Source organism: Erithacus rubecula (genome assembly GCF_903797595.1).
Source record: "Erithacus rubecula genome assembly, chromosome: Z".
NCBI lineage: Eukaryota > Metazoa > Chordata > Aves > Passeriformes > Muscicapidae > Erithacus > Erithacus rubecula.
The window spans coordinates 7371004-7441978 of record NC_136661.1 but is presented as its reverse complement, the minus strand read 5'-3'; the positions used below and the strand labels follow the sequence as shown (position 1 = coordinate 7441978).

Here is a 70975-nt window from a genome sequence, read left to right as displayed (position 1 = left end):
ATAGGATTATATATATAATCATAGGATTATGTAGTTGTGGACCACACAACAGTGATTCTGTAGGTAATTTTATGGTGGAAACATGACAAGTAATTCAGAATTTCACTGAAAAGTAACTTCAAAAATTTTAATAGTGATTTTGAGTTGAGAGTTTTCATTGGAAAAAACTTTACTAGGTTTTATGATAAGGTATTTCTCAGGCTCAGGAAAAAAATTCAAATGAAGAAAGAAAAATGACGCATTCTAGAGTTTTAGAGTAACGTGTAAGTGTAAATTTTCCATCCATGGACTTCAGACTGCTGGCAATCAGACTGTTGATCAATTTAGGATGAATAAAGGGATGTGGTATGGAGGGGACCAAGTGTAACATCAGCTCTAGTCCTCCAGTGTGAGGCACAGCTACACACCACAAGCCAAATTTAGAAAATACAGCATCTCTCACAATGCTGTTATCCACATTGATCCACAATATTATTTTTAATATGTGGCAATAAAACAAGAAGTTGTAGTAGCTAGTGAGAGCCACAACTGGAATGATCTACAGAGGGAAAGCAGCAAAGATCCCAATCTGCAATTATGATGATATTGTTATTCAATCTGCTTCATTTACCATAGTTAATATTTATTGGGTCAAAGAAAGTTTGGCTTCTGTATTACAAATGTTTAGCATATGGAAGTGGTTAAACAAGTTTTGATAAAATGTCTTCTAAGTTGCTGCAGTGCATCTAAAAAATGTTACCTTAACTCTAACTCATTCTGATGCACCTTTTTTTAATCAAATACCTGTTTCAATACAACACCTTAAATCTGCCAAGCTGAGTCATAAGTGCACCCACTTTATTTCAAAGACATTAAGAATGTTAGAAAACTTTCAGACAAAATGGGGCTGAGTTTGAATCTTGTAATGAAACCCAAAACCAGTCAGGTTTCTCTTGGTTTTGTGTTTCATTGCAAAAACTCTAAGATGAGTACAGCCCAGAGTGCACACATTCACGATCAGCAGTAAATGTGCAAGGAAAGAAACAGTAGAGCAAACATCAGATTTTTCTCTGCAGTCAGCAATGTCTGGAAAGCTGCCCTGCTTCATTGCAATGCAGATTTGCAGACTTTGGCCCAAAAAAAGATCTGTTGGCGAAGTTTGATACTGAAAAGTAATCTTCTTCAGGAAATGAGTACCAAAGAATTGTTATACCACGTAATAAGAAAGAAACAATAAAGATCCCTGGCAAGAAAGTAGTTCTGGGTTGATGGACAACAGTCATTATAAACTGGGCTTTTAAATAAAAATACCTTCATCCTTTTAAAAGGGTTTCTGTGTTTTAAATATGGACATTCGCATTTCAGACTGGAGAGCTTCCAAGTGACCTCCTGACTTTAAAGGTTAAGCACTATGAGAGAACAATTGCAGACACTCAGAATGAGAAGGAAAATATGATTTTATAGCTGGAACAGACTATAGAGTATCTCTTCTAACATTTCAAATTTGAATTAAAGAGGCAACTATTGGGAATGGTTCAAAAACAGCCGAGGCTGGAGAACTGAATGAATCCACTCTTTACATTGCTACACAAACACTACTGCCCCAGTCACTCCATTTAAAGACAATATGTAAGAGTTTGTCTGTACTAACTGTCTCATGTTGGTGACAAAACTGCAAGTGCATAAAAAGCTGTGACAATAGTTCTGGTGGTGAAGTAATCTGTAAGCTGTGACAAGATCTGTGCATACATCAACCTAAATAAAAAGGCAAGAATCCCAAGAAAAATAATCAATTCAAATACTACTCCTCCCTTGTTGGGCCACTGAATTTTGGCCCTCATTTAAACTTTGTTAAGGCCTTGTCTTCTCCATTTTTGTTTATATTGTCATTGGCTTAATATAGGAAAGTGCACTCTATCCCTAGGTTAATGGTTGTCACATTTGTAAGAGATGTGGAAAGATTAGTACACAGCTGCAAGGGCGCTGAACAGAGCTGAAAATGTTCTTATGGTCCTTCAAGACTCAGCAAAAGACAGGAGAAGATAGGAAAGTGTTGCCTCTTGCTCCTCTCTTATCTCAGAAACATATCAAAACACCTCTTTACAAATTGCATTGCTTTGCTAGGTGATCACCTGCACCGTGTGTATGGGAAAAATATGAGCCCCTTTTTCTGATGGGACCTTCTACCTGAAAATTTATGCACCTTTTTAGTGGAGAAATATTTTTCAGAAAGGTCTGCTGGTGGGAACTGATATAGAATTGAAACATTAGAAGTCTATGTCTATAGATAACCACAGTAATGAGAATGTGACTGACTATAGTCTTCTTCACTGGTTTACACGTTAACATTAACCAAATAATTAAAAAAATGAATAAATTTAAAATTAATGATTCTTCTCAGCACCACCTATTCAGAAAATACTTGGTCTAATCTGAAGTTTATAATGGAAGACTCTCTTGATAGCATAAGTGGACCAAAATCCAAGTGTGAAGACCCATCATCCTAACTGAGGCAGCCTTGAGCATCTGGAAACTGTTGTCAATCAGATTTTAAAACTAAGTAACAAAGGGATTTGAATTCCCGAGGAAGTTAATGATATGAACAAACATTAAGTAGCTTTGCCCCCTCTGCCAGAGTCTTTGTTTGCATACATGTGTGAGTGTGTGCAACCAGTGTGATGGAAATACAGCAGAGACAAGTTCTTGCTCCTGTACAGGGTCTAGACTTCAGCTTAAACTATTTTATTTTTGGTTGGGATTATTTGTAGTATATTTTATGTTTTAATATTTTTCATAAAAATTACCAATGAAAAGATACCATATTGTAGGTTACTTTGAATTTTATTTGCAACATATATTAGCCAGCAGGGAGATGGCATACATCCTACAAAATGATGCACTACACTAAATGCTTGTTGACAGTTCCAGTTTGCTAAAATTGGTTCTGAATTTATGAAACAAATCTTACAATCACTGCTGCCTGGATGAAAACCAGACCTGGCATGATAAAGAAATGAGACCTTATACGGGAATTAATACATCAGATTCTCCTGGTATTAGCAGCACTTTGAGTTGGTTGAGGTGCATAAGTCAGAAGCTGAGGCTCTTATGCCAAACTCATAGAAGCAATCACAGTTTTCATTTGCTTTTGCAATGTATTTTTGTTCACAGTGAAAATCAGAGCCATTAATTGGTGCCTCTGTGGGCCAAAGCAGCATCAAATCAAATCTTCCCATGTTCAATGAAAGGAAAAGAAGTAACTGGACACGATTATGTTAAAATTATAGAAAAAAACATATCGTAGCACAAATACACACATCTTCTGTTGGGCTTGCCAGATATCTCTTTTGTCATAAGAGAAACATGGTCATAAATGATCATCCTTGAAATATCATAATTGGGGTGTTTGAAAAAATAATGTAATTTTTAGTTAAGTATTAATTATTATATATTTGGAGATTAAATCTATCCAGTTACATTACAGATAGCTGAAGTTTTGCAAGCATATTTTGAATACTGGCTCCACATTGGTTCATTATGCCATGGGAGGAGTGGAAATGATCCATGTCACAGAAAAGTTAGGAACATAATTTGGTGTTTGTAGAGATACTTGAACTCAGAAAATGTGTGACTTGTTGTAGAACTGCTGTGTTAAAAGCAGTTCAGCCACCAAAGCAGCCAAATCACTCCTGGTGTATAAGATTATCCAACCAATAACAAACATTTGAGGAGAACCACCTAGAACTTGCTGTTTTAGGAGAGCTGAGCATACTACAATGGAGGACACAGCCTGAGTGTCCTTCCCTAAGTCCCTCTTGATCACCTGTGGTCTTGAGAACAAGTTCTGTAGGGTCTGACAGAGAGCTATGCAGAAATAGAGACATATTAGTCATTTGCCTTGCAGTTGTCTTTCTGGTTTTTGATCCATCTGAAATGACCAAAAGAGATAAGCCAACTTATTACATGTATCCTTGAGTCTCCACAAAAGGTTTTAATTTTGTGTTCAGACATTACCTACCCCTCTTATGTGTTTTTCACCTTCACTAAAGTGTTTCTGTGACTAGTGACATACAATGCAAAATAAGGTTGATTTTTTTTTTTTACTGCATCACCCATGTGAAAATATGAAAAATGTAAGAAATAGAAAGGTTTTCTCATTGCTGTTAGCTGCTTCCTGCCTGATGGGGGATGGCAGACTGCAAGAGGAAACATGCAGATGGCATAAGAAACGCATATTTAAAATTCTGTCCAGCTGCACCATGTTGTCTGGTTATCAAGGGAATTGTGGAGAAATAAGAGATTATGGGGGAATTTTGAGCATAGAATTTTCTTGATTGCAGAGCAGGAACTGCTGTAAACATTCAAATGTAAATAAACTGCATCTTTTAGTCATAAATAAGATATTAAATATTCCTGGAGGTGTAAAGAAGTGGCTTGGTCTGTTCCAAGACCTGCTGCTGGACAGCTGCAGCTCAATTAACCACGAGGCCCTCCGAAGTTTGAGCTGGGTCTTATGGGTTTTGTTGTTTCACCTCCATCTGCCAAGTAATTCTTCAGTAAGCTGACATCACACGGATCATCTTTCCTTGCAAGAGCACATTGTATGCCCTGTGTCTTACAGATTTTTTTCTCTCAATGCTTTTTTCCTTACAGGAAAAAAATGGTCCTTTACAGGTAGTTTTTGTGATTAAGCTAGTATAGTTGGGAAAAGAAGGTGACATCAGATGCTGGTCAGATGCTGATCCAGGTTTCTTGATGTGACGTCGTGTTCTGAAATATACAATAAGAGGTAAAAATATGTTACTTACACCATAGTGTCAAGTCTTCAGTTATAAAATGCAGCAACTTGACGATTCCTGGTGTTTGACACATTTTTTCTGATGCTGTCATCAATTCAAGAATTTATAATCTTACACTTCTAACTTTTTTTGCTGTGTCTACAATTGCATTCATATTATGATTTTATCTGATGGAATCCAGGAAATGCATCAGAAAAAGGCAGTTTGGAGGTGCAAGAAGGTAGTACAAAAACTCTAATTTTGTTTTCCATCTTGTGGCTTCTTTCATAAATCATAGCCCTTAAAATAAGTAAAGTACACAGTGATGTTTAGTGCAAAAAAAGAAAAAAAAAATCAGTCCTCATATCCTACTCCCTTAGCAGCAGATTGTACTTGTCCTTCTGTACTTGCTTCATGCAAACTCACATATACATAAAGATACACACACTAGATTTTTTTTTTTTTTACTTGCTAGAAGAGGCATTATGTGACAGACTGAAAGTAACATTGGCACACCCCAAAATGTTTGTGATTATTTCAGCCTCATAAAAGTTGCCAAAGTCTATGAAAACAGCTTTTGTTGTCCTGATATGGTGTGGTGGAGAGGTCCCAGATTTCCTATGAATCCGGGTGATTGGAGCAATGCAGCTGGCTGTGTTAGGTGACACATACCAGGACTTTGAACTACCTATAAAAAATAGGTCTCATTTAGCATGTAGTATTAGGCATTTGGCATGCAAAAATGCAAGGCTTCCCCTTGCCTTCAGCCAGTCTCTGGGAGCAGGCTGAGCTCTCCCACACAGAACGGAGGTCTGGACTGCAGGCACGCTGCCGGCTGGAGGGAAGGCTGGGAGGGAGAGCCACAGCCATTTAAACCCCTGCCATAAATCTGTTCCAGGGGTGGGGAACAGTGAAGAGTGAGCAAGTGTGTCATGCAATGGTTACAGATTTGGGGGCCTGTGTCTCAGCCGTGAGGCTGTCACTATCTAAAAAGAGGAGGCTTTTCCCTGCATGGTGGGTTTCTTCTGTCCCCAGTCCCATGTTTTGATGGGACTTTCCAGAATTTAACTGCCTTTGTGGACAATGCCCACCAGACCATCCTAACACAAGATTTGTGACATTAAGGGATGCTGTCCTGCAACTGATATGCAACATAGACTTCCTTCCCTTTCTCATACATTGAACCATTGCAAGGCATTTGTTGTTTTGTCATCTCTTTTGACACATGTCAAAGCAGATTTGGGGACCAGACACTAATTTTACTTCAGAACAGCTCTGTGGTATGTGTTCCTCATTGCAACTGAAGAACACTAGAAAGGAAGAAGCAAAATCCACTTTTGTTTAAATTAACTGTATTTCCTTTGCCAGGATTTCATTTATGCATGGATTTTGACCCACATTTCTTTTTAGCAGCTCACTGAGAGATGATATGGCATAAGGAGTCTTAAGAAAGACTTTTGGTCATTGTCTTTTCTTAGATAACTTTTCAGGAAAAAATCCCAACTGTGCAATGCCAGCCCTTCAAAAATGTTTAAAACATTTGAGATACAAACACAGAATTTCCATCCTGTAGCTGAGTGTTAGCTAAGATGTTAGCTAGGAAGTGTTTCCCTCAACACTCTCTGTGTGAGGCTATGTCCTTATTCTGCTTAATTGCAGATGGTCATTAACTGGTTGTAATCTCAAGACTGTGAAAAGGTTCTTACTGAGAAAAGGTTCTTACTGAGGTTTTCCCCCCTTCCTTGTTGTCATAAGGTCTGTTCTCCTACATGACTGCAGTGGTGTTGACAAAATGTGTCCCAAACCCTTTCACTTGCTTCCGAAACAGTGACCCAGGAAACACAGTTAACTTTTCTTGCAAAAGCACAGTATGAACAATTTCATTTTTCTTGGAGGCCTTTTAAAAAACTTTTAAAGTTGCAGGTTTCCTACTGCTGCTTCAGACACACCTCTTATGTTCGCCACAAGTGGGATTTTTTTAATGCAGCTGTATAGTTTAGAGAAAGGAGACACTTTCATACAGTCTGTCATTTTGAAAGTTGTCTGCCAATTTCATAAAAACATAATTTATGAAGGCCACTGAAATTTAACATGAGGATCAGACGTGTGGGAAGTGGAAGACTTCTATCCTAGTAAGCAGCTGTCAATATCATTAAGATCTTAGCTGTGTTCACCATTTTTAGAACTGATTTCTCTTTAGTGTTTATGCAAGAGTTACAAGAGGCAACTGAACTTGTGCATTTCAAGTGGCACAACAGTGAGTCAGTATTTAGAGGCATTTGAGCAGTAAGACTGTGAGAAGAAATTGTGCCCTTCAAATTCAATTTAAGATGAGCACAATCTAGTTCTGTCCTGTTACAATTTAATAATAACAGTGTACAGTAAACTGTTCTGTACAGGCTGATATCTGATGTACTGGAATAAAACAGCTTCCAGTACCAGGAAAGGTTTATTTTTCAGAGAATTCCATACCCATCCCTCTGCTGGAAGAGTGCTGCCCTTCTGCCACAGTTAAAGAGGATGCTTTTCAGTGGCCCATCACTGTAAAATCACTGCAAACAGAACAACTTCTACTCTCCTTCAAGTGATATGTTTTGCATCTGAGCATTCCAGTTGAAGAAAATAAAAATTTCTGAAACATTGGTACTAGTTGGTACTGGAACAACTCCAAAACAATTATTCAAATAATTGGTGTGGTACATTGATTAATCTCTCTAACTATTTCCTGCAGACTAGAAGAGCTATCCTGTCCAAATTGTCCAGCTAGGACCTGTGGCTCCTCTATAAATATATGTTGATAAATACACATAAAAGTTGTTCGTATAACTCATGAAGCTCGACATCTGAGTACTTCAATCTTATCAGTACTCTTTTACTCTGTTTGGAATTGCAAGCACTTAGTGTGGGGAAGCGTGCGTAATTGGAGAGATAAGACAGAATTACAGTAGCAACAACAACTTGGCACAAGTTTTCTTGGGCAGACCTGCTCCTACCTGTCACTGCCCAACTTCATCCATTTCCAGCAGGATAGTATATTTTGAAAACTCCTCAGCAACCAATCAAACACAGAGCTAACGCCAGGGGGATCTGGAATTGAGTGCCTTTCTGTCTGGCCTGTTGATTTTCTGCACCCCATACACTCATTATGATCCTGCCAGAACTGTTTCTCTTACAAACCATCTTTTTTGGACTCTCTAGTGAAGCATAGAGGGTGTATGCACTGCAGGATCTTAACCTGCCCAGATCCAGACCTGTACCTTGCCCTGGGAATCAGCATGTGACAAATCTCCAAAGACCTGTTTCCAGCATGAAAACCAGCATTATTACCAGAACCCAAAGGAGGCACTAATATTTTAAAGCCCAAAGTGCAGCAGCCTTCCTTATAAAATTCATCAGCTTTCCCCCTGCTTAGAGGCAGGTCCATTTCAAGAGATTTTCCTCCAACCCACATTTTAATGATTTCTTACAACTCAACATTCTCTCTGCTGTGTTCTCCAGGTCCATCAGAAGCCGTTCTCTCTTCCCACTGACCCTGAAGTTCATCTCTAGGTCTGTTCTTGGGAGTCTCCTAGCCTCTGCTTGCCCCGTGGAGAGAGTTTGTCTCACTTTGCCTTGTATCATGCTGGACCATCAGGTTTGCAGCAGCTATAATGTTGCATTTGTACCCCAGGCAAAAGCCAACTGCCCAGTTTCTCCTCTGGCCCATTCCATCTCACTCAGAGCCCACACTTCAGAAGGCCATTGTGGCCAGTCTGCCTCACAGGCCAAATGTGGGGATGCTTTGACATAAACTGTGAATAAAAAATATAAATTGTACAGTTCTGGCAGGTATTGGAGAGCTTACAGCACAGCTCTCCATCTATCTATGGGAAAGGATTCAGTGTGCAGTGTCTCCAGGGTCAGCAGCAGCCCTTTCCAGTGAGCTTGTGTAACACACTTTTGCAAGCAAAACCAACAAGGGCATTCAGTTTGAGCCTTCTGCAAGTGCATGGCTTGCTGAGGAAAAACACTTTTTAACTGGTTGGGACTGTGCTGTCCTTGGCATTTTGCATTCAAGTGTGCTGGCCATGCAAATTGTTAGTGAGGTTGATCAATGTGACTAAATGGAGCAAGCAAAGCTCTAGTGGCTATGAAAATTTATAGTTGTTCTTTTTCACAGATCCTGCTGTCTGTTTGCATGTGTTAACTGAAAAGCTTACTAAATCTCTCTGTTGGTTTCTGTGTTTCTACACCTGAGTGTGAAGATGCTGTACATCTAAATCAGGTAGTGGGTGAGCTTAGAGACATCTGTGGAAGTAGTTATGAGAGGTGAATAATAAGCACAGTTCACCCTGTGCTTTCTGAAACAGAAGGATATACCAGCTCCCAGCAACTGATAAATGAAATAAGCCCTATATACACAGGGTATTTCTATTGTTACATCTGTTCAATAACAGTGTGAAATTTCCTTGTCAGTAGCTGGACAAGATTTTAAATATAGTAATAGAAGAAACTGAAACAGAGGAATCAGCTTATATTCACTTCGAATCCTCCTGCAAAATTCCTCTTCTCAGCCAACAGGCTTCACTAAATCATCCCTCTTTTATCTCCCTCTACTCCCTTCTGTTCCTATAGGATGTTTAACATAAAATATTTTATTTTCAGAGCCCTTCACACAGTAGTTTTTCAACTCCCACTCTCTTACATATCAGGTCTCCCCTCCACATCTATCACCCACTTATTAAATTTCAAACATCTCTGCACTCTTTCTCATAATGGCTCTCACAAATGAGTTGCATCCTGCCAATATTAAGAAATTAAGAACAAGTCTTATGCTTTCAGAATTGCCCCTAAAAATCATTTTATTTACAAGACTGTGCCTGACTTTTCATGCTGTTGTGGGTTAACCCCAGGAGACATCTAGGTACTCCACAGACTCCTGGTCACTTCCTCCCATCACCCATCACACAGTGGGATGGGGAAAGAAGAAAGGATGAGTAAAATGAAGAAAATTTACAGGACAAGACAAAATGTGTTAACTTTTGAAGGCAAAGTGAAAGAAGAGAAAAAGCAAGTAAAGCAAAACAAATTATGCACCTCCCATTGGCAGAGAGATGTCCTGGAAGCTTCTGAGTAAAAGATGGCTAAGCCTCTTAATATCCTGTCTTTTCCTTCTGTATTGCTGAACATGATGTTGTATGACACAGAGTATGCTTTCAGGTTGTTCAGATCATCTGCCTGATTTTTTCCCTCTCAATCTATTCTAGGGGCTCAGAGTGAGATCCTGAGAAGGCTTTGATGCTGTGTTAATACTCTTCAGAACACCTAAACCACCATGCCATCAATATCCTTTTGGTTACAACTCTCATGAGAACTTCTATGAGAAAAGAATTTACTCAGCCTCATCCAGAGGCAGTACAGATACTGACAATTACTGTACAGTACCTTCTTTTATGTCACTCATTTGGTGTAGTTTACCTCATGCTCAACAATAGACTATTCCTATCTACTGCCTTGCAGAGTGGTTTCCTGGGCCTCAGGGCTCAGTGATATTTCAAGGAATACTGATAATCATCATAAAAATACAAAAGTGACTATCAGAAGCTGACTAAAGGAGATGGTGGGAGTGCTCCCTGAACCACTCTCCATTGTTTACCAGCAGTCCTGGCTAAAATGGGGAGGTTCCAGGTGATTGGAGGCTGGCAGTGTCCATCTACAAGGGATGGTAGAGGGATACAGGGGACTAGAGTCCTGTAAACCTGACCTTGGTGCTAGGGACATGGTGCAAATCATCCTGAGTGCCATCACACAGCATTTGTGGGTCAACCAAGGGCTCAGGTCCAGCCAGCAAGGGTTTGTGAAAGGCAGTTTCAGCTTCACCAGCCTGACCTCCTTCCGTGACATTCAGTGGGTGAGGGAAATGCTGTGGATGTTTCTACCTGGACTTCAGTAAAATCTTTGGCACATGCTCCCACAGAATTCTTTTGGAAAAATTGTCACCAGTGGTGTTACCCAGGTCTCAGTAAGCAGCCAAGTTCTGTTTAATATCTTCATCAATGACCTGGATGGGGGGCATTGAGTGTCCCCTTAGTTTGTAAATGACTCCAGGCTGGGTGGGAGTGTTGCTGTGCTGGAGGGCAGGAAGGCTCTGCAGAGGGATCTGGGCAGGCTGGATCATGGCCCAGGGCCAGTGGTTTGAGGCTCAACAAGGCCAGTGCTGGGTCCTGCCCTTGGGTCACAACAACCCCAGGCAGTGCCACAGGCTGGGGCAGAGTGGCTGCAAAGCTGCCACAGGAAAAGGACCTGGGGGTGCTGCTGAGAGCAGCTGAACATGAGCCAGCAGTGCCCAGGTGGCCAAGAAGGCCAATGGCATCCTGCCCTGTCCCAGCAATAGTGTGGGCAGCAGGAGCAGGGCAATGGCTCTCCTCCTGTCCTTGGCTCAGTTGAAGCCACACCAGGAACCCTGTGTTCACTTTTGGGGCTCTTAGGACAAGAATGATACTGAGATGCTGGAGTGTGTACAGAGAACAGCAACAGAGCTGATGAAGGGTCTGGATCATAAGACCTTCAAGGATTAGCTGTGGGAGCTGGAGAGAAGGAGGCTCGGGGGGATCTCCTCACTCTGTACGAGTGCCTGAAAGGAGGGTGTAGCCAGGTGAGGCTCAGCCTCATAGCTAACATCCATGACAGGCTGAGAAGAGAGTCCTCAAGAGGCACCAGAGGAGGTCTAGATTAGATACTGAGTAAAACTTCTTCACTGAAAGGATGGCCAGGCAATGGAATAGGCTGCCTAGGGAAGTGATGGAGTCACCATCCCTGAGAGTGTTCAAAAGGCTTGTGGATGTGGCACTCAGGTCATGGCTTAGTGGGGAGCACAGTGGTGCTGGGTTAACGACTGGACCCCATGATCTTGGAGGACTTCTCCAACCTTGGTGTTGACAACACAAAGAAGCTAATTTTTGTAAGCTTATAAACTCATCTCTTAAAAGAATAACCTTCAAAACTGTCAAATGGCAAAAGACTCTAGATATCCATTTGGAAGTAATAGGTCTTTCCTACCAGTTATCCTGGCAGCTTTTGATGATAATTTTTTTAGCACCTGCCTCTTCTTTAAATCTTCTGGCCAGGATCTATGAACTACTCTTCTGCCTGTTTTCATTTTGGTTTTTTGAGGGGCATGTCTAGATTCTTCCTCCTCCTGAGTACCCCAGTTCCAATAGTAGTGTGAAAACTTCTGTTTGGCTCAAAGGCAGCACCAAATAAATATTTTGTTACACCATGGATAAAGGATCTGAGGTTATTCACTTATATCAAGCACCAAAAACTGCAGGAGACTGCATTAATTTTTCTGGTGGTCCAGACTTTCTGCTCTAGCAGTGTCCTCATGGCACAGGGGGATTTAACAGCCCTACTGATGAGTTAAGCAGCTCTAATTTTCTAATTCTGTCTTATGATATTACTCTACTTACTCTTCCATTCTCAGTCACAGCTTTCTCAGTTTGCCTTCCCACAGAGGGCAGTCTTCTCATTTTACTGTGTTTTCTTTGCTGGTAAGGAAACATTCAGAAACACATGAATTCATCTCCTGAGGTTGGATAAAATATGAATGAACCTTATCAAGAGGTGTAATAGAAGGCCTCTGCACCTGCAGCAAACACTTGATAGCCAGGCTGTCTAGTTCCCTTGCAGAGTCCCCACATGGCTGTTTCCAGGGAAGCAACACCAGCCACTCCACCTGTCCTTAAGCTCTGCCTTCAGCTGTATTGTTCTCCCATGCCAAGAGCTTGACTGCTCCTGCATCATTCAAATGCTCTGTGGACCACAGAAGCTTGTCCTGTCTGGGCTTCTTTGCTTCTAAATCCAGAAGAAGCTCAACTTTCCTCTTTTTTTTTTTTTTATGGTTTGAATAGCAATATGATCACAGAAAGTTTCAGTGCTCACTAAATTAAAGAAAAATTATGGGCAGTTAGTGAAAATTTAATAAAGACAGAATTATCTTTACAGAGTTTCAGAAAGGGCTTAGAAAATAATGTTTTAAAGAATATTTATTTATTTATTTATTTATCTATTTATTTACTCAAATTTACAGTTTTCCGGTATATTAACTTTGATACAAGTTCAATTTCACACAGCAGGATCTGAAAATAATCAACGCAGAAATGAATAAGGTTATATATATTCCTCCTGAGAAACAACCTCCTCTGAAAGTTGGAGCTTGTCTATCAAGTCCTTAGGAGAAAATAACTTTACAGTAATACTAGGCTGGAAAACAACTTGTCAAGGTTCTTGAAGGAAGATAGTAGTCTGGCCACTTTGCTGCTTGACAGCCTACCTGGAGAGGTCTGAGAAACCAGATTTAAGGTAAAAGAAGCTGTTTTAAAGCCTCTATTTCCTTCTACAGGCTTATTGTTTACTCATGCATGTGAGACCAACACTTCATTGAGGCTTACAAGTTAGAAGTCAGTGCTCAGACTGTTCAGTCCTGTCTGTAGCCTGGTCTTTGTTAAAAAAATCACTCTTGTGGTTTTGTTATAACTCAAACGTTAAAAGAGATTTAGTTACATTTTGTTGTAGCTGTTTTGTGCCAGAAAAGCTAGCAAAGCAGGCATTTTAAAGTGTCATTTAATTTGAAACTTTAAAGACCATTCAGTGAACTAATCTGTAAAAGCCTCATTCATTTCTTTTCATTAAATTCCATTTCAGCTGAGTTTATCATACCTCGCTTTCCTGGCAAAAGGGATATTCTTCATATTGTATTTACACAGTAAAATAGAAATACAATTTATGAAAACACACATATGCTACAGATACATTTCAAAAATTTATTTCAGGGTCCCTAGTCTAAAAAGAAAAGAGCATAAAAAGTTTAACAGCCTCAAGCACAACAGAAAATAAAAGTGACTATAAATATCCATATGATTTTACCTCATATGAATTCTATCTAAATTGCATAGATGTCATACAAAACCACCATTCTGGCTTTAGTCAGCCTTCAAACAATGTTCGTATATTTTTATTAATAAAAATATAGCTTAAACAAATCAAAATCGGATGTTGTTTTGCAGCACTGTAAGATCTACACAAGCATCTCCTTGAACATTCATTCCCAGATACACTGAGAAGGGAGTAGTTTTCATTTTTTCCACCTGAACATTCTCCTCCACAAAGAATTCTAATTAGTAATGGAGGAAAATGGGCATTTAAGCCAAAAGCAGACCCAGAGTATATCCAGAAGTTCAAATGGAGTAAAACATTCTTTAAAGTTTGTGAAAATTTGGGGACATTTTTAAATAGCCTTTTGTATAGCTGGATTGTATATACTGAATAGCAAGACCACAAAAAGTATTCTGGTTCATATCTGCTTAGCCTGATATAAAATAATGTTGCTGATTGAACTTTTACTGTTATCTCTTGGTAGAAAGCAACCAATTAAGTCTATTTCCAAAATGTGAGGTACCAGAACCTAGGTGCCTCAAATTCTCCTTTTGCAGCTGCCAACAGACTGACCTCTCAGCATTCCTTGTAGCCTCTGCTGGTTTCAAGAACATGAAGCAGACAGTAGGTCTGAACAGAGTCTTCTTCCAAGTATTAGAAGAAATCTAGAAAGGAAAGACCTATGGTAAGATTTAAAACTCTAAGTTTGTTTATCTTTTCACTTCTCTAGGAGCAAATTAGATTTCATCTGATTGCCAGTTAACATTGCTGAAAGAGAAGCAAAGCCAATGTCAGCTAAATTTTAAATTTTAAATTTTTCACTAGGCATAAACTGTGGTGTGTAGACATGTTTCTGTATACCCACATGAACACATAAACTTTTGGGAATAATTCATTATTAAAAAAGTGAAAGACTATCTGGATTCAAACATCCTTCCACAAACACACAGATGCAATTTTAAATGCACACAACACAAATATTTTCTTGCCAGAAAATGAGTCTAATGATAATAAATGAAAGAAACTATTTTCTTGTAAATAGAATACTTTTCATATTAAGAAAAACTCACATGCTTAGACCTTCCCCCCTTCCTTTATTTATCTTTATGCTGGATGTTTTTACTGCTTCTTAAAAAAATGTGTGTTCAAATGACATTTAAATCCTCAGTGCTCCCTTCAGAGCTGAATTTGTGACATTTTTAATTTCAGTGGCAAGATAATACAGTATCAAGATACAACTGCAAATTCGTTGCGACAATAAGCCTGTCAAAAACCTCAGCTTAAACTAAACTGCAAGGCTGAATAACCTTGGTCAGAGGAAGAAGGAGAACACAGGAGAGGCCTCTACGTAAAGTCCTAGGATCTGTGGCTCAAACACATTTTTGAAAAGAAGCTGGGTGGCAAGAATGAAACAACAGACTTGAATAGTAGTGAGAACTTCCAGGTATCCTGAGAGCTGTGAGTCAGTGAAACCACAGATCTCAATAGCTTAATTTTAATACTTTTCTATTGCTGTAAATGTTCTGTACTTAGACAGAAAGAGAGAACATAGATTTTTCCCTCCTCTCTTTCACTTAAATAGGTCATTGTCTACAAACCTGGCTAGGACTATTCTTACTCGAAGATGCAGGTGGCACCATCTGTCCTTAGGAGCTCTGTGCCAGACAGTTCTGGCTTCACTTTGTATGTGAATTTTATTCCTGCATAAAATTGAAATATGCAGATCCTGTGAAAATTACTCTGCCCAAAAGAGTAAAAAATGCACATAGTATACAAAATAAGAAAGACTGCAAGGATCAATTTTATTTAAGTAAATAAGTCACATTTCTTTTTAATGTTTTCCCTTGCAGTACCTCAACCAGAATTTAAAATTATGTCTCAAGGTGATGTGGAGACTCTTTGAGGTGGTTTTGTTTTCCTGAAGAGTACAAACATTGTCTACCTAGTATGTCTTTCTAAGCAGTCTGAGAACAAAACTTCTCTTCTGTGGCAGGGACTGGTGAGACAAAACAAGACAGAATTCACCTTCTGTACCTGGGCTGCCAGCTCTCTGGGATAAGCCTCCTACTGCTCCAGACATCCAGATCAGGGCCATTCCAGACCAGGAGTCTCCAGAAATACATCAGCTGGTTTGGGTGCTGAACATGATGACAAAGCCAGTCTGGCCACTGCCTTGGAGAGACAAGACCCCCATGGTCTCTGAGGCCCTGTTCCCAGATCTCTTTCCCACTAGATGTAGATCCTGGGTTGGTGCTTCCCGCAGGATCTGTGCCTCCACATTGGCTCAGGGGCATGGAACGGAGGATTCCAGAGCTTCTTTTTCACTAGTAAGCAGCAGAAGACTCTGTTGTGTTAAAAATTTTGTCCTAAAATCAGCCCACAAAGCTGTAGACGTCTAGTAGCAAGCTCCCTATTTGCCAGAATATCCATTTTTTAGGGGAAACTTTGCAGCAGGGCACCAGGCTGGTGAAAGGATTTACTTTTAAAAGTATTTATCAATAGAGTGTGTCTGGTCTAAGTTACACCCTGTGACTCCACTGAAGTCCACTGAACTTGGTCACGGGGAACTACAACTGAGCTCCACTGGGATTAAACTCTCAGTTACAAGCATGCAACCCCAGCGGATTCAAGATGCAAAAACATACATGATGGCAAAACTTGGCTTGTTGTTATGCATCAAGATGCAGGTGGCACCATATGCAATGGGTTTCCAGTCACTTGGCAGATGTTCACAGCTGTCCAAGAGCAGAGAAAAGCTCACACAGCTAATTCACATTCGGGTAGCATTTTGAGACAAAATTACATTTGTTGTTTCGGGGGGTTTTTTCAGTTTGCTGATGTTATTCGTCACTTTGAAGTTTGCTGGTATTTTTGGAAAGAAAAAAGGAGAAGCCTCCAACAAACCCAAACCTATATGGTGCACGTAGTTATTGATTCCAGGACAAAAATGAAGGGACATACACCCAGATTTTATTCAGTATATGCATCTTTAGCTTACAGGTTGGCCAAATGTTACTTACTGTCTGTTTTTCCACTCAACACTGTTGCTTTCGTTCTTTAATCTAATCTGTTTATCTTTGAAGGTTTGAAAATTTGTACTCAGCATGTATTTTGGAACATCAGAAATATATACTGTTGTTTCATAGGCGATCTAAATAACTTTGTTATGATAAAGGACATGGGAGAGAGGATAGCTTAAATGTAAACAACAGTGGTTTTATCCTTCGAAAAATCCAAGGGAAGCTGTGTTTGTTGACAGAAAAGTTTATTGCTCTGTATAGCATGAGCAATTTTCTAATCTCCTCTGATCTGCTCAGCTCCTTATCTTTTTCCCTCCCTTGCTCTGTCATTTCACGCCAGGCCCGTGTTCAGGCAGATACAGATAATAAAATTATCACCATCTCTGAAACATGTTCTGCATTGAAGCGTTGCTTTTCCAACTGTGCTGGCACCATTTGGCATCACAGATCTGAGTAGATTTTCCAGCGGATCTTGCTCTGACTGACCTGCAGCCCTTTCCCAGTCGCACAGATTGTGTTACAGCATTGGAGAGGGCAGCGAGAGGCACAGCCCTGTGCCGAGGAGCTCCCCTAAAGCCAGCCCCGAGCACCGCGGGCACGGGGCTCTGCAGGATGCCCGCAAACACCAGGCGGCTCGGAGATAAATTTGGTTTCTCTGGCGAGCGGTGAAGGCTCACTGCCACCTGTGGGCAGCGAGCAGCATCCGCAGCAGGCCGGAGAGGAGATCTCAGGCTGGCAGAGCTGGGCTGGTTAGGGACCCTCCGTGGCCGCAGAGCTGCAGCATTGACCCAGCGGCGCCGCCGCGGCCGCAGCGCTCTCTGCCGCGGCTCTGTGCGCCTCGCTCGGGCACCGAGCCCTGCCAGGCTCTGCGCTCCCAGCCCCCAGCACCCGCGAAGCATCGCCGCGGGGACCCTGACAGCCTGGGCGCTGCTGCCTCCAGACCTAGAAATACCTGCTGGCGTTGGATCAGGGTGAAATTGCTAGTTAACCACATTACTAGTGGTTAACAGGACAAACAAATAGAATCAGGCAATTAGTTCCAGCCTCCCAAACCTGGCTTTCTAAAGAAATGTGGGATAAAACTTGGCGTTTACGGTTTTAAGATATCCTTAGAATCAGATCTCTGGGTACCATCCAGAACTTGATTGATAGACTGCAAAAGTTTTTTTCAAATTATATCTTTCTGGAATGGCTACTCTGATGATCTAATTTCAATTGATGTTGTGTAGGGTAAAAATAGTTTTACATAATTTTCAGTGAATTGCTGAGTCTCTCAAATTAAAAGGGGCATACGCATAAGGGTCATTGAGTTCAACTTCATGTTCCTTGTAGGAGTACCTAAAACTAAACCACATGACTGAATGCTATAAGGAAACAATTATCTTGAATTAAAAATAATTGTCTTGGCCCTAACTAATTTTTTAACATAGGGTGCCTACAGGAAAATAATAATAAAAAAAAATAAAAGGAAAACTTTAAAGTAAGGAATAGGATACATTAAAAAAAAATACATTTTTACAGCCTAATTACTAGGTAAAGTAAACAACAACAAATATATGTAATCCTCAGTTTGGACTAGTTCTGTATATGTATTACTTTATAATTATATCCTGTGAGAATTTTAATATCTATGCATGCACATTTGCATACAGTTGTCTTTAAGCTGTGAGGGCCAGCATCATACTTCATGCATTCATTTGCATTCATGAGCTCACCTGTAATTCTTTATCCCTAAGCAAGTGAAGACAGAACAGAGTATCTGAGCAGAATCCAGCCATACACAAACAGAGTATATGTATGCAGCAGAGTGAAATTCTCTCCACTGTGCCTCCCCCAAAGGAGAATTTGCCTAGAGAGAGACTATTTGTCCTTTAAGTACTCATTAACAGCTCACTGCATTTGGGGTTTAATGACTTTTTCCTTTGCAGCATCCCACCTCACAGGCTCAGCTGGGGCATTGGGGCAGGGAAAAGCCCAGGGGTGAGCCTGCTGTGCAGAAGGGCACGTTGTGCAACACCCACCTGTTAAAAGCTTAGGCACTCACTGCAATGGAGCCCCTCCAGACTTCTTGGCTCTGAGTGAGCTCCAAACACTGCAATAGGTATGTGATTTTATCTTCTTAATAGTGTGTAAAAACTTAGCACAATTTGGACACAGTATAAACATTGTTGGCAGTGTTCTTTAGAAAAATTATTCATAGCAACTTAGTTCCAGCTGTACAACTCCTCCTATGTCTCTTCCTTTATAACATATCTGCAATAAATATTTACAATGCAGTACCTGTTTCCCCAAAAGATACAAAAGCATTTACGCATTCTTCTTTCAAAAAGTTAGCATTTTTTTGGTATTTCCAAACTTGTAATAGTTTATTATGGTTTGGGCAATATCTGATATAGCTGTACATAAAAGCATTCAGGACATCTGTTAATCCTAGAGTATTTGATTGAGTATTACCATATAAACACAACATTTACCAAATATTTACATGTTGAGTTATAAGGAAATATGAAGTTTCCTTTTACACATATCCTTGTGAATACTAATATTTTCATGAGTGTTCATGAAACTAAGCCAGATTAAAATGCATTTCAGCTTTTACAAGAGCAAATACAGGATCAGCCATAAAAATAGCAGATTCTTTAATCTAAAGCAAAGTACAAGTATATGATTGCATGTCATATGCATGCTTGCTTAAACAAAATTAGATAAGTTAGTGAAATAAGATTTATCAAGGATTGCCTAACATGAATCTGCTGGCTCTGAAGGTTGTGAATTGCAAATATCTGGAAACTGGAAGATCATGCTGGATGTTATCAGTGTATGTTGATATTTCTTCCTTTTGGTCTTCCCTAGGTCTCCAATGCTGACCTCTGTAACATAGGAAACATGGCCAAATTGACTTTTTTCCTACCATACTACAAATGTTCTTATCTTAAACTTGTAAGAGAGAATGTGATGTGACCTGAGAGAAATTTATTCTTTTTAAGGGACAATAATTTCCTCTTGCTTTGTATCTCTGCCACTTTCTAGGCTGGGAAGCAGCCTGTGTAGAAGTTGCACTGTGGTCAGGCACACAGTTTGCAAGCAGAAAAAAGAGTGAATCCTTATCAGTGGAGCAGATGGACCACAGTATTGTATTTTTCTGCTTGTGCAGTTGTGGGCTGAGCCTACCTAATCTTACAGCTCTTTCTTTGTTGATGTAATTGTTATATAAATCTTCTAGCACTCAGTGGGGGGAACCACCAGCAGGAAAGCAAACTGAACCCCTTTTTCTGGTTCCAGTGCAGTCTGTGTTTGTTCTCTGCTGTCTGGAGACCTAGCTTTTCCTTGCAGCTGTAAAGCCTTTTTTTTCTTGTTATGAAATTATTATTAACAAGGCATCTTAAGTATTTGGTTTTGTGTTTGAAGCTTGCTGCTAAGTCCTTCCCAGTACATGGACAACTATTGCTGTTCTGCCCTCCTGGGCTCTTGCACACCTCTAAATACTGAAATATGTGAAGGAAAGGTGTGCCACCCACTTATGCTAAGGAAAGATCACAGTGAGAGAAGCAAAGAAAGGAAGAGGGGTCCTACAATGGACTTTCAAAGATAATTTCCTCTCTTCTGTTGTCAGTACCCAAACAAATGCAGAAATTGTACAGTTTCAGTTCATGTCAATTCCATCACATATTGATATCCATTTCTCCCCTTCCTCAAATATTTTGCAAACACATATCAGCATTTTAGTATTTGCCTTTCCTCTACTCTGGGTGTGTGATGGGGCCTGAGAAGAACAACAAACACACAAATACACAGTTCCTAAGAGCTGCTTTCTCCTCATGCACCTGTGAACAGGGACAACACTGCACCAGAGGATGCAAGGTCCTTACACCAGTTCTGCTGGAAACCAAGGGGTATTCCACCTTATTATCAGAGTAATTTATTAAACTTTAGTCTTCAGGGCTCTTAGAAATAATGTGTAAGTATGGAATAACTCTGCTTGTACTCCTGATAATTTTGTTCCCTTCACTTCCTTGATTTTTGAGAAACTCTACTCTGAGATGGCCAGACTGACTCTTTGCCCTCCTTAAAAGCAATGTAGAAAATACATTCAGAACCTGGGATAAAAGCTTAATAACCACTGGATACTAGAGATCATAGACCAAAGGTTATATACCAAATATCCTGGACACAGGTGAATGTTTCCTCCAGCTATGAATGTATAAAGCAGACAATGAGAGATAGAAAGAAGCGAGTTAGGTCTTTTATCTTCGTTGAATGAACGATTATGATTAAAGCCATCATAAGGACTTCCTTTTCTAGTGCCTGATGTGCATGGCAGATACAAAGGAAAAGTGTCCTGATATTAACACACCTGTGAGGAGCTCCTTTGCTTTGCTCCATGGTAGATATGGTAAGAGGGCTTGACATGTCAAAGATGAGGAGAGACAGCAGAGACCATGAGGAAAACATCTCACTACAGGCAGTTTGCACTGGAAAAATCATCCTTTATGGGTGTGTGGAGTGCTTCCTTTAAGATGTTAACATAATCTGCATATAATACATTCCAAAATGGATTAATTTTTCTCCCAGATGTTGTTAGTCACAGGTTCCCGGCCTCGGTTTGACTTGATGAATTTGCATATTCTTTTTCTACTCACTTTGCTCCTCAACAGGAAGGAAAGAGATCTCAAAATTCTCATGGCCAGAAACACCTCTATTGCAACGCTGTTGACTACTACCAAATTGCCTCAGGAAAAAATTCTGTCCATGGCAATTTCCTACCTTGCAGATATAAAACAGCATCAGATGATACAACTACTAACTGGAAAAATGCTGTCCCTGAGTTACCTGTAATCCCAAACATCTTTTGCTCTAAATCAACCCTCCTGTCACCAGCCTAAGATGGACTCCTCTGTTCTTTGCGTTTCTATACTTTCCACCAGGAAAATGCAATGTAACAGAGGTAATGTCAGGAAAAATGTCACATATGTACATGTGAATGCCCTTATACTCAACATTCAACATGATTTCTGCATTTTGATTTTCTTACTCTTCCTTTTACTGAACTTACACCTTCACTTTCTATCTGCTTTCTTCTTTGTCAATAGCTGGTTGCAGTTTTGCATACAAAAAAGAATAAAATTTTATGTGCTGGCAGTAATTTATATTCAAGGGATCACATAGCAACATTTTAGATTAACTAACAAATAAGTTAATTCTACCAATGATGAAACTCAAATTATCAGATTGAAAAACTATGTTAGTTACAAAACAACATAAATGAAAAAGCCCAACTAACCCATAGAAAAAAAAATCTCCTTCACTAATTTGTGTTTGGAACTTACTTCATCCCTGACCAGTAGCTTCCTTTAAAAATCAGTTTCAGTTGCTCACCGGTGCTGTCCCATCCTCATGATCTCTCTGTGCTCACATTGCACTGTGGATCTGATCTCTTTCAAATCCCCTAACCCTGTCTCCCATGTATTGCTGTTTTGCTGTAGGTAGGGGCCTATTCTGGAACTAATTTTTGATGCCTACTGGCTTCAGGGTCTAAATCTTGCCTGCACTTCAACAGGAGCAACAACACATGCTAGATACTCTGATGCCAAGAAGTGCAAGGATGTCATTCAGTTCTACCACACTTTGAGCCTTCCAGTCTAGGATCAGACTTATTGTAGAAGTGCCTCTATCCTGTCTTTTCTTTTCTTTAAAAGTAAAATGTATTTTATAACGTGTCAAGCATTCTCATCTGGGTTCACATTCACTGCATGTATGATTTTTTTTCCAATCATTTTTATTTTGTTTATTTCCAACTGTATTTTTAAAAAAATTATGCATGAGTGTGTGTGCTGAAGGAAATGCATTGCTGACCACATGCATGGTGGAATTTTGCAATATTTATTCTGACCATGAGAATGTAGAGATGAACCTGGCTAAGATTTTTCAGACAAAAGGGATAATTTTATATTGATATTTTGTTGGTATTTTTTCGGGAAATGTAGCAAATTATGGAGGAGGTTAATCTGAAGGATCCTAAGGAGGAGCTTGATTTTCAGAAAGTTACAGGAAATTTTCCCTTTAGAAACAGATATGTTGGCTGGGCACACCCAGTTTTCCCACTCTTGCTACTGCTGTCCGTAGGTACATGGGCAAAGAAAGGCATGCAGCAAGAGGACAGAAAATCACTGAAGAGGCCCCTGCTTTTTCTTGTCCTCCAGGTCCTCTGTGCCCACACAGGGGACAGACGGATAGCTTGATCCTGACACATGGGCTGCAGCACTAAGATGACAAGATATTACAATTTCCAGTTAAAGATGACAGATTGGACCTAATGGCATGAGGAGTAGGCCCCCATCATGCCAAGGATGTGAGTTTCCAGAAAACTACCTCTTGCTTTAATTTAACATGCTATAATTGTGGATGCTTTCTGTCATGATTTGTGTTTGCTACCTTTGCCTGGAGAAGACCAATTCCTCGTTGTAATTACTCCTACTGGCAAGTCAAGTAGAGCTCAGACCATTCATCTGTATCCCATAATTAGCTCTGCTTCTTTTCTTGTGATGTGCGAGTTCATTTTTTCCCATTTCTAGAAGAGGAGTTCCAAATGAATTTTCACTCCTCTGTCTTTAAGTACTTTGTTGAGGACTGGGCCCTAAAAGACATCTAAATATTTTGCTGTAGAAAGATGACTTCAGGAAGAGTTTGCATGGATTGGGCCACAGTCTGTTACTGGAAGGGAGGCTTAACAGTCAGCTTATGCTGTCAATTTCCCTTTGGCACGGGTATTGCCAACCTTATCCCGAGAGTTCTTGTGGTTCCAAGCAAAACCTACTGCCCATCCATCAGCAGAATACAGGCCTTTTGATTTAGCCATGGTGATATATGTGTAACTGAGCCTAACAAAAAAACACAAGGAATAATGCAGTTCCCCAATTCCAACCTTCTCCCCAGTCCCCCAACCTCCCTCCTTCACTCTGCAGTGGAAAGTGAAAACAGAACTTTAGCTCTGTTTTCTCTCTCCTGGTAATCTGCTGTCAAGAGGCTGTCTGTCACTCTTTCCACCTCAATGAAAACATCATCAGCTTTTTCATTTTAAGTGTTGACTTGAGAGACAAACCAGCCCTCATTTATACCTTAATGTTCGTCTAGAAAGTGTTTTAAGATTTCAGGTTACACTCAGCAAGCCCATGCCCAGTGGGTCTAAGGGCTTAGACGGAGCTGGCCTCTCAGCTTGGAATTTATTGATTTGATACAGTTTCTTTTCTTACTTCTGAAGCACAAGGCATGCAATGGTGAAAGGGGGGTAAGACCTCAATTAATAGAAGCATGAAATAAAACACATATGTAAAGGGATGTAAACAATGGGCCAGGAGCAGACAACATGTAGGGATCAAGTCTGGGGATAAAAAAAAAGCAAAAAAGAGCAATTGCATATTGTTGGAAAAGAAAGATTCAAACACATTAAAAAACTCAAGCTTTTCATTCTGTAATTGTTACAGTCCCCAGCAGGACTGTGTGCACCAACCCCTCTCAGAAGCTACAGCTGTGGGTCAGTGAGGACTGCCTACAGGTCTCACTGTTAATCTTTACTGCCTGCACCAAAGTTTACAAATGTAAGTCGAGGAGAAGATCAGTGCAGCTAGCAAAACTGGTTTACCACAGGCTATATACAAGTCCTTATTTACCAGCTGTTGCTATTTAGTGGTGTCTGACACACCACACATAGGAGAAGGGAAGGTGTTTTCGATAAAACTGTGTGGATAGCTCTTGGTTAGTGCAGCCCATTTTACACTGTGCTCATGACAATCTTTCATTTCTTTCTCAAGCAGCCAAGACTCTACTCCTACAACACACACAGGAGGAACCAATTTCTTTCTGTACTTAGAGAGTCAGTGGCTAGTGAACAGAGGAATCCAGAGATGATGTACTTGTTGGCATGCTGGAAAGGGTACCAGCATGAACCCTTCACAAGCCCCTAAGACCAGGCAAGACAGCAGACAAATTGATTTAAACCACAGACTGAGCATATCCCCATATCTTGATTATGGTGATAATGATTAATGATGAAACAACTCACATCCCCACGAACAGGACCAGGCAGAACAGGGGCAAAAAATGTTGTTTAGAAAGCAGACCCTGTAGATATTTTCTATGCTGTTGTGTCAAATCACCTGTGACATTATTCTGGATATGCATCAGAGCAGGCAACTTGTATGCAGTAGACTTGCTCATGGTCTAATGCAGTGGCTAGTAAATAATACTAAACTCTCAACAATGCTTCTACAAAATAGAAATTTTAAAATGTTAGAAAAATTATTTTCTAACAGAAGACAGGAAGATAATGCTGAATGCTGAACAACTTTAAAAGCTGGAGTAGTTATTCTAAGAGGACTACTTATAAGTTGCAAAAAGTTCAAATGTTTAGGTAAGAATTGTTGAATTGGATCAGCACTTCTGAAAAAGTCAGATTAAAGGGAATAACTGGGTACAAAGGCAGGTTTGCTACCACCTTATTTACTAGTTTCATTACTGCTTGTTCTCTGGTGAGTTGAGTAATTTGAGGCTTAAGTTTTGTGTTTTTACACCTACATGATTTTTGCTCTGTATCCCTTTTTAAGGAGAATGATACAAAAAACTCACTTTAGTAGTTATGTGGGAAAAGACTGAAAAGAGCCTAATCCACAGCCATAGGGGAAGTTAGTCTTAGAGTAAGAGAAGAGGGGCTTAAAAATGTGAAATTTCCATTACATTAATTCTTTTGTAGCAACAAAATGAAGCTTTTAAAAGTGAATAGTAATTCTTCCCCTCATCTTACATGTGAGCAGGGAAATGACAGGCTTGATTCACTGTTGCTTTTTTCCATGAATGAAGCCTCTTGGAAACTAAATCTGCATTTTTCACTAAAGGTGAAGTTATAAATGAGTTTAACACATGATTGATATTTTAATCCATGGTTAATCTACTTCTCCAGATCCTTAAAGAGTAGTTTATAGTAGTAGATAGTTTATAACCATCTAAAATACATTAATCTCTGTAATATGGCTGTAACATCTGTTAATCATTTGTTACCCACTTGTACATCATTTATAAATGCAACCTTTACATAAAGTTTGAATGAATTATTTTGTGTTTGTACAACACATTCCTTTCGAGGAATGCAAAGCTCTTTGAAAACATAATTTGTTTGAGGCTTATTACTGCCACATGCCATAGGCAATTCGTGTCCTCGGTTTACCAACAGCCAGGCTAAGAAATAGGGTTACATCCACACTGGAAGAAGAACGTGGCACTTATAAGCTACATCAAATCAACAGACTTCTGTATCCCACAGACTTTCTGTGTGAATTCCTTCCCATGACTACTGCCACAGACTGTCCATACCATACTTCTAATGCTTTGTGCCAAGTCATGAGACACAGGCTATTGCAACTCCTCCCTGAAGTGAATATGAACAGGTACAAGTCTTCCAAGGATTGGTCAGCAATCTCTCAGGAATATTTTCTAGAACCCCAGGTCTGTGGAGACTTGTGTTCGTCGTGCCTGCAGTCTGCACGCAGGCGGAGGGGAAACTGGTTTTGCCATGAAGATCCTTTGAAGATGAGCAAGCTCTGAAATTTGGGTTAAAGCCTTATCTCAGCAGGGACTCGTATGTTCAAGCACAGATGTTTACCCATGTAGTGAGTGGTGGGTGTCCTTGGAGTAGGCTTAGACAAAGGTTTCTTTCTGCAATACCCCAATCCTACAGCTTCCATGACATAGTGAAGGAAGGTGTGGAGTGACAAAAAAATGACATCTGGCTTTCTTGTCCCACTTAAATCACAAGCAAGTCATCTCTCTGAGCAAATACTGGGTGGTACCAACAGGCTTATACCATGAGTTCTGCACTACTTTCTCTTCAGAGCCAGAGCTCCATTCTGAGCTGAGTAATGCAGTGTTGTCTTTGCAAGTCATTCTTGATATTGGTATTACCAAGGACCTCTTCTTTGCAAATAATCATTTGATTAATCTCTTCATCCATCACCCCTCATCTCCCTCCTGCTGTACACCATGCCTTTCTGTATTATTTATTCACCCTGCAGTCTTTGATACCCATGAAAAATCTCCACGTATGGACATTTTCTCTTAGTTCCTGAGGAAGATCATGGAAGAAGGATCATGGCAGAAAACATGTTAAAAGTAGACATGTTCAAAGTAAAGCACAAAAACAGAGCTGTTTGGGAGTCAAGGAATTAAAAGATGAGTGATTATACTTATTGGCTAACTACTTACTGCCTAACTCAGTTTCAGTTCCTTGAATGTATTAATATGTCTGCTTTCTCACTTGTGACAGGATATTTTACAGACTGTCTTATACATAAGCCTCCAATTTTTCTGAAACCAGGACATTTTTTCTTACCCTTTTCTGCCTAAAAAATAATAACCAATGCTTTTTTTGGATCTCTTTTTAATATGTAGAAAGAGTTGAAAGGTTATACCAGAATAAATTTAAAGAGAGTGAATTTGATAAATACACCTGGTCTGAAAGGCTCCCCCAGCCATGGAAACAGTTACAGCAACGTGAGGCCTTCTCCAAAGTATCATGAGTACCCTGTGGTCGTTACTTTACCTTGGTGACCCCTTAATGAGGCAGGATTTGCAATTTGTGGAGTTTGAATAAAAGGCTGTTCAAGTGAGAGATTTGGGGAAAAACAGCCTCCTTCTGTGAGATCCTTCACCACAGCCTCAAGGGAAATATCTCTGTAGGCAGCTATTAGTGTTTGGACAGTCCTGCAGCAGCCCTGCTCTTTGCTCCAGTCTGTGGTGGGTGCTGCTTGGGAAGGCTTAGCTCCAGAGAGTGAACAACTCCTGGACTCACACATCACAGCCCTGAGCACTCAGCAGCAGCCCACTATTGCTCCACAGCCCAAGTCCCACGGGCCTGTCACCAGGGGCACAAATTTTGCTCACTGAAACAAACTTTTGATGTATTTGGCTTGTGGACTGCTGCGTGGTATAAGCAAATCTGTGTAAGCTACCAAAAAGAGCTGGGGTTCTGGAAGCAATCTAGATGGAGCAATGCAGTGCTTAGCAGCACTCTGAATAAGAAGGTAACTCATGCTGTTTTCCTCAGTTTTAAGCTCTTTCCCACTTGTTCTTATAAGTTAGAGTGCATTTGTATGAATGGCTTCCCTAATTCACTGGTACCTGATAACATCATACTGCTTCTCCCTCATCCATTAACAGCTCCTTAGACTGTGATGCACCTGAACCCTGACCACTCTCCCAGTTGTTTGGTTCTGTGATGCCCAGTATCCAACTTAGATCAACAGCAAAATATATTTCTAAAAAAATGCTGAGACTTGTCCTTTATTTACCACCTTTTTTCATATCAGACCAAAATATCACATCTGCAGACTTTTCATATCAACACAGAGATTACCAGTGTTAAATCAAAATCCTTTGAATACTAAGGGTTACACAAATGGTGGCCAGGGTAAATATTGTTTCCCAAGTAAGTGGTTGAATGAGTGCTGATGGCTGTATGCCTGACTGACCAAAAAGTTTAAAAGTATTTGGTGTTTGCCTTCTCCCCTAGCATTTGTCTTTTAATGGGAAATGTGTTTGTTCATCTCCTCTGATTCTAGTTCTAATGTAACTATGAGTGCTGCAGCAGGATAATGCATACCTTTCTCTTCTGTTGTTTCTGTGCATGAAAGTCTGACATCTCCTGTGGCAGTAAACAATGTGACATTGGACTATCTCAGAGCACAGCTCTGCACCCATCAAGAGATGTGTTGTGTTCTGCCCAAATATTAGGGTCCACTTCTCCGACACAGGGACTCCGTGAATTCACAACCTGTGAAAACTACAGTGGCTACTTTATTTCAGTATTATGACAAATGTGTTTCTTGCTATTAACAGGCATATCCAGTTCAGACAGTCCAAGGCTGAAAAGCTCATCATTGTTGCTTACCTTGCAGAATCTGTAACTAGTTTCAGAACAATATCAGTGTTTCTGGTGCTTTTAGGCTTGCCTACTAGTCCCTAGGTCTAACTTAATATATGGCTCATCCTATTCAGGGTGACAGTCTGTTCTCTGCAATGTTTCTCCAGGGAGAAATTCTGTTGGGAGAATGGTGTTCTTTTACAATCAGAGAAGACATGTTTGCAAGGCCTTCTGCTTCCTCCTTCTCCTCAGGCAGACTGAACAGCATTATGTAATTTCTGAGCTCTCTTCACTGATCTCTGGCATTGTCAACTTCTTGCAGTGAATTACTGATGTTTCACAGAATTATAGTATCACAGAATGGCTTGGGTTGGAAGGGACCCCAGAGACAATACAATTTCACTCCCTGTCATGGTCAGGGACACTTCCTACCAGACTAGGTTTGCCAGAGCAGCCTGGCCTTGAATGCTGCCAGGGAGGGGCATCCAAACTTCTCTGGGCAGCCTGTTCTGTATCCCATTATCATCACAGTAAAGGACTTCTTCCTACTATCTAATCCAAACCTATGCTTTCTCAGTTTAAATTTGTGCACCTTTCTCCTGCATCTGGCTGTTGATGGGATTGAGAGGGTGAATGTGGCCCTAGGGATGCTTGCTGAAGACTTTTGCACTGACCAACTTCATAAACTCACATTCTAAACTGTGCAGCATTCCCCACGCTTTTGCTTTTTCAATGTTTCAGAATTTTTCAAATTCTGGGCCTTTCATGGATTTTTTTATGTGTATTTTACCCAATGCCCATGTCACCCTCTGGTTCTCTTGCCAATAGCTCTCCAAAATGAGATGACTCTCTTTTCAGCCTTGAATTGTAGATATGAACAGGACAACTGGCGCCACAATCCTCTTCCATTTTCCTTGAAAATTTCAGTCTACACTCAGTACTGTTTATGACATTCATTATTGTTCCATAGTCCTATAGTGGATATTTTTTAGTCTTTTCAACTCTTGGTCCAGCAGTTTGCAAGAAAGGCTGATGGCCATGCCCTTACCATTGCACTAGAGGTCCTGTTAGCAAGCAGCATATAACATGGGAGCTGGGATAACATAAATTGTCACAAATGTATCTCACAAGATGCATTAAAAAATTAGACTTCTTCACATTATCCTCTTTGACAGATGAAAACTGCTTGTCTCTTTGTGACTAGCTGAAAATCATTTACATCTCCATGCTGTAGACACATAGCCCTGCTTGAAATCCAACGGGACTCTACAGAATATCAGGATAACAACAGGAAAAACAGCCCTTCCCATGCCTTCATATCGAGTCTGCCATAGACTGAGAATTCAGCTTTGCATTAGTACTGAGTGAAGATCAGAGGGAAGAAAGGGGGAAGGAATTCTGTACTTGCTGGTGCACAGAAAGGTCCCTGACTTAAAGAAAACAAGGAGTTTCATGGAGAGAGTAGATTACCATATTCCTCACCTGAAAGAAATGTACGTTTTTTTCTTTGTGGTAACTGTCCAGCTGCCTTGCAATGGCTCCTTTCAGATATGGCTGCCCCAGTGCAGCCCACCTGGCCGGATTGCCTAAATCAGCCCTGGGGGGAGCACTGCCCAGCCTGCACTCCCTCCCGGAATGTGTGAAGCTGATCAGCAGTTTGAAGGGATTTCTCCTCAAAGGAGACTTGCAGCACTCAAAGGGAGAAACCAATTCCAAGGAACATGCTAGAACATCTTGTTTTGAAAACCTTTCCTGAATGATGTGCAAAATACTGAACAGATGCATCACGCAGTTAGCCTTTTTGCAAGGCCAATTATTACCAATTATTGCAGAACAAAACGAGGGAAAAACCATCCTCTGGAGGGCAGCCACACAATTTGAGCTTGTTCTTGAAGATCTCACAGTATTTTGGCTCATCTTTGTTCTTTATGAAGCCTGGAAGAGTGAAGTGTGCAGAATTATTCATTACATATGGGAACAGTAGGGTTTATAAAGAATTCTACAAATTCTTGGTTTTGGAAAGAGGTCTTTGCCCTCAATTTCTCTGACTTTTTAAGATTACCTCATTTGTGCATTTTGTTCTGTTTTGTCCTTCTTGCCCATCTCACATGCAACCAGTGTGCTGCAAATGCTGATTGATCCCACAGTGGACAAATTGAACATGCAAACACAGTTCCATGTATCTCCTACAGATTCTCAACTTCCCTCAATTTACATTATGTACCTCTGATAGCTCCTTTCTCTCAGTTAAAGTCACTTGGAAATTGGTGTAATAGAAAATGTGAATTATATAAATTCTAACAGCTTCTGAAGTTCAACTGGTCAGCAGGTATCTTTTGGTAACATGTTTCAGGAACAGTTTTAACTTACACTAATTTTGCATTTCTCATTTCAGTACAAACCAGCGGTAGCAGAGTCTGGAATTTTTGGCACTAGCTTTCCAGTAGAAGAGGAATCAGGGACACAATTGAAGAAAGAGAGAGTTTAAAGCTCAGGATCCATGCTGTACACTTCTGGTAAGTGATTACCAGATTTTCCATACTACAAAATTGTCTTTGATGCTGAGCAAATGTACATGGAAGTAAATGCCTTTATCCTAAAGACATTGCAGAAGGTTATGACACTAACATGATTAAGGAAAATACAAGATGGCAAGAAGGCTTCTTGTTGCTATTCCAGGTGCTGTTTCACATCAAAAATACAGATGAGTCAACTAGCTTTAAAGGAAACAGATAACCAAAGATATGTCACAAACACTAAAAACATAAGCAAACCCTTTGCCTGTACTGATTAGTTTTCTATCTCTGCAGGCCTCTCCACCACAATTTCATCCATTTCAGAGGTCAAACTGCCTCTTGTGTACTCTGTGTTTTGCTAAAGAATATAGAAAATCGCCTAGAGCATCATCACTGATATTATTCCAAATAATTGCACAGGCAGTGATCTGTCTTCATAACACACTTTCTGGATACACAAGTAATGATATCACCCAACTGACAACTTTTTACAGTGATATACAACATGAAGAAAACATTGTTTTAAGACCACAGTGAAGTATCATGCTTGCAGTTTGATTTCCAGCAGGGAACATTCCACCTTCAGTTAGTTTTCAACCACTTGCCAAAAAAAAAAAAAAAAAAAAAAAAAAAAAAAATAAGCTGCTGCATTTGGATATGGAGTGTGAAATCACCCGGATGGGAGTAATGTGAGTGCACATAATTGTACACCTGTTAGTTATTTCTGAGAAACTAACCTGTTCATGCTACAATTAGGTGCAGTGTAAATCACAAAGACAGAAAACATATTCAATCAGTTGGACATAGTGACAGGAAAAAAAATCAGATTTCATGGCTTGATAGAAAAATCACATTAAGGTCTAAATGAATTATTTCTATGACTCAAATAAATTATCATCCAGACTTGCAGTGGTATTAACTAGGTGAACATTTTGGAGAAAGAGAGTTATATACTCTAGGGGAAGGTGAGTGTATATCACTGCAGTCAAAGATACAAGGGTTTAGCTTGGGTATGCACTGATACTGTTTCTAGTGGAGAGTCCAATGAGAAATTTCCTTGATGTGAATGGTACCATATCTGGTACATTTTCCAGACATAATCCCACAAAAGTTCCATTTCAGTGTCGAAAGATGATTTGCTGGCATCACATCAGCAGCCCTGTGCTTTGAAGACAAATGTAAACCAAAGCTGTAGCACCAGGCTTCCATGTCAGCAACACAGGTGTCTCAACTGCAGTGTTTTGGTGTCACAGAGAAATGTGCAGGCTTTAAATACCACCATGGAATTTAAAACTTGACCATTCAATACTGTTCAGATGCTGGCAACTTGACACGGTGCCATTTCATTTCTGACTAGTTGCTGTCTCACAGAATTCACTGGTATGACATTGTGTGAACAGGTCATGTATCAGGGCATGGCATCTACTTACAAAAAATACAGTATTTCTACAAGAAGTTGTCTAATCTGGCATTTTTGCTCAAATGAGAATACATACAGTATGGTAAGCAGATCGTTTTGCAGGTTTTTGCAGCACTGAAAAGGATTAATAACCACATTTTACTAACAGAGATTTCCTAGGGAGCCATGAAAAGCCTGTATGTGTGATTACATGGACATAATGTGAAATGCTCATTTGATGTTGCAATGTGTCCTGAAGCAGCAGCCTGCATCAGCAACAAAAAATACTAATTTATATTTTTGCACACAACCTTTAGCTCAGCAAGCCCTGGGATTTTGGGGGTTTTGTTGTTGTTGTTGCTGTTGTTTGTTTGTTTGTTTGCTTGTTTTGGCCATATAGGCCTTTATTTAAAGCCCCCTGAAGGCAGTAGAATTCCTTCATTGTCTGTATTGCCTTAGATGGAGTGCACTGAATACAACTTTCTGTGCATGCTGCCAATATCCTTTCTAAAACCATTAGTCAAGTGCGTGACCACTGAAATCCATGGTAGTGTAGATGTGCCAAATTAGTAGGAGATGACCAAAGTTAAACAACCACAGTCTCTCCTATTGATCATTTAACTTCTGCTAATGTATTTAAATTTCCTTTCATTCATAGGTTTTTCAAGACAAAAGATGATGCATCTTCAAACTTAAATATTGCATCTTCAAACTTAGAGCATTTGGGCTTGTGTGAAAACTTTGATGCAATAGTTGTGTGTTTATGTATCAGAACCAGTCAACTTCAGTACTCAGAAATCTTGCATCATCACTTCTTGATCTGGGCAGTACTGGGTGGCATCTTCTGTCATGATTGATGAGAACAAACGAGTGAATGTAAAAGAAATTATCACAACAGATCTTGTGTCTGAGTGACTTTGGATCTTTATTGTGTCATGCTTACTGAGCAGATTTAAATATCCAAGGTACACAGCAACTCAGATGTAATGATGCTTTTTCAGAACATTAAAAATTAACTTATTTAATAAATGAATGCCTTCAAAATAAAATCTTAATATCTGCAAGACAGAGGAGGGTCAGCAGTCATTCCACCACAGCTAAGAAGAAAAGGTAAGGGAAAATCAGATCAGAGCATGAGTTAGTACCCCTCCAACTAGAGAAACTACCTCCCTTCAAAGGGAAAAAAGTGGGAGGGATTGTTAGTATGGCGGAGCTGGGGTTTGTAGAGTTGATATTGTATAAAAGCGAAGAGTGACAAGTGAATTTGCCAATAAGGTCACCATGTATGCCCTGTATTCACTGGGGCTAGGTTTGTGATGCCAGCCTCTCTCTGTCACTGAACTATGTCCCAGAGCTGGCCACCCTTGATCTGAAGGCAGCAGGATGCTGGCCATCTCAGCACAGCAGGGGCTGTGTATTTGAGCAGTCTGCTACAACAATAAACACCAAGGAGAGTGGTGGGAGTGGTGAAGCAATCATCTGCACTTTCTGCTAAGCACATTTTGAGAGGCACTACAGACTATTTTTGATTTTGTCTTAATGTTGAAACCAGAACCCTAACAAAGTCAACCTGAGAATTGTTAACCAGATGAAATAAGTGTTAATTTGGTAAATTCTTGTACAAGATCCTCTTTCATGATTAGTAACTGAAGTGTGGACACTAGCCCTGCTTGAAAGGGTGCGTCTGTCATCATTAACAAGATGAGAGTACACAAGGCTTTGAAACAGAGGAAAGCTGATCTCCTAGTGTAGCTTGATGCCTTCAACACAATTTCCAGGGAATCAGCACATCCGTAAGCAAAACAGAGCAAGGACATGCCAGCCAACACAGTGTGCAGAGGAGCAGAACAGGAAAGGCTGAAAGGGTCTTTCCACCCTGCAGCAATTATCCCTTGGATAACAGGGAGGAACAGAGCAGAGGGAAGGATATGCAGATGAAGATTTCCCTCAGGAAAAAATTACTTATGCCCTCCTGGGATACAAGCAGCCCAGAGACTGAAAAAGAGAAGAGGGAGTTTGTTACAAGTTTTTCTTCAGTATCTGCAATGGCCAGTTGCACAATCTGTTGGACAAAACTACACAGCATAAAGTGCAGTACCCACTGTTTGCAGGGAAGGGATAGAAAAGAAGATTGCAAGTGCAAGGGAAAAAATAAAACTAAAACCCCATTGTTCCTTGAAAAATAAACTAGCAAAAATTTCAGCTCCAAAACAAAACAAAGGTTGATATCTCCCAGAAAAACTGAAGAAAATATGATTGCATTTCATGGGAGAGACTATATGCAGCTTGTCAGAGGTAGCAGCAGAGACAACAAAGGAGATGTGCAGGTACTGAGAACCAGAGGAGACCCCTTTGGCTGTATCTGATTTGGATTTGGGCAGACACTTCTATCTGAATTCAGAGTCTGTAAGTTGTTTTTATACTCCCAATGTTTTGGTAAATATAAAAATTCAAAGCCAAAAAAATCCCAGAGACTCCTTTAAAACTTTTTATTAAAAATATATTTCAATGTTAATGTTAATGAATTTAATGAATTAAATTGTAAATGGTGGAGGCAGAAAAAAGATGAATGTGGTAGGAGGAAAACCAGACACCTATGAGCTCTCCTGAACAACTCATACTTGAAAAAGCAAAGTGATTTATAATGCCTGGTCCTTAGTTTTTTGGTGGTTTTTGATGCTTTTCTCCCAAAATCTATTTATTATCCAAGTGCAGGAGGTTCTCAGTGCCAGACTGATGTAATGATAGCTTTTCTCTGTCAAGAGAGAGAAAACAGTTTGCTACATGCTTGCCTGACACTCCTCATTATCATCTGTGCAAAACAGTCACTGAAAGAGAAGAAGAAATCAGAAAAACTAACGCCTCTTCCTGGAGTCATTCATCAAGAGCTTTAGTAGCAAATGTTCCCAAACTTGCAACACAACCTCTTGAAACAAGAGCTGACTTCTTGCTAAATTCCAATATTAGTCACAGTTCTGCGGTCACAGCTCTTTGTTTTTAAATAGAAACCTTTCTCATGGATGTAACAAGTCACTTTGTGGAGGCAAGAAAGGAAGGTAGGAGTGCTTAGGCTGCTGTTTGCTGTCCTCGGTTGCAGGTGACCACAGAGGGCAGGATGGAGGGAGGAGGAACAAAACAAGCTCTCCAGAGGCTGACAGACACAGGGCTTTCTGGAGGGCGAACAATGCAGGCAGTGTTACCCGCAAATGGGACCTTTCAACACCTCGGAAAGGAGAAAACTTAAAAAATTAAACACTCTACAGTGGGTTCCTAGTGGCTTGCACTCAGTGCCAGCAACAGCCAAACAAGCCTGCTTGTATAAGCTTGTTAATGGGGAGAAACACATCTGATCCCTACGGCATTTGAAAATGATTAATGAGAGGGCTTCTGGCAGGATAAACTTTCTTCCCTTTAAAGTGTCCTTGGCTGCAGGCAGCACCTGCTCCTTGCAGGGACGCTGTGTCTGGAGATCTGTCACTGGGGCTGGCCAGCACAGGCCATGCTCAGGGCTACCCTGCTGTCTGTCCTGGCACCAGGAGCACTGCCTGGGCTGCCTGGGCTTCGGGCAAAATCCAACACACCCTGGCTCCTGTGGCCATGCAGAGCATTGTAGCAGAGCCATGAGAGATGTGCATCTCAGCCCTGCTCCTGTGGGTTCCACTCACACCCACCCACCTTCCTGCCCCCGCAGCAAACTCCTCGGGGCTGCAGATCAAACTGATCTACCAGCTGATCCAAACCTTCAGGGATGGCGACTCAGCCGCTCCACAGGGGAGCCTTTTCCAAAAAACGAATTGAGTAATGTGTCAGGATTAGCATATGGCCATTGTAGACCATGGAAAGTTAGAAGGAATGATTTCCAGACAGAGTATGTGTTCAATAATCCTGGACCCTCAATTTGAGTCCTGCAACATTCACGTGGCAATGCAAACACATGATCAGAACTCTGGGGGATAAAGGTTTCTCCCACAGAGTTCTTCAGAAGTTAAGCAGATTAACTTTAACCCAAAAATTGTTGAAATTTACTTATGATATCAAGTTCTGCAAGCTGTCAACATCTGATAACAGAAATTTCTCCTAGATGAGAGGGAGGTGAGCACATTCTGTCTCACATGTTGTGAATGCATAACCTGTGGCATGGTTTCAATGGTAAAGTGCAGAGATCAGGGAAAGATTAGAGCAAGCACCTGTTCAAAAGAGAAAAAGAATAATCATTGCATGTGATATTCTTACAATTATTCTGGCATTAAATGAAGGTAAAACAGCCCTGTGAGTCCTCTATTCCTCTTCTTCATGTTAATTTCTGCCACCTACCAAGACAGCCTGCAGAGTTAAGACATCCATAGAATGCAATGCCTTATTCTTACCATTCTTTAACTTCTGATCCTAGACAATTTAAAGTTTTTAAAGCCAACTCCAGGCAAGCAAAACACCACTTTTCCCCCAAGTAAACAATACACATATTAAACCCCCCCCACCCTAATATTTCCTTTGTATATCAAGTAATGTATACAAAATGCTTGAATACCAATTTAAAAAAAGCTGTAGCAAGGTAGCAAAAATATTCAAGTTTAAAACAGAGTCTAATAAACCCATTTCTAACAAACATTAGGACCTTAACTTAGAACAAAATGGTCTGAAGAAATCCCATGCATATTCAAAATCATTCGTTAACAAAGTGTAACTACATTAATGTAGAGTCTGTGATTGCTCATGTTGTTCTTAGCATATAAGATTGGGATTCTATTAATGAAAGCAACTTTATGTTTTAGGCTTCTGTGATTAAATGTTAACAAGTTTCCAAATCTGTTTTATTGTAGGAGTTTGTGTTGCATATCATGCACTAGTTCTCTTGAAATGTGCTAGTGCTGCCTGCAAGAGGTCTTTCTTGCAAAGGCAATTGTGAGCTTAAAATGCGCCTGCATTCAAGATATGGAGGAGTAAAGCAGAAAAATAAAACCAGCCAAGCAGAAAATTCAAGAGCCAGCCACATAGGAGACCAGACCTAAGTGCTGTGAAACCCTGGGTGTACAAGGATGTAGGATTTGTAGGATTCTGACCCCAGCTCTGTGGCATGGGCTCTCTCCTGACTCAGGTTGCTAAAACCGTGGCAGGGACTGCTCAGCTGGGTGTGGGTCGCTTGGGAGGAATTTTACAAGCAGCCTGATTGATGTAGGCAGATCTCTTACCTGGGGTACAGTCTGTGCTTTAATTGTTCATAAGGAGCATGCCAGCACCAGCTTAAGAAGAGTACACCAGCAAGAGCTCTTAACAAACCAAATTTTTAACTTGATCATCCTCATGTTTTCTGACCCCATCCTCAGCATCTGTGAAGGACAACCAGACACAGTTTTTCTTAACACAGCACTCTCTGGTGCTGATAAACATCAAAAAATTTGAGAGGATTACAAGGAGATCAGAACAGGGTTTCAAAGGTCTATTTTGCTAAGACTGCAAAGATTTGCTTTATTCTCAGACTACAGGAAGTCTTTTAGATTTTTATATATATTTTCTTTTATTAAAGGCACCTACTGTACTTTAGATGTTTAAGTAACATAATAGAAGCCACACTGTTAGTGTAGCAGTTACAATATTTCATATTCAAAGAATAAAATTAAATGAAATTCTTGTCAAATCTGGCAAGAGCTTCGCTGAAGTGTAATTCTTCTGCAGCATCAATGATGTCCTGCTCTGAAACACAGACTTCTCTCAGACTAACAGTGAAAATGAAATGTAGGATCTGATTTCTGTATCCATGCCCATTCTCCTTCAACTAGAGCTGGGATGGCTGCTGTGTAGCCTCCTGGAAATGACTGAAATTTTGTGAAAGGGAGGTAGACCTGCCTAGTTTCCATGAGTGGTCAGAAATATCCACCCATTGAGCTGCACTCAGGCACTGAATTGCTAATGACCTAAGGAGCATGGTGACAGTCTCATTTTAGTGGAGAAAGGTCTTGTCATCCTATGGATTGTCATACAAGGCTGCAGCAGTCCTTTTTCTCCTTTTGAGGGAGAAAGCTTGAAATGTGATGACATACAGACTCATAACATCAATTCAATAGGAGACATTTTACAGAGACCTTCACATCCATGAACCTGAAATATATTTGATTCTTACCTTAGAAACATGTTGCTGGCTCTCAGGTGAGAGCAAAAGCTCCAACCAGATGGCAGTGAGAAACTGTGACAGTATTCTGTTGATACTAAAGACAGGTGCTCATATGCTGATGAAGAGTGTTGCTGCTGAGACTCATGAAGGCTCGTCCTGACTCCTGTGCTTTTGCAGCTGAACAGACACATGGGAGAAGCAATCTTTGATCAAATAAATATATCCACCTATCATAGCATCTTATAATGACCAAAACCAGATTCTGGGGAAGGAATGAATTATAAGAACAAACATGTTGTGATACATCCCATTTATCCTCTAAAAAATGATTAAATCTCCCATTAATTGTTAAAGTAATTTCTGAGTCAATGGTAGTAACTTTGTATTTTACATACTTTAGTGGATTTCTTCTGCATATTTGTTCACCTGCTTTTCAAATGTGTTTAAATTTTCAGCAGCCATGTTGTGCCGTAACAACCTGTTTCATAGAATATTCAATTCCCAGTCTGCATTGAAATTAACTTTTCCCCTCTTTTATGTATGAAATGTCCCATGTTAGTTTAATTTGTCACCATATCTCTCATATACAGAAAATATTATTTCATAAGGGTTAGGAAGTTTCAAATTAAAAGTTCCTTACTTTAAAGAACAATAACCTCTAACTATGTGAAGCTGACTAGAATATGTTTAGATATTTTTAGAGCTGTCAAATTAATAGTTTTCTGAGCTGTTATAACTGAATAATAATACCCACATAACAGCAACAAAGAAGAAAGGGTAACAAAAGGAGCGTGTGCCATGTCTTAAATATTGAAGTTGAAGGAGGCCAAGCCTTGAAAAATAATGCATCAACAGAACCCCAGTTCTGCAGAAACAAAGCTATTGCTTTCTTCTTGCCCTGTTCCAGAGGATGGCATCCTCTGAAATTAATGGAGAGCAACATGAAGTAGAATGTAGTAACATCACTGTACATAACAGAGCAGTGCTCTGTGAAGTTCAACATTCCATTAAATTGAGAAGGTATCTTGGTTTTATGGGGAGGGTAACTTTAGAAGCTCATGGGCCAAAAATTTTCTTCCTTTCTGGTTGCCTGTGATTTACTGACAAACAAACTCTCCAGACTTCCTAAACTCAGATTTAGCCTAAGACCCCATACAGCAGAAATGTCTATTCCATACCCTCAACATGCAGTGAAGCTCTGAAATAGTTAAATAAGCCAAGTGACACATGGGTATTTGCCTCTGTTTTGAAGTTTAAAGGAAGGAAAAAAAACACCATCACTTGCAAATCCCATACAAGTTCCTGCAGGCAGAGCATAAAGGTGAAAAAGCCCTGCCACATCTGTGTTTATTATGACAAATACCTTTTAAACTCCCAGTCTGCATTGCAAATGTTGGTTATTTCTAACAATATACAACTAAGGGGGAAAAATGAAGGGTGTGTCCCAGTCTCCACTCTTCTGCTGTTATCTTAAGATCTACTTTGAGTTACTGTTCTGCATTATCTGTCAGCTCCCTGCTGCCAATGTCAAACTAAAAAACTAAAAAGAAGGACAGAAGAGGAGACTAACACTGTGTTCTTTCCATCTGTAAATGCTTTCCCAGCAATGTCAGCACAAGGATGAGAGAAGTCAACTCTCAATAGACCAATCTACTCATAGAGAAAGAGTAATAAGCAGGTTAACTTAAGCCTTAATTAGGAGGTCCTATCTGTTGAATTTCCTTGCCTTAAAACTATAGAACAGGAGAGGAAACTCAAGTGTTTCAAGGAAGACTCAAAAATTCTCCACTTTTCTCTGAGTCATCTTGCATCAACCTTGGGTGCAACAAGCCATAGTCAAAAGAATCAGGTGGCATAAATGGACACTCTGTAAATCTTTGTATAGCAGGAAAGGTTATATACTGGGATGGTTTAGGTAGAAATTGGCACAAAAATAATTATTGTGTAAAATTATTTGATTGGCATTGTATGTTGTGCTGTATTTTTTCTATAGAAAAAATGTGTGCAGGTCAGGCACTTTTCCCCATCCCATTGTAAAATACCAGAAAAACTGCTTCTTGAGTATCCCTACAGGTCTGCACTGATGCTACACCATTGATTGCTCTACTTAACATCAAAATGTTCACTTCAAGGCAAATGTTGCTGCTCATAAAACAAGAAGACCAACCAAATAGACCTACACTTGTACTGAAGATGTTTTATATTGGTCATTGGTTGCCACAGAATGTTTGCAAAAGTGCTGGTTTTAACTATTAAAGTTTCTGTATGTAATAGAACTATTCAAGGAATTTAGAAATTTTCCTTTCCACTTAGCCAAAGACATCATCAGTGTGTGCTTTAGAAATTGAATAGCTATCTGATTTTAATGCTAAGCATTGGCATCATTGATTTGGAAGCAGGTATGGTTTGGAGCTGGTTTATTTGCTGCATGAAAAAAAGAAAAAAAAAAAAAAAAGATGCTATAAGATGACCCATTATCAAAACTTTAAATGTGAAGTAAGCTGAATTTCTAAATGCTCAGAAACAGGCATAGAGCAAGGCATGACCAGCAAGTACAGTGCAGCAGTAACAGGTCACAACTCTTGAAAGAATACGAACTTTTGCCTTTTTTTAACACCTTCACAAAAGTTCTTTCTGAAAGTGGAACATCTTTAAGGAATATGAGTTCTTGCACTCATGCAGTTTACAAAGGTCAAGCTATTTGATTCATAAAATGATTAATATGACTAGCCTGTATGAGCCTGGGCATGGCTGAGTGGCTGCCTAGACCAGTAAATCAAGTGCTGGACTATAATGAAATTACTCTGCAAAGTCTCACTGGCTTCATCAAAGCTCACACTTTATCAGTAGATTTTTGGGTTAAAGATTTTGCCTGATCAAAAGGGAAAAAGTGATAACAACTTTTGGGAAACCTTGAAGACCAGCCCATGCCTTCTAGTAATACATGAGTGCCCCTAACAAGCAAATCTTAGTGGAAAAAATCTAGGTTATTTTTTTATTGGACATGATTATGTGTCTCAGCTTTAAAAATTTACATGAATATCAATGAAAAAAGGCACCCAAAAATTACTGCATAAATTTATGGCAGAGTGGAAGAACATTGAAAAGCTGCTTTCTGAGTCAGTAAATGAGAGGACACCAGGACAATCCTTTCACTGGTGGAATTCTTTCTAAATACATTTACTTACACATAGAAGTAATTACTGAATAAAAGTCTTGCTGACTAGTCACTTTTTCTCTTTCATTTTTCTATTGTCATATTAACACATGTTAAAACCCAGTTAAAAGAATATTGTAGACATGGTAAGTAGGTGGAACTCTCTAAATGCACAGACAGTTAAGAAACTTTGGCCAGAGTTTTTATTTTGTTAAAGAAATGCTGTTTTATTAATGTTAGCTGTTGGTACACACCTAATTAAGATTTTTGCTGTGAAAACAGTTTCAACTGATACAGTGAAGTTTTCAAAAATGTGGAAAGCTACTTCTGTCTGTAATAACACTGCAGCAGGGGCTGTCAGGGAAGAGACAATATCAGTCCTTGCTCCCATTTGGGAGAATGCTTCAAGTCTTCTCTACCACATCACTCCAGCTTTATAATCTGCACCACTACTAAACCCTCCAGAACAAGACAAAAATGAGGTTTATTGTAAACCATGTGGACTCTTGGGAAAGAAGGATTGTGCATGCTGAGTGTTTTTGCTAAGCCCCTGAGAGAAGAAACAATGAAACAGAAATCTTGTAAAGGGTTTATGATGCCTGGGATTAAGGAAATGTGTGAATGCTCTTGCTTAACTAGTCTGAGATAAGAGAAACATGTGGAACACTTCAGTGCAACATAACTAATGTTTCAGTGCAGGTGCTAAATAAAACAAATACTTATATCAAAGCCTTTGTCCAGACATCAAATAAATAAACAGATTGAAGTATATTCAGGAGTGAATTTAGGAAACTATGCCAGTGACCAGAAACATCACGGAATTTCCGACGCTGTTATGGGAGTATAAGCTGCATTCCCCTGCACAACCATACCTGAATTAATTTGCTTCACAGGAGCCTTTGAGATGCAGTTTTCACAAAGGTAAATGTCTGGAGTTACCCATCACAGCTAAGGAGAAGGTGGCTCATCTGTTAATCTCTTAGCTCTGAACCTGTTGTGTTTAGATTCTTACTACATTTTAGTTTTGCTGGGAGAACTTGCAAAAGTTGTTTCGACTTTGTGTTCCATTTCCTTGGTCTTAAAATTGCCATAGTAACAGTCCATGCAGAAGTATTTTTTAAGTCTAGAAAGGCACCAACAGACCATTTGGCTGATATCAGGAATGACAAGAACCACATAACATTTTCCTGTGCCTCATGCAGAATCTCAGCTGAGAAGTAAAATTTTTGGACCATACACAAGACTGTCCTTTTAATCACAGAGGTCTAGAGATTTGATGGTATGATGTAAACATGAAGATACCTGTGGCACTTGTAAACCTAACAACCAGGGATAAAAGCAGCAACTTCTTTCTCACCCTTAGGTCTGGAAACAGATAGAACATGAAGGTTATCAGATTCCTCTTTTTTTTGTCCTCTGCTGGTGCTGAACTTTAATAAATTTTGCCAGTGCTATATCAATCAATCTCTGTTCATTCTAATAATTACTTATTTCTGATTTTGTATCCTTGCTTTTGAGCCAAAGGATTCATCTCTTTGCTGAAGATAAAAAGAGATATAAGTCTACAGGGTAAGTTCTCTGAGGAACAAGGGAGGGATCAGGCAGTTTGATGTGGAGAAGAGCTCAAGGGTGACCTTGTGACTGTCTGCAGCTGCCTGAAGGAGGCTGTAGCCTCTTTCTGTGGGGGTCAGGCTCTTCTCCCAGTAGCAAGAGACAGGATGAGAGACACAGTCTCAACCCATGCCAGGGGAGGTTCAGGTTGAACATAGGGAGGAATTTCTTCTTAGAAGTGGTGATTAGACATTGGAGTGGACAGCCCAGGAGGGTCGTGGAGTCATTGTTCCTGGAGGTGTTTGTAAAAGACAGGATGTAGCACTCAGTGCATGGCTCTAGTTTATGTAGCAATGCTCAAAGATTGGGTTTCATGGTCTCAGAGGTACCCTCCAAGCTAGTTGATTCTGGGATTGTGGGACTTTGTATAAATCAGTGACTGAACTTCGGCCACAAGTGCAGGGTATGTCACAGTTCCTGACTGTGATTAAAAGATAGCTGACTCCTCTGACACAGTAACTCACAAGTGTAAACATAAAAGCTCCAACAGCCTGAGGTGATGCAGGTTTCTGCACTTTCACATTAGGTCCTTCCTAGCTACCAGTTCACTCCAAGCCTTCTCTTTCCCATATACAAAAGCTGTGCTGCACCACTATTAAAGGATGGAGTTATGAACTTTTGCAACTCTGAAATAAATGATGTGGTGGAGCTGATAGAAAGTTTTCCTGATGTGTTTTTATTAGGCAACAGAATCAATGCTAGTTTCAGAAGTTATTGTTTCTAAACTAATGGAGAAAATGTTGCTTTTTATAACCTGCTACTGTTGGTATCTAATGTGCTGTGCATATATATATATATATATATATATATATATATATATATATATATATGCCTTTTCAGAGTACATCAGTTTACACACAGTTAATTATGAAATTTTACTTCTAAGCAATGTTGAGAAAGACCTTTTTGAAGGAGGATATATATGAAACAATGTAAGAGGTATCATCTACTTGGGCTCTGTCCTGAAAAACAGATATGTTATTCCTGATCAAAACGCTGCTCATAGACCTTTCCACCATCTGACTGTAGTAAGTGTTGTTGAACACGAGTGGTCCACAGAACCATGAAAATCCTGCTTGATAAAAGCAACAAGATGTCACAAAAGCACTAAAACTGACATTCTGCAAAACCATCTGCACTCAGGCACATACCTGAGAAAGAAACAGCTAAAGCTCCTTCACAGTCCTAGTCCTTGAAGTTTGAAAACATATTATTATCTTGTGACAGAAAGAAGTTATAGCGCACTCCACTTTTCAGTCCGTATAGTAATTGTACAGCACTAGAAGGAACTAGATAGCATTTGATTTTTTAATACCATGGGAGCCCATCCCTTTGAAAGCTAATCACCTAGTTCTGTTCAGTGAGCAAAGAACAATGGCTTTCTGGACAAAATTGACAAGTTTTGTTTCTGGCTGTTCATTTGATACTTCTCCCTTTTAAACTGAAAAGTGATATATGATTTCAACTTGCTAACAATGTCCCTCATGATAATGATGTGATGTGTCTGACATGATGTCTGATGCATGAGCATTTTGGGATTTGTTTTGTAAGGTAGTACCCCAAATTAAAAAATACCTTGTGGTCTTTGGGTCTTTAGAGGTGGTTGATTTGTATGCAACAGACAGTTGTATGTGTGTTCTTCATGTGCTGATTAGATGTTATTACCAAAAAAAAAAAAGGCAAAACAAAATTTAGAAAATCTGTGTTCCAAGTAGATTCTGAGAAACTGTCCAAAAAACAAAGTCTCAGTTTGGGATGGATATGATGCATTCTGACTGTGGCTGGGAGGCCTGGAAAAATATCTATTTGCTGTGCTAGACTCAGAGAAATTCAGAGCAGCTTCCCCCAAGGAACGAAATGCCTACTGCTTCAAAGCCTGTTATTACAGGTAATTCCTGGCTGCACTGTGCTACCACAGAGAAATGCCAGACGAAGATTTGGGCTGGACAGGCATTGTCTGATCTCCCTATTGCCCTGAATACAGTGTCATTTTCAGAAAGTCTTTTAACCACTTTTTTTTTTTTTTTTTTGTAAGGGCAAATGTTTAAAACATCAGATTTTGCTGGTTTATATCCTTTTTGTGTACTGGAGTTTCTGATGTTGCAGTTGCAAAGGACTGGGGGAGGGACAGCATGTCTTTCTGCTCCCCCTAAAGCAGATCCTGTTTATTAAGTGTGAAGGCTGCTTTCAGCCTGGAGTCCCCTCTTTCTGGTCTCCTGTTTCCTCTCCCAGCATCCCTGTCTTTTCTCCCTCACATTCTTTTGAATCCCTGCTACTCTCACCTGTCCTTTATGGGCAGGCAGCCCATTTCCCAAAGTCCTTTGGATCCCGAGGGTTAATGTACATTTCTTTTGTTCCTGCTGACAATGTGCACACGTTTTTAAAACTGTAAAGTGTATTATTTTTGTATAAATATGCATATAACAATAAAAATAACAATAAAAATGTATATAACAGAGCTCAGTTAGATGGCTAGTCCAAAAGTGATAAGTGGGAAGAGAAAATAATATAATTTCAATGAGTTACCTGTTCTACAGGCTCCCTTACTACTTGTTTCCACTCATCTTGCACTGAGTTTTTCAGTAGGGGCAGTTTTTGAAATGAAGACTCTTCTACTGTTCTCTTCCCATCCAAAGACATGGATTAAAATATCATTAGCCACAAAACTTCAAAGGCAAAATCAACAGAATAAGTCTCAGTTGAGACATTAAATAAATCTACTAAACAAATGACTGCTACTGTTTGGAAGAAGGCACACAGACACTGATAATGAAGAAAAATGCCATAAAGAAATGAAGTACAGAGGGATTTCCTTTAGACTATTTGAGCCTATTTGGAGAATGAAGTCTGGGATAACAATAGGACTTGGTACCACAAAACAGTAAGTGCACAGTGACTCTAACCTCTAACCAATACTTTCTCCCTCCCTAAACTCAGACATGCCAAATGTATTTGCAATGTATACATATTATGAATCTGTTTCTAGCAGTGCCTTCAACAATGTCAGTCACCCAAGGAACATGAATCCCAGAATTGCAAAATGTCACAAAATCTTGTAGCCAGCAGGGCTTGGACTAGCTAGTAGCAGAAATGGGTGCTGTCAAGTTCCTCCACCACCTCTGGAACAAAACCTGTGCTTGAGTGACCATGGCTTTACACCCCAGAGCTGATGTGTCCTTGGCTTTGGCCTCTGGACCTGCCACCTGCTACTTCTGAGGGATGAAAATTGTGTGAAGGGCTTAGGATGTCTAGAGCAATAATGTTTTCTTCTATTGTTTGTCCAGTTTTGGGAGATTATATTCTTCCTGCAGGGAGAGGGACTTAACTTAGTGAAAATATTACTTTCAGGCCACAGTAAATTGGAAAGCAAATGACTCTGCTTTCCTTTCTCACTCCTATAGCATTTTTAGGAAACAAATTTTCCTTGATTGACTTTCCATTACTGTTTTCCTAGTTCTACAATAGCCCTCTAAATTAGAAGCAATAACCCTCTAAATTAGAAATTGAGTGAGCTGATGAAGCAGCTTTGCATCTGGCAGTTTTATTTGGGCTCCTATTTTCCCATAAAGCACACATGGTGATCGTACTGAAGAGCTAGTTTTTCGTCTTGATCTTTTTATAAACCTGTCTGACGCATTTCCTGAGGAAGTGTTTATGTCAAAAGACACTTAAACTGTTCCTCCTCTCAAATGCTTTAAGGAGATTTCTTTTCTTAAGCACTTTGCTTTAATGAAAGACAAATTGTAATCCCAATTAACTGCAAGAGTGAAAGTGACCCCGACTAAGCATGTTCTTAAGTACTTGTTTGAATTGGAGCCAAATAGTTGCTGTCAAGAATTTCTCAAAAATTCATCATTCTTATACCAAATAAATTTTGCTAATTAATTGGTATTGAAAATTTCATGGTCATACTTACATTATGACAGTACAACATACCACTGTAATGTCTGTTTGCTCTTACCCATGTGAATATGAAAAAGAAGCAAGACATATAAGAATGATCAATCTTCAGGTTTCACTAAATAATAACTAGAAGTAGAAAAAGGGGAGGAGAAAATAACACTAAAAGAAAGCACTAAAAATCTACTCCCATTAACCACATTTTTGTGCCTATGGCTGTCATACACCTAAGAATCAGCTGAAAGATGTATTATCCACTCACAAGAATAGGAACAGTATTGCTTAAAATCTTTTTAGGATCAAAGTAAATGAATCTGAATTTGATGTGTTACATTGGTTCTTTATTACCTGTAATCTACGCATATAATTTTTCAAAAGCGATTTCAGTTGTGTTTTACCATAAAATTGATGACACTCTGTGGTGTAGCTTTTGTGTGGTCCATCAAGCAAGCACCTACCAAAGACTAAGAAGAGTTCCGTGAGAAAGAATTACTTTTGAAGAATTTTGTTTTTTCATAAAGGAAAGTTCTCATCCTTTCCTGCCAAACACAACCCTAAAAATGTAAATGTGCACTGATAAACGATACCATTTTTTTTTCCACACAGAGCCCAGCAAGAATGAAAGTGAACTTCTCAGGCTGGCTATGAGTGTTCTTTCATGAGTCCCTGTGTCTCCTGGAGGACTCCAAATTCCTTTTTGAAAACAGTGCTGGACTGATTAGCTTCCTTGATGGAGTCTGAGATTTCTCTGATCTCCATGGGGTCTATCTGCAGTCTTAACTAATTTAATTCCTTTAGTATGCTAAAGAAACTGTATTCTGAGACTTCTTTATGCATTAAAGATTTTCTAAGTCCAATATAGAAATAATTTCATCAGGTACAATACTTTCACTATAAGTATATTTTTCCTGATTGGGAACAGAGGTCATCTGAGTAATTTCTTAGAATGCTATGTCATAAGGAACTTCTCAGATAATGAATTACAGATTTGTATCAACATTACAAATACAAGTTTATCACAATCTACTCAGCTTGTCTTTCTTCTTATGAAGGCAGAAGAAATAAATCCTTTTCTATTAGCTTTACATGCAGCAGTTGCTACTGAGTGAAGTGGACAGACAGCTCCAAGCGACTGCAGTTGCTCAAGTAGTTCCAGTAGAGGATGTGAGCCATGGACTACTGCTGCATTCAGACTCTGGTGTTCCAAAGCAGCTCCAAGCTCTGTGGGAATGTGTGATAGGCATGTGTGCAGCTCAAGAAACCTGTACAAAACACCTGTTCTCCCCAGGTCGCTTTGCTTCATTTTTTATAGCTGGAGGTGAAAAAGGAAAAAAATGCGGGATTTAAGACAGAATGTACGTTGTGGCACTTAACATTTTCTGCAATGAAAACAGAGCAAAAGCCTTTGACTACAGTGGCACAGAGAGAGACAAAAAAGAAAAAAAAAATGGGAAAAAAGAAAAGGCCTGGAGTTGCCAGAGACATGGTCTAAAATTGTGCCAAAGACTTCAGGCTGGCAAACCAGCAAAGGAGCCAGATAAATCAGAATGGGTGTAACAGGCCTCATCTATTTCAGCACAGCTTATTCTCTTTACTATGCCATTGTCATCAATGCACAAATACACTTAGTTACTGGAATAAGGTTGTCTCTTATAATAACAATGTTCAAATAAAGCAGAACCATCAAGAGGAAAACAAAAGAATGAGAGGAGGAGCGTACATAACTGAGTAATAGTAATACAACTGAACTATTCAAAAGAAGGAAAAAATATTTTATATGCTGAAAGAAGAAAAGGTTTGGTCTTATTTTATAAAATAATTCCCTTTCCTGGTTTTGATTTACATTTACTTGTAACAGCTGCTTAGAGGTCAGGTAACATTAGCATTTAAAAGCCAACCCTAATGAAATAAATCCTGCAGTTAATATTGGTGTTAATTCTATTTCATGCTTTTGGGCTCAACTGCATAGAGAATTATTTAAAACGGAAATACCTTCAAAACACACTCTACAATATGCACAAATATCCACAATCTGCCATTAAAGCAAAACCCTGAAATACATTTCTCCTCACAAAAAATGTACAGTATGTACAGCATATAAAACTCCATCAAAGACAAGTCTAGTCCTTACTCATGCAGAAAGTCTGGGCACAGCTGAGACATTTTATCTCAGCATTGTGGGAAATGTGTCATACAGAGAATCCTTGTGCAGGATCTGTGAACATCTGCTGGTTTCTCAGTGCAGGGCAGGAGCTAGCTGGATCTGACCAAGGCAGTGTGCCAGGCTAAGTGTGAATTTTCACATGTATGTCCTCTTCTTCATCTCCACAAAACTAACAGAAAGCAACCAATGCACAAGCTGCAACCAGGTACCCTCCTAGAAACAGGTTTGAAAGCTTTTGAGGCACTTAGAAAATAAGGTCACCAAAACCCTCAAGTGTGTTCATTGCACATTAGAGCATGGTGCCAGCAGCAGCAAGGAAACACAGGCCAGGTCTAGAAGCTGGAAGCTCAGCACACCTGAGCTCAGCAGCTTTGTGGCCACTGCAGTGCAGTGCTCCTGCACCTCTTAGAGCAGTAGGTTGGGCTCTGATCTTTCTGTTAAAAATTCTCCATTTGGCTTCGAAGAAGCAATCTGAGCTGAACACTCTGTGGCCATAAAGGGGTTATTTCAGTAGGGAAGGACCTTACTGAAGTTTAAGAATACTTTGTTAACAGTTTTGCAGTAAGATGGACAGAAATCATTATAATGTGCAATAGGATATGTGTAATGAATAATGCTGTTTTCCAAAATCAGGCCTGTTGTGTTAAGACTATTGGTTGCTAGCAAGATAAACAGCTTTGATGGACACTTAATGTAGAGAAAACCCTTCAAATCCTGGTAGAAAATAGTGCATATGTATAATATTTGGGAGATATATTTTCCATTTGCAAGGTAAAAGTAATTTACATCGACTTTAGCTGCATTTTTGCATCTGGAAGTGGGAACTGAGGATCCATCTAGCTCTAACAGAGAGGATAACACAAGAATAACACTAAAAAGTGTGGTCTTTCAAGCATTCTTCTTTATGCCACACTGCCAGAGATGAACTTAATGGCTTTACACAGCAGAAAAACCATTGTAAATGCAGCAAACTCAGACCCTTTTTGTTATTCTTGGCTTTCAGCAAAGATTGCACTCCCAAAGTGAGGCCACTTATTTTTTACCAATATTTTAAAAAATCCTTTCGTGACTGTCTCACAAGACAGACTGTGTGGAGCTAAGTTTCAAGCCAACACCAAGATTGTACTCATACATTCACAGTGGAATTGGCAGAATTAAGCCTGCTTTACACCTACAGATGAAATGAGAATTGGTGCCTCTGTATCCTTAGCTAATTGAACGGAAGGATGACAGGGTAATTCCTGTGTAGAGCAGGATCCTTGTTTACATGACGTCCCTTTGCCTCTTTCTGTCTCGATGAATTCCAACTTACAACCTGCCAGCTTTGTTAGGAATCCATGGACTTTTCCTCAGAGACTTCAGGGATAGAAGAAGAAAGTCTGTGTCCAGTGGATTTATATGTGCTGACACAAATTAGTGGGGAAAAGTTAAAATTTATTTTGAAAGCGGTGTTCCAGATGCAGTCCTTGTAGCTGTACTGCAGCTTAGCGCACTCGGCGGGAAGAGCAGGCAGTGTCCTGGCCCTGCTTGGAGCAGCAGAGGCGGTGTTGCGAGCCCCGTGGGGGCGGCACAGCGGATGGAGATCCCGGGACGAGCGGAGCGGGACGAGCGGAGCGGGGCGAGCTCCAGCCGGGAGCGCGGAGCCCGAGCGTGCGCCCGCAGCGACACCTTGTGGCCGCGCCGGGGGAGCGCGCATGGGAGCGCGCATGGGAGCGCGCATGGGAGCGCGCATGGGAGCGCGCATGGGAGCGCAGGTTCCCCTCCGCCTGCGCGCCCGCTCCCGGACCCCGTCACCCCGCCGGCAGCAGCTGCTCCGGGATGGATGGCTCAGCAAACACGTTCCGCATCGTCAGGCAGCGAGCAGCTGTGCTGCAGACACGTTGGGTGGGTTTGCAAAAGCTTGTTGTCGACCTGGGAGGATCTCAGGATCAGTGTTTCGTATTTGCAGTGACGGCAAGGGCCAGAACAGCAGATGTTGAGCAGAAAGTTGTTTGAACAATCTTCTGGGTGCAATCAGTTCTGGTAATTGGAAGATGATTTGCTTATTAAAGAGAACTTGCATTAAAAAATACATCTTTTCACATCCACAAACACACTCCTTTCTGAGTATCCCTTTTCCCGTTGTTTATATGAAACAGACCCATTCATGACATCTCAGCCAGAAAAGAGCATGTTAATTTCAAGAGAAAAATAAAATGCCGAAACATACACCCTATATGTGAATTTGGTGTATTCTGAAGCTTCAGTTTTATGTACACTTTCCCTTCCTTTAGTATCATGCAATCTGCAAGAATTAACAGCACTAAAAAAATTTCTTTGATACTTCCACAAAGCTCACGTGAAGAAGGTTAGAATGCCCCATCAAAACTCTGTGATTTATTGCTTTTGATTTGCTGTTTCAAAAAATGGCAAGCTTATTAGATTTGCTTTGTGTTCTTTACTTTGCAGTTTGTTGTATAAATATGGACTACCATCTGCAGAACTCACATCAACTTTTGAGCCTGTGTCCAAGCCTGATTGATAGTTTTGGCATGGTTATAAAGCAACTAAAAGCAATGAATAAATTTTTAGAAGATAGTGGAAGTCAGATTGATAATTTTATTTTTTTTCCCCACTAAATAGACTGGGAAAGGAATCTTCAAGTTTTATAGGCTAATTGGCCAAGGACACAAGATGGAACTCTCTGATGAAGTTCAGAAGTTAAACTTATTCTCCTGAAATCACTTGCATCAAAATGTCGTTGCAGATAGTTAAATGTTTTTGCCTAAGTTGCAGCTTTCAAGGACACACTTTCTTCAAAGCACTGGAGAGGGCAGCAAGCTCCTTTATCCTGGAGCATACATGAAGTCACTGTGACACTTTTCTGTCTATTTTCTGAGGAAATGGAAGTAGTGAAGTACTTCTGAATAAAACCAGAATATTATTCCTTCAGTACCAATAAAGAGTTTGAAGTAGAATTCTTTTTCCCTTCCCTTCCCTTCCCTTCCCTTCCCTTCCCTTCCCTTCCCTTCCCTTCCCTTCCCTTCCCTTCCCTTCCCTTCCCTTCCCTTCCCTTCCCTTCCCTTCCCTTCCCTTCCCTTCCCTTCCCTTCCCTTCCCTTCCCTTCCCTTCCCTTCCCTTCCCTTCCCTTCCCTTCCCTTCCCTTCCCTTCCCTTCCCTTCCCTTCCCTTCCCTTCCCTTCCCTTCCCTTCCCTTCCCTTCCCTTCCCTTCCCTTCCCTTCCCTTCCCTTCCCTTCCCTTCCCTTCCCTTCCCTTCCCTTCTCTTTTTTTTGTTATCAGTCCAACAGCTTGTCATATGTTTTTTTTAAAAAAATCAGTGGCAAGCCTTGCATTAGGGACACAAGCCAAGAACAGCTCAGGAACTATTGCTCCTAAGTACACTCCTCTTCTCTTGTTTCAATTATCTAGAAATCAGAAACATGGAACAAAGAACATAAAAAAAGAGCCTTTTACCTATGAGAGAACCCCAAGTGACACACAAGTCCAAATTAATAGAGAATATGGTTTTACAGAATATTTCCTAGGACAGTGCAGTGAGCTGATTTGAAACATTCTTTTTTGCATGTAAAGTATTTGTCCTAGGGAGCAGACATAAATGTTGAGCTCAGGCTTTGCAATAGTGACTTCATCATTCTGGCTTAATTCTTCAATGAGTTTAAGAATCCTTGTGCTAGGAAATGAGTGTTAAACTTAAACTGTGGGTAACTTCTCCCTCTTCTTTGTCTATAAAAGTTGATATTTGCTATAGATACCAATTGAACATGTTATTAGTTTTCTTTTATTAGTTTTTTTTTCCTGCAGTTCACTTTACCAAACTTGTCTTATAGGCTGTTATGAGGACATAAAATGATATGAAGCAGACATTTCAAAATAACTGGGAGATTGAGTTGGCTTGTCTCTGCCTCTGTATAATCACAGTGCTTGGTGTTCATTACTATATCCAGGACACTATTTGATGTGGAAAATACAGTGTGTTTTGTCTAAACTGCACTGCTGGGATGGAAACAAGCTGAGGCTGTGAAATTGTTCACACAGATCTTCTTGGTGCCATGTAGGGGGTATGAGGGGCTGAAATAAAGCTGAGGATTTGGGTCTAAACCACAAGAAGTGTTCTAGACCCAAATCAACCTTATGATGCAGGGCTGCATCATAAGACATGGATCCAGTCACAGGAGTGACTTTGTAATGTGATTTTCAGTGTATTTCAGGGTGACAAAAAATTAGTTAGAAATTTGCAAAATGTAATTCAGAATTCCAGAGTTTTCACCTGTAATATACATATGGAGATGGAGAAGTGTTTAAAAACCTTCTTTAAAGTGTTCAAAAGCTATTTCAGATCCATTAAGCAGAAATATTCTTGAAGTAGAGACACTTTTCATGAAAGTAAATGTTAAATTCTTGGCAGTAATTTGTTGAAATACATTTTACAGAATGTTTTAGCAGTTTCATCAAACCATTTATAATATGGTCAGAAATCATACCTTTTATTGAAGTAATCAGATTCACCTGTCTCACAAAGTCATATAGGATGGCCAGAGAGAGTTGCTCTTACTGCTCTGTAGCCTTTAAGTAGAACATTTTGCTGCTCCTTTATTTCTGTAGCATGTTATAAAATATTTTTTTTACTGCATGCAATGTGCCTATGCAGGTGTTTGTATATGCACTTAAAACATCATCAATTTTTGAATACACTAAATATTTCAATATTGTGTGATTGTAAGTTTGTACCATTTTCAGTTGTCTCACAAGCTTTGAAGACTTATTGGTGAAATGCATCATTATTTATGCAGTTAGGGTTCTTTATGTGAAATTAATCATTGCTCCAAGGTCAAAATATCAATGAGTATTGGACACCCCAAGTTAGTTTTCCTGCACAGCAAACATATATCCACACCTAAGAACATGGATACTAGGAAAGAGAGTGGAAGGTAGATTTTTTACAGGAAAGAAGCGGGGTAAAAAAATTTGAGTTCCACCATCTTTCTTCAAAGACTGAAACTATCATCCAAAGCAAATGGACACTGAAAGACCCTTTGGACATTTACCTTGTTTATATCTACTGCCAGCTGCTGACCTTGTGGAAAAAGCCTTTACCTTTAAGGAGCCTTTTATCTCCCACGACACAGGAGTTCATTATTCAAGAGACAGCTGGGTATACAAACTCAGTAAATTCCCAGTTGTTCAGAAAGGGATTCGTTTCTGCATCAGCGTCAGGACCATAACAACTCCAAAATGGAGAAGGCTTGGAAACTGCCCATCATAGGCTCAGGATTTTAGGATCCATGTCCTTTTGCTCAGCCTGCCTAAGCAGCTGGTGCAGCCTGAATCATGTATGCAAGTTCTGACACCTTCTAGTTCCTTCTATTTCCTTCTAGTTCTTATGTATGCTCCTCCCCTTCCCACCATTCCCAGTCTCTATCAGTGAACAGTACCAATGTGAATGTGTTTCACACTCTTTTTTTCCCTAGGAAACACCTTCCTTTGCCTTGTCATGAGAGTCCTGCATAGGATCATCCCTGCTCAGGACAGGCCCGGTGAATTGCATTAATCAAGGCAATGGCTCTGGAAGACCTTTGCACAAAGGCTCCACTGACTGTCCATCGTAGGTGAGAAGTAATGCCTGAGTGCAGCCCTTCTATTTCCATGACCTGCTCAATTGAGGAGCAGGTGAGCTGCTGCCTGACGCTGGGGACAGACAAACAGTGCAGACACAGCTCTGCCTTCGAGTACCTGATGTGTGGTCAGCCTGAACCATCACTGCAGTGCCAGCTCACCTCCACACCTAGCCCAAGCACAGTCTTCTATTCAGGCATATTCCTAGAAGGCAGCACAAGAGACTGCTGCCTTGCATTTCTAGTTCATCAGCACAAAACAACACCCAACCAGAAATCACAATTTGTGTTTGGGAAGCCCGTTTGCTAGGGCAAGTAATGACCATTCCGAGTTTCTTCATCACATTTGTGCCTAGAGCAGATCCTAATGCTTCTTTAGCACTTTTGTGGCCAAATGAGACTGGTGGCACTAAATGAAGAAGCAGCTTGTCCTTCCAGTTGTGCAAGAGAGAATGAACTGATGGACAACTCACGGCTCTCATTTCTGCTGGACAGTGAAAGTCCCTTTTAACCGATGGCAGATGTATAAAAATATCATTGGGAATGTTAAACTCAGGTTGGCAGTGAATGGAAGGCTCTAGTAGCTGGGGATAAGGAATCACAAGTGGTGTCTTTTGCTTTGGCAGTTGCCCAGCATCTCCTTATTTGCAAAACCCCATGGGCTTCTTCACAGGGAGATTTATAAGGGAGCTGAAAACAAATAGTCCCTGGAAAGTATCCAGAAGGAACTTATGAAGAATAGGAAGTAGGAAGGAAAAAAGCTAGTATCAGAGATATAAATATAACCTGGAGGATGTTAGAAGAGCCAGGTGACAAATGGCATAGCTAGCAATGGGTGCTCCTCAGGTGCTTTTCCACTCTCCAAAATCTGGGCAAGTGCTCTGGAAATTAGAAGAATGAGCTAACATGAGACTCACTCTCTTACAGTCTGGTCAGGAAATGTTCTTGCAGTGTTTTGGCTTCATTCATTGTGGCCAGATGACAAGCAACAGTGTACAAAAATGAAAAATAATGGAGTAGAGGTGGGTATAAACAGATTGATGAATGACAGCATTTTGTGCCTTGAGAGGGTTTTGCTCCTTAAACGGAATCATGTTTAGAGGGAGGAACATGAAAAAATGTTTTGAATTGTTCCCACATTGTTGACTTGTGTTCACCTGCCCCTGCTAGGCTGGAGCTGTGAGCAAAATCCTCTGAGAAGAGAGACCTCTTTAAGAATGGAGAAGCCCTCTGAAAGCAAGCAAAAGTGCCAAAGAAGGAAATATGCTGAAAAACATGCAAAGTCCTGACAAGTTAGTCTTGTGGTCAGCCTGCACTTTGAAATACTTTTCTACATAAATTCCTTATCAGAAACTTCATCAGTTTGAACAAATAAGCTTCAGAAGCTGAAAAGCTTGATATTTATGGCAGAATATTATGACTTTCCAGCATAGAAAAAATAAGAGAAATTCGAGAGAACAAGTTTTCTCTTCCCTCTTTGACCCCTATGTAAAGATTTCAAGCTTAAGGTAATCTTCCCAGCAAGTCTCTGGGAATTAATATGTCCTCCCCAGCTGTTACTTATAGATGCCAGGCCAGACTGTAAAAACTAAATAGACTTCAGTGGAATGCCTAAAATTAATTTTCTCACTCAGATGCTTTCATCTCACTCACTTCATTGTGTTTACAGGCTGGCAGGTTTCCTGAGGGCAGCCATGATTTAGATTTACAGTTCCCTGGCCAGTCTGATTCTGAAGAAAAGTTATAACACCTGTAATGTAATACTGTTTCCGAAAGGAGTGAAAAAATGCTGTAGTTTGAAAAGGAAGCTTCTAAACTCCAATAATCACAGTATATCCCATATCTCTGAATCCCATCGCAGCAGCTGAGGTTGCCATTATTTCAAAAGTTTCAGTTTCACTTCCCTTGTCTCCAACCACTTCTTACAAACAAACCAAACTTGTCTCCTCAGGCTGGAGACTTGCCTTTAAAAATTTTCCTGGACTTTCTCCTGCCTGGGTTAGGCTGGGAAAACACTGGCATTTTGGGGAGGGAAGGAAAACAGCGGTGTGATGGTGCAGTGCCTCTTCCTGACTGTTTAAAATCAACTGGACAGCCTTGCCATATCCTGCCAAGCACTGGGCAGTTAGATTTTCACTTTTCAACATTTATAGACTCCTATACATGTGTTGATGATCATCAAAACATGCTACAAGCTTCACCAAGAATGATGTGAAATTAGAACTTCAAAAGAGTAGAAACAACACCAAAGGGTGTTTTTACAGCTAACAGCAAGAGGACAGAAGTTTCCAAGAAAAAAACAGAGAGTAAGGAAAAAGACAAACATTCAATTTTCCTCTGAGCAGATTGTTCTTACAGTATTTTTATCATTATATTCAGAAACTGCTCACAGAAATAATGTTATTCCCTCCATACATTAATTTGAATATGATCCTTTTGAGGTGTCATACAAGCTTTTACATCTAGTGTAACTTTTTTACCTCCCTTCTTTTCACTTTTCCACATGCCTCTGTAATTCTTGTTACTATACTAGTGGAAAGCAGAATGGTCTAGGCATTTACTGGAAAATGCTTTTGTAGTGAGATTGATCATTGAAATGAGATTGTGATGCATACCTGTTTTGTGTTAATCAGAGGTGTAAACAAATTTTTACTTGTAAATAATAAAAAAAAAAAGAAATAGGGCAAAAAATTCTGAATAACCACCTGGAATTAAATACTGACATATATATTTTTTATATGGAGATATTCTCTCTTCATCAATGGAAAAGAACCTTTCAGCATTCTAAGAAGGAATTCAGTAATAAGAATCTGATCTCTTGATGATAGAAATAGAAATTACTATATCAAAGAAATATTTTGAAATATTTTGTATTATATCATTCCATATCTGACTGATCTCTCTACTTACTGCATCTTTACTGGGTGCTCAAGAATCACATAAGCTGTGTAAGGTTTCTAAATGAAAAACCATTTAACTTTTATTGGGGAAAAAAGCTGCTTCCAAAAGAAGCAAGTCAACAGCTTACTTTGATTCTTCACCCATGCCATTTTTCTGAGTAATCCCCAAACTAGCTTTACATCAAGTTTTAACTTATTTAGGTCAGCTTCAGACCTGAAACTACCCTGTGAAAGTGCATATCATGTATCGCTGTTCTTCAGACCAAGGGAAAAAGAGGCAGACACCTGAGCCACTAATGACTTCAGCCACTCAGTGCAGACTTTGGGCTAAGCCTAGATCTCTACTTCTTCATGGTTGGTTTTCCTTGTCAGCTGCAGCTGATGCCAAGGGAATCTGTGGGCTGCACTATCCTGTGAGCTGCAAGCTCTGTCACCTTAATCTGTTTCTAATGCAGGGCTGATAGGCTTAATCACTGCCTCCATTTCTGTGAAGAATGTAATTTGAACACTGACTTTAGTGTCCTTTTTGCTTTCAAGAAATGTAGCCCTGCTTTGAGCAGGAAGTTGACCTCCTGGAGTCCCTTCCAGCCTAAATTACACTGTCACGTCTAAGTTTTGGTGATGACAGGCTTTGGCTTCTTCTGGTGCAAGAAGCCAAAATCAATTTGGAAAACACCCAGATTCTCTGCCTGTGTAATATGGATATATGCATGAGACAATGACAAAATCACATTGCATGCCCTTTATGTTTGCTGTAAAACACTGAACAAAACTTTTGGGGAATGCAAGCTGTAACATACAAAATTCGAAGACATAAAATAACCATGGCACTGCTCCAATGACTTCTTTGTCCTGTGGCACACACAGTGCTGGCCATGTTTTCTCAACAACCACCCACTTATGAAGAACCCCACGTCAGGTAAGAATCAGGTGCTCCTGAGACATGGACATGCCAGTATTTACTAAATATTTGACCCACACGTGGTTTCTGGAGTGATCTAGCCCTTTTTCAGGAGCAGAAACCTCATGGAGATCTGAGATCAGAAATGACCGTGTAAACAAAAGTAGCACATACCTCAAAAATTTAAGCTTCAAAGGAAGTCACAAATATGCAGGTGTGATTTGCTCCTGTATTTATGGGTTTGGAGATTTGCTTTGGGAGAGAAGCAGCAGGATGGCACACCAGTGACATTTTGGGGTCTGCCTTTGTTCTGTTTCATTTAGAACATGCATGCACACGCAGAGCATTTGGGTTTGCAAACATGATTCCCTTCTTCTACCTTAGGGATCCACAAAACCTGAAATAACCTCTCCTGGGGTACAAAAGAATGAGATGGATAATATTCTGGAGCCTTCGGTGAAATATAATCCTTGTTATCCCTTCAGTAAAGAGAATAACCCTGTAACTCAAACAGAGAAGGCTTGGAAGAGACAATGATTTTTTTAGCTGACCTTTTATTTCAATGAATTATTTTATTTTGTGTATCAACACAAGTGTAATGTTAAAAAAGTTAATGCTATTGAAAGTGATTAACAAGCATATCTGACTTAGCATTATGTAAACATAATAAAAGTTGGACTAAGAACAATAACTGCTTTAATCTATTCTGTTTAATAAGCATCTCTGAAGAGTTCATCCCAAAACCCCACGGTTTTCACAACTGCCTGTTTGGAAAGACAGTGCCTGGGAGCCTATGCTGAGATCCAGCATTATTCCCTACTGTTACTCTGTTTTCAGTATCTTATGCTTACATGCTGTCAAATGGAATTGCTAGCAAGCACTGGTAGGCTGTCACTCTGTGGCTTTCATGGAGTTTGTCCTGCACATGGGAGACCTGCAGTACCATTAAATGAAGCTGAAGTTCCCTGAACATATGATAAAGCAGGGTATGATCAATCCTGTTTTGGCTGTTATTCGCCAATAAACCCAGGCCCAGGTAAATTGAGCCCATGCATTGTTTCACTATGTTCCCAGGCCATAGTTTTGGCTGCCATCACTAAGGGCATCCCAGATACGAGGAGAGAATTAGCAGCAGTAGACCTAACTATGATATTCGTAAGTCCCTGTGGGCACTGGCTGCTCTTGAAAATTACAGAATGACTGTATGGCTGCTGTTGATACAACTCTGGAGGTTACCTGGTCCAAACCCTCTGCTCATGCAGAGCCTTCTACAGCCAGTTGTCAGGACCCTGTACAAATGGCTTTTGAATGTCTCCAAGGAAGAAGACTCCACAAGGTGCCTGGACAGCTCTGTGCCAGTGCTGGGTGAACCTCATACTAAAAACGTGTTTCCTGACATTCAGAAGGCACCTCCAGTTTGCATTCATTGTCTCTTTGCTCATCAACTGGGCAGCAATGGAAAGAGTTTGCTTTCCTCTTGTTTGCTGTCATTGAGTGTCCAAGGTTGGACTTGGGTGGAAAGAAATGAGCATGACCCCATCAGCCCCCACGTGGGTGAGAACTGTCCTTCAGGAAGTTGACTTGCTTAGACTTTATTAGCAGACTTTTTTTTTTTTTTTTAGTGGAGCTATTCACTACATAGCTTGAAGAAAAATTGTCCAAACTTCCTGACAGTTCTATCCACATTTCTAATAGAATCAGAGTTAGTCACCTTTATTAATTGGTTGTTTGAAGTGGGCTGTAAGAATACAGCTGATGTTTGCAAGGTCTGTGTTTTTACCTTTAAAGGAAATGGTTACCTTGTTTAGAGATAGAATTACAGGAATTTCCCAGTCTGCTTATCTGCTGCTAGGTGGATCTGACCTGCAGCAGCAGTGCAGACTTGGGTCGAGTTGCAATGACAGTTTTAGCACCTCCTTGTGACATAATTTTAGTCAAGCATTTGAACATTCTGCCAGACTTAAGTCACCATCCATGGAGAAGATACAGCATGTAGGGATATGGCTGAGAGGTGGACTTGGTCATGCTAGGTTAACAATTGAACTTGGTCTGAGAAATCTCTTCCAGTCCTAATTATTCTATGAGTGTCTTTCCAAGGACTCAGATGGCCAACATAACTGTGCCAAAACAGACCCCTACAATTATATTCTGTGAGCTTCTGTGGCAGTGTCAGGTGGGTTGATCCAAGCTGCCAAACCTCCACCCAGCTGCTTGCTCAGTTCTCTCTAGGGTATGAAGGAAGAGAACTGGAAGGACGAAAGGGGAAAAACTCTTGTTGGATTGCAAAACCCAAAATAATGTTAAAAAGTGCAAAGGGCTTTGATTGCTTTGATATTTTTCTCCAGCAGCTACAAATTAGCAAAGAATGAGTAATTCTTATCATTTTAACATTTCTGTCTTCATCCTTTAACTTAGACACTGGTTCCTTCTGTGTCTTTTTCACTGAAATAAAAGGATTTTGAAAACTGAGTGTTTTACTAGCAGCCTACAATTTAGCTTTTTCTCAAAATTTCTACTCCTCTGTAACTTAAAACCATTAAAGACTGTAAGAAGAAAGCTCTAAAATCTTGCTGTAAGATACTTCTTCACCCCATCAGATCACTGTATGTCTCTTTTCTCTACACTTTCCACATCTGTAGTTTGTGTGTGTGTGTGCCTGAGCGTTGAGTGAGTGACCTTCAAAACTGTCCAGATGACCAGTATCCAGCTCATTGATGTTATGGCCAGAGGGAAATTCATACTTTCAGCTGTTTCCCACTTTTCTTCTTTATCTGTTCAAGAACTGTAACAATCTGATTTGTCTCTACATCAACAGAATAATTCCTGTTGAGCTGAGACTCCTACTTATCACACTGTTACTCCCCACTGCAGCCCATGCATTTGTAGGCATGGCTTTCAGGACTTCTTTTTCTGACCATGGCTACGTATTAAATAGTCACACATAAACCTATTTTGTATAACTAGTTCAAATTCTCCAAACAATCCAGGTTGCCTAAGCAAATATGCATATGTATTTCTGGCTGTGTACACAATCTTCATCTATATTATTTGTATGCATTGTGAATTTATATATTTTATATATGTGTGCCAATATACCAAAGACTCCTCTTGGTTATTTGCCACCTTGTCAGTTTGTGTCATTGTCCTGGTTTGAAAGGACTGGTGTCTGCCAGTAAGGGCAGAAGTTTCCCTTTGAAACAGAGACTTTGGTTCCATTCCCCCCCACCAAGTATTATAATTGTTTGAATCAAGGACTCTGAGGCAGAGATAAGGGGGTGGGAATAACAGATCTTTTACTAATATATCTAACTGTACAAACAGAAAACAATAACAGTTAATATTGCTAACAGAATGAAATAGATAACTCGGTGTCAGTCCCTTTAGATGCAAGAACGCTGTTTCTGTGCTTAGTCCCAGTCCGGATCTGCCGAGGGCAGACAGAAATGGAGGCAGGAGGGAGGGGGGTGGGGCGGCAGCGGCCACGCCGGTCTCGGTGGGAACGGGCTGGAGCGGCGGCTCCTCGCTCACCGTGTGTGTCCGGGTGATCAGCTGTGTCCGCAGAGGCAGGAGGCTGGAACTGGGCAGATGCAGGGCAGGTGATCGCAGAGGGTCTGGCTCTGCTGTGCTCCACAGCAGGGGCTGCAGATGGGGCGTCCTGCTCCGAGCTCGCCGGAAACACGAGTCCCCTCCCGGAAACCTCAGAGGCCCCTGCGGGAGCCACTGCAATTAACACCTTTTGTCTAGAGCCATCAGAGACCCTGGGTGTAGCCAGGCCAGCTCAGTTGGCATGATAATGGGAAAAATTCTTTCAATTGACACAGTAATAGAAAAACACTGAACCCCCAACAATCATCCACAACTGTTATGAGCTCCTGTGCTTCCAGATCTCTGCCAGATCTTCAGCCTGATCTTCTGTGAGAGGCAGCTCTCCATAGGAGTTAAGGACCTATGGAAGAGCTGGGCTGTCATAACAGAGAACAGAGAGATGAAGTGGCAGGAGGTGACAAAGTCCCCATTTTTAGTAAAATTGGAATTCTATTGTACTGCAACTTGGAATTTTTCAAACATCCAGACTTAGCTATTTTAAATTCAAAAAGCTCAGCAGAAGAGGCACATACCTCTTACACATTGTCTCTTTTATAATTTGTCTAAGTTACAATTCTAAAAGGATATAAATGGACTTATTATAAATGTTTAATTCCCTACAGTTTATTTAAAACAGCTCCATGAAACCATCTCCTTGCCCTAGTACTTCCCTGCCTTATTTTCTCATGCAGTTTTCAGTCTTTCTATCCAGCATTAAGATTTCATCTTCACCTTCCAGAGGCTGCAAAAAAATGCTGTGTCCTTCATTTTGCTGCTGCCCACCAATCTTTCGCTAGCTAGATCTGGATCTTGTACCTGCAGACCTGCAAGTGTTTTTGTGTGAACAGCTCCTCAAGCTCATACCCACGTACACATTTTGATACAGGGTCCAGCCACTTTAGAGGACAGAGCCTTACATTGGTATGAAAGCACCTCAGAAGAGCTTTTGTGAAAAGCCTGTTTCTGAAATGAGGCTTGTTCTTTGGGAAGAAAGCAGGTTGGACAGAAAAACAAAAAACCTTTTGTTTTGACACTTTTAGGTTGATGGCGCAACAGCTTGTCGAGAGAGGCAGGCATATGTGCCAGGGTGTTACTACCCTTTGCCAAAGGCAGAGTGTCATCTTTCTCTGCAGGTACTCTGCAAGGAGTGGAAACAATTATGCTTACTTTGGCAAAGCACTTTATTATGCTGGGAGACAAAGGAGTGGCACACGAGAGTTGGAGTGTGGATATTAACACTCAGCACTCACCCACAGTACTCCCTGTTGATGTTGCATGCCATGCTGCAATAGCTAAACCCCTTCCTGATTCTTTAGCTCAGTTTGGTATGCTTTCACTCTCACACAAACACATAAACTTTGTAAAGAACCATCATAATGTAGGCAAAAAATTTTAATGAGCCTAGTGAGAACCTTTCATGGATGTAAAATGACTAAGGATTCCTGTACTGTGTCTCTGAGTTGTTTGGTTGCTCATTGTGTGGTGTGGTTGTGCGGCTCTACAACCTCTCTGGTTCAATTTGGCTGGAAGAAAACAAGCCTATTCTGTCATTTATTAACTGGCTGGAGGGCATTCTGGAGAGTTTAAAATAAAATAAATTTTCAACTATAAAATAAATCTTAGAATAAATTTTAAACTATAAAACTTGAACAGCTAAGCTTGTGGTCTGAAGACATTAAATTGGAACTCCATGGGATGCACCAGCTTCTATAAAGGCTGTTGAAATACTGCTTTGGAGAAACATGTCAGGTCATGCAGGCAGTTGCACTTCAGTTAAAAATTATAAAAACTAATAGTACAGCATTTACATTATTAAATATTGGGGCAGTATTAATGTGACTACTTGCTTTTGGGCATATGAAGCTGCAGTGGGGACAAAGAAGCACTAACCAAATAAGCTAATACATTTTCTAGTTCTATCATTCATTTAGACCAAGAGATCATGGTAACACTTTCAATGATACTGAGAGATTGTGATTACTCTTTCTGTGGTGCTGTTAGTGAACTGATTTCCAGGCTAGCAAAACATATGTTTATTATCTGGTTAACAACTTCTTGAATATATCACTTGTAAAACTTTAACATTGTGCCTTAAAAGACTTGACAAATTGAAAATGGTGTTTAAGTTTAGAGCTATCAGTGGTCTAGTTTGGATATTCAATGGAAACATTAATTAAAAGTTCTTAATGGAAAGAAGATAAAATATTACCTAAATTCCTTCTTAGCATGTACACCCCTAGAACTCATTAGAGGTAAGGGTCTGTTAAACCACCAGATAGTGAGGGATGACAAGAAGGTGTTTCTGTGCTGGGGAGAAGATAGAAAAATCTTATAAATATGAGTGCATAGCAAAAAGTTCTGAAACCATAAGTGAAATAGAAATTATAGCAATTTTCGACTTTGAGGCTGAAAACAGCCATGTGAAGGTTTAGGACCTCTTCCTTTGTTTAGATGATGCCAAATGCCACAAATACCAAAGAACCAACAGACATCCTGTTCCAAGTGTGGCAGAAAAGGTCTAAAGATAAAGGCTGATAGATAAGAAAGCCATGAAACATGGTAATAGAATGATTCCTATAGGTTGCATGCAAATATTAGGAAATTAGTATATTATATTAAATTGATTAATGGGAATTAGAATATTCATCATAAAAGAATACTTATGCTATTGTAAACAGGAAATCACTCTCTTAAGCCTCTTATCCTCCATTCTTTCTTACCCTCTTTACTTTCCATGATCTATTCTCTCTCTTACACTCTCTCTTACACCCACTTCCTAATAATAAGCTACAAACTCCAAGATCAGAATATAGAGAGCTCCTGAGTCTGTCCTGACAACTGTCCGCGCAACAATACCCCCCACATTTCTGTATACACTGAGTGAAAAAAGGTTGCCTACAATAATTGTCAGAGGTGGCTCCTGTAGTCATCATTAGCTAAAAAAGCAGAAAAGACACAGATCTAAAACTCTCCAGGACATGACAGCCTTACGGGTACTAATATAGTCAGAATCACTGGCAAGTGGCAGCACTGCAGAACCCAAGGAAAATTTTCATCATTAAATGTCATCTTAACAACCTGTTTGCTATTTGACATTTTTATAAATTTCTTCCATTACCGTCAAACTTCAGCTTTTAGGTTTTCGCTTATTTGCAAAGCTTAAACAGTTTTATGGCTGAAAGATCAGACACAAGGCGGTCCATTCCTGGGAATCAATACCTTACAAACCCCAGCTGGAGACCACTGTCATAGTCACCAGCATATCCTTTCCAGAGGCTAGAGGAAGCACCTAGATGGAAATGGAAATGGCAATGGCAATGTTTCTGCATAAAGGGCTTTTTATGCTGATCAGAAGATGTTGTGATTCAAGACATGGATTAAATGTCAATGCCTCAGGAAACAGACTGTTATGAGTGAAACACCAAAGGTTGCTGTCACATAAGCTAGGACCTGCTCGCATGAACAATCACATTGCATTCAGCACTATTGCACAGGGAAGGTATTGCTAAGTGTGGATACATGTACTGAGGAGTGCTCTGTGTTCTTAAGTCACAAATCCCTTTTTTATTCCTTCTTCCACTGAGTCTGCAGAGGATTATGGCCTGTAAAGGAATACATGGTTCAGTTGCTCAGGTGCTTTAAGTTTCTATTACATTTTCTGTTCTTTACCCTTCTAATAACCTCAGATGTGATGCCGTGGAGTCAATGTGTGCATAGTCTAACCTAAGGTGTTTAAGAGTATCTAAAGTGAGGCTAAATGTCTTCCAAAAAGATATATAAAATAGATGGGTAAGCGTGGTAGTGTCACAGAAGGAACTGCACCCTCCTCTGTGTTGCCCTCCCCCACCTCCAGGGCTTCTCTGCTGATGCTCAAGGGACTCAAGGCTCAATTTTGCTTCCCACTGGCTGCATGACTTCATCTAAGGCTGTTGATGAAGCTGCTGGTCTGACAAAAAGCTATGTAAATGTCTGTAGAAAATAAGCAATAAGGTTAACAAGGGTAAAGTTAAAGGTAGGGGATCAAGGAATCCCAAGTACATAACAGGAAAGATACTGAAATGAGGACTTACTAACTGCAGATGAGGAGAAGGTGGAAGTGCTTAATGCTTTCTTTGCCTCAGTCTTATTGGAAAGATGACTTGTCCTCAGGACAGCTGTCCTCCTGGTTGGTAGATGGTGTCAGGGAGGAGAATGGTCCCCCTGTCATCTGGGAGGAGGCAGTCGTAGAACTGCTGAGCTGCTTGGATGTTCATAAATCTATAGGACCAGATGGAATCCATCCCAAGGTGATGAGGGAGCTGGCAGATAAACTTGCAAAGCCTCTCTCCATCATTTACCAACAGTTCTGGTTCACTGGGGAGGTTCTAGGAGACTGCAAGCTGGCCAATGTGACACCCATTTTACTAAAAGGATATAGGAAGAAGAATCTTGGTAATGATCCCAGTACCTGATAAGGTAATGGAACAGTTTACACTGAGTGTCATCACACAGCCCTTACAGGATGGCCAGGGGACCAGACCCAGCCAGCAGGGGTTTAGGAAGGGTAGGTCATGTTTGACCAACCTGGTCTCCTTTAATGACCAGGTGACCCTCCTGGGGGATGCAGGAAAGGCAGTAGATGTTGTGTACCTGGACTTCACCAAGGCCTTTGACACTGTCTCCCACAGCACACTCCTGGAAAAGCTACAGCCAATCGCTTGGACAGGAGCACTCTGTGCTGGGTTAGGAACTGGCTGGATGGCCAGGCCAGAGAGTGGTGAATGGTGCTGCATCCAGCTGGGGATCAGTTGCCAGTGGTGTCCCCCAGGGGTCTGTGCTGGGGCCAGTCCTGTTCAGTATTTTTATTGATGCCATGGATGAAGGCATTGAGTCTACCATCAATAAATTTGAGGACAATGCTAAGCTGGGAGTGTGTGTTGATCTGTGGGGAGGTAGGAGGGCTCTGCAGAGAGACCTAGAGCAGTTGGGTGGATGGGCAGAATCCAACAGGATGGAATTTAACAAGTCCCAGTGCAGAGTCCTGCATTTTGGCCACAATAACCCCCTGCAATGTTACAGGGAATGGTGTGGCTGGACAGTGCCCAGGCAGAAAGGGACCTGGGGGCACTGGTACAGCTGGCTGACCCTGAGCCAGCCGTGTGCCCTGGTGGCCAAGCAGGCCAATGGCCCCTGGCCTGTGTCAGGAACAGTGTGGCCAGCAGGAGCAGGGAGGTCATTCCTCCCCTGCACCCAGCACTGGTGAGGTCACACCTCGAGTGCTGTGTCCAGTTCTGGCCCCTCAGTTTAGGAAGGACCTTGAGACCCTTGAGTGTGTCCAGAGGAGGGAACAAGGCTGGTGAGGGGCTGGAACACAAACCCTGTGAGGAACAGCTGAGGGAGCTGGGGGTGTTCAGCCTGGAGAAAAGGAGACTCAGGGGTGATCTCATCACTCTCTACAGCTCCCTGAAAGGTGCTTGTAGTCAGGTGGGGTTGGTCTCTTTCTCTAGACAGCAGCTGACAGAACCAGAGGGCAGAGTCTTCAGCTGTACCAAGGGAAATACAGATTGGATAGTAGGAAAAAAAATTTATGGAAAGAATGATAAGTACTGGAATTTTCTGCCTGGGGAGGTGGTGCAGTCACCATCTCTGGATGTGTTTAAAAAAAGATTGGATGTGGCAATGGGTGCCATGGTCTAGTTGAGGTGTTAGGGGATGGGTTGGACTCAATGATATTGGAGATCTCTTCCAACCCAGTGATTCTGTGATTCTCTGATTCTGTGAATAAAACTTCTATTGGAAAGAGAGTCAGAGTTGGTTGCTAGGTTATTGAGTGTCCTTGGATGGAGCTGTGGAAAAGATGGATTTTAACATCAAGTGCTTTCTCTAAAAGTGGTGCATTCCCCTAGATGTTACCCAATAGGTAACAAAGGCTCCTTGGATTCCTTATAAGAGGTGGTCTGTAACTCATCAAATCATAGCCGTGCTTTGTGTGTGCCAGGCAGGAAACACTTGCAATGTACTTGAGAAGTTGTACATATTCTTTTTGCAGAGCCTTTTTGCACCTGACTAGACTACAGATACCTGAGCAAAAAGGACCTGAAAGTAGGGTGACTGAATAGGTGACAGGCCCTTTTCCACAAAAGTCAACTCTGAGCAAAGTCAGCACTGGCAGACTGCATGTGATGCCACTAGTACAGTGGAGGAGGTTCTCACACAGGCATTGGGGCTTATCTAGCACAGAAATCCTGGAGTCCCTATCTGGTGGGCTTTGATAAGAGCTTTAATTTTTACACCAGATGTTCTGTACCTTTCTTGTTCTGATTTATTAACAATACATAAAATGATCCAATATTTGGCCACTGCCTTTGAATCATGGATTTTCCATTCTAAATGACAACTTTTGCATTTTATTAGTGTGGCTTAGTCTTTATTAGGTCTTTATTATGCCCATATATCTTACCAACACTCTAAGAAGCTTTTGTACATATTATAAATTACCTTGACAGTGGAATGACAACATCCACTGACATAGCTGAGAATATGATCAGAGGCTTCTGCCTCTGATCTTAGCAAACACATAGAGAAGGAAACATTTGTATTGCAGTAGCACCAAAAGAGGAAGGTGTGGGCTTGTGGTGTGGGTGCAGATGGGGGTAGCATAGCCTCCAGAATCCAACAACTTCTGCTGTGATCAAACCTCTGTGAGTTATTCAAAGGTGTTGAGCTCTTCTTCCTGTTTCCTCATTCCTGAAAGGCATATTTTATTCCCTGGAGAGACCTAAGTATCAATTGAATAATGTCTGTAAAACAGCAAAGAGAGAAGCACTGTGTAAATGCCATGGTGGATTATTGCTATTCAGTCTTCCAAAGGAGCATCAAACTGTGTTTTGCATTTGAGCTCAGCTAGATCTGTGGAGTGAAACTGAGAACTGTATCTTAAAAATTCATGAGCTACTATTTAACAGTCTCAGTAAGCACAGCCAGACAGCGTTTGCTGTGTGCCCTGAACTATATTTGCCGTATTCACAATTCTTTCTGCTTTACTTGGGAATACATAGTTATGTATTAGCATTGTTATCAACAGTTAAAGAGGCTAGTCGGTATTACCAATTCGTTGCTAATTTCTGTGGATTCTTCCTTGTTTTTCTTCAACTCTAGTGTCAGAATGCTACTATTGAAGCCACTGAGAGGAATACATTACAAGTGAGGATTCCTGGAAGACACATGTTTGCAGAAGTCCCTGACAGCACTGTTTGGCCCATCTGAGCAAGGGCTGTGAAAGGACAGACAATCATGAATGCACACTGAGCAAATTCCAGCAGTCATTCTGTGTCATTCCCTGACAGTTACAAAGGCTGGCAAATATCTTCATCTACCTATAAGACATTAAGACCATTTCTGGTAGCTTATTAGAGTAACAAATTCTTCTTCCTGTGTTTTACAATATTACCACATGAAGCAAATTTCTCACCCTCAATCCTTAAGGCCCTGGATGTTTTGGTGAGGGTTGTTCTGCATTTTGTGGGTATGGGCCACCTGTCATGTGGATAATCTCATGTAAGTCTTGCTTCACTGGAATCACTGCAGTGAAAGTTTGCCGCATCCAGGGACTGGGTAGCTGCAGATAAAGGCAGTGTGCCATGTCCCTTGAGACCATGCTTCTGAAGGGGATGGGATATCTGCTCCTTGCAAAAAGATGAATCTTATGTCTCTGAAGGAGCCTGTGGTTCACCAGGAGCCAATGGGACTGGCTGATCTCCTCACATATCCACAAATATTGCTGCCAAGAGAATGCTCTTGGGCACACATCAGAAACATTTCTGACAAATTGGAGTGTGTTCCCCTGCTTCAACAGCAGTCCATACCCTCAGGCTGACCAAATCCAGCCAGTTGTGCCTCTGTCTCCCACTCTGCTCTCTCTGACCCAAAGGTCTGCAGAGGAAGGAGAGTGCTTTTCCTGCATTTCTGCTGCATATCAGACTGCTACTCCAGTCCTGTAGTGCATTTCTGAAGTCATTACAGTAGGGACTAGATGAGTAGCTAAGGTAAGTGTATAACAGATGTCCTTCTGTTTTCTCTATCTCTGCCAATGATTACAACAGCATGAAAATTCATAATTTCCTTGTATCACATGATATTCTGAGTTGGAAGACACCCACAAGGATCATCAGGTCCAACTCCTGGGCCTGCACAGGACTATCCCAAGAAGCAAAACATGTGCCTGAGAGCATTATCCAGATGCTTCTTGAACTCTGTCAGGCTTGATGCTATGACTGCTTCCCTAGGGAACCTCTTCCAGTGCCCAGCCACTCTCTGGGTGAAGAACCTTTCCCCAATATCCAACCTAAACCTCCCCTGAAACAAGTTCAGGCCATTTCCTTGGGTTCTGTCACTGGTCACAGCAGAGATCAGTGTCTGGCCTCTTTGCTTCCCCTCTTGAGGAAGCAGTAGACTGTGACAAGATCTCTTTTTTCTGTTTTCTTTCCTTCTTCCCTAAGCTGACTGTCTTCTTCTGTTCCCCCTGTTCCATACCTCTGTGCATTA

At 40.5% G+C, this 70975-nt stretch overlaps 1 long non-coding RNA gene across 1 annotated transcript; it reads right to left on the bottom strand.

Annotated features, from left to right (window-relative positions):
* Positions 1-12033: 12033 nt before the first annotated feature.
* LOC306814215 lies at positions 12034-28505 on the bottom strand. The gene is made up of 3 exons (XR_013777117.1): positions 28338-28505; positions 14244-14335; positions 12034-12283 (listed from the first exon to the last, which is right to left on the bottom strand). It is a non-coding gene; the product is annotated as an uncharacterized lncRNA (long non-coding RNA).
* Positions 28506-70975: the final 42470 nt, after the last annotated feature.